The 70913-nt window shown below is 51.1% G+C and overlaps 2 protein-coding genes across 2 annotated transcripts; both read right to left on the bottom strand.

Annotated features, from left to right (window-relative positions):
• Nucleotides 1-17476: 17476 nt before the first annotated feature.
• LOC136106354 (olfactory receptor 14J1-like) lies at nt 17477-18064 on the bottom strand. The gene has a single exon (XM_065846681.2). It carries the CDS (start codon nt 18062-18064, stop codon nt 17477-17479), a length of 588 nt encoding a protein of 195 aa, XP_065702753.2.
• Nucleotides 18065-42010: 23946 nt separating this feature from the next.
• On the bottom strand, nt 42011-67702 carry LOC136106434 (olfactory receptor 14J1-like). Its single transcript, XM_071813658.1, has 2 exons — nt 67202-67702; nt 42011-42028 (listed from the first exon to the last, which is right to left on the bottom strand). The coding sequence occupies exons 1-2, from the start codon at nt 67700-67702 to the stop codon at nt 42011-42013; spliced, it is 519 nt and encodes a 172-aa protein (XP_071669759.1).
• Between the last annotated feature and the right edge of the window lie 3211 nt (nt 67703-70913).

Raw genomic sequence — 70913 nt, 5'->3', positions numbered from 1 at the left:
AGACATGAAAGCCACCATTACAGCAATGGAGATGAGGCTCTTGACCAGCTCATTGAATACAGGAATCAGCACGCCACATTGTCATGGTCCATTTTGTGATGGACTCGTCTTGGTTCATTTACCTTGAAACGCAAAATTAAGGCGATCAAAATGCCAAGGGGGTATAATTCAATCTAACAGTGTAACTTTATTATTCTGCCCATAAAGAGGCAAGTGATAGAGAAAGTCAAGAAAAGGGAAACAGAAAAAAAAAAGGAGGAAAGAGGATTAGCTACCACCACAGGTCCAAAGGCGTCCCTATTATCCCAGGTCCCAAACAGCATCCTGCCGGTCCTCTGTCATGATCCGTGATCCTTTGGTGGAGAGATCTCTACGATATTCAGCCAGGAACCATCTCTTGTACTTAGCAACAGCGCTAAACTCCTTCTCTGCCCATGGATTGAGGCCAATCTCCACCCACACTTGGATGGTTCTCAGGAATCATCCATGAGCCTGGAGGAAGCAGGAACCTCCTGGAGTGTTGGCCCATTACAGAACAACGAGAGTGAAAGGCTTGTGAGACACATGGGAGTGCAGGAAGAGAGTGGTCTATGTGTAGCAGTAACTGTATTAAAGGCAAGAAGAAGCCCTGAAGAGCATGAGCTGGTCATGCTAATGTGGAATAGATTGATTTTTCTTTTTCATTTTAGGGCAGTAGAAGAAGGAATATGTGCATTTCAGTGCTAGGGCATGGATCCAAATTGAGGATTAGAGCAAATTTGAGACTGGGCAGCTTAGGTGATCAGTGACCATTGCCAGGTCTATGAAAGAAGTTGAATGGGTTTGGGGGATGTCACAGGCATTGCCAAATCCTCAGAAAACCAGAGCCTTGTCGTTAAAGCAACAGCGCTTGGCACCAAACCCACACTGTGTCCAGTCATGACAGTCCAGTCACCCACCAAATCCCACTGTGTCCTGGTTAGCCCAGGCAGCCATCTCAATAAGATAACTCAGCATCCTGGACTGTGGGCACCCACTGCTTTGCCTGGCCAGTGAATGTCAGGGCAACTACAGTTCCCCATGGGAACCTGATCATTGACTGGAGACATCCTCAGGCTGCTGACTGAAGATCTGTTCCATTGCTTCTACATGATCAAGTAGTTTGTAACACCCAACACGTTGTCACCCTGTACGGGATTTACATAGTCTTGGAACTGGGGATGAGTGTGGGTGTGCTACAGTTGTCACCTCTCTGAGAGGACAACAGGAGTTTGACCAACGTCAGACAGAGCCCATTTCAGCTGCTCCAAGATGGACCCACTCCTTGACATATCTGAGCCACTCAGTGATGCTGGCAGCACCTCTGGGATATTGTATTTGAGAAAGGGTAAAAAACGGTGCAGAAGAGCAAGCAGGACAGAGGAGGGCGGAGATGTGAGAGAAAAGCAGTGCAGACACCAAGGTCATATCCCATAGGACCCAAGCAGGTCCCTCAGCAGACCAAAGCTTGCTCTCCTGAAATCCTGCTCTTTGCCTTGTGATCATCTCCCAGGAGCCTCAGCTCCACTTTCCCATCCCTGAATGTTCCATCCTGACCAACTCTTTGTGGTTTGTAAGTGTGAAGTCCCACAGGGCACCTCACCCACTGACTCCTCAGTCACCCGTGTCATTGAACTCCAAACCCTCCTGGATGATGGCGCCTTGCAGATATTGGGATATCTTAGGTCAGACACAAGGACACGGCCCTGGAAACATGAGGTTTCTTTCATTTGTCTGAAGGAGACCTCATCTCATTCCTCTTCATGACCAGTGAGTCAGTAGCTGATGTCCAGTGACCACAACACTGCCCATGTTGTTCTGCCCTCTCATGCTGACTACTCAACCTTCACCTGACATTGTCTGTCCCCAGGCCGAGCTCCTCGCATCTGCTATTTACCCATCAGATAACTCTGAATTTTGACAAGATGAAGTGACCAGTGCTGTATCAGGGTGGGACAATAACCCCATCCATCAAGACAGAGCAGGACCTGACACGCTGAGCAGTGACCCTGAGGAGAAGGGCCTGGGCACTCCAAGGTCCCCACACAAGCCCATGGTGCACGCTCACCATGAACAAGGCAGCTGCACACGGGGCTGCATGAGGAGCAGCGTGGGGACCCAGACACCTGGAGTTCTCATCCCATTCGATTCAGCACTGGTGTGACCCCACACACATGGGGGTGTGCCAGTGTGTGGCTTCCCAGTTTGGAGAAGCAGGGAGGAACTGGAGAGTGCAGGGCTCTGCCAAAGCAGGTTCAGGACCTTGTGCACATGGTGTGGGATGCTGAGGGACCTGGGCTGCTTTGGCCCAGCAGCGCTGGGGAGGCTGCAGCAGTGCAGGAGTAGCCTGAGAGTGCTCGAAGGGTGGTTTCAGAGATATTGGAGGTTTTCTGCATAGTGGGAAAGAGCATGAGAAAGAAATAATGGCCCAAAGTGCAGCTGGGGAGGTCCAGGCTGGACATGAGCAGCAAGGAATGTGACTGGAAGGGCAGTGCTGTGGTGGAGCAGGTCAGCAGAGGGAGTCTGCATCAGCCCAAGGCTTTGTGCTTCAAGGAACAGCTGGGGAGGATGCAGAGATCTCAGCAAAGGAAGGAAGATGCTCAGACAAGAGCAAGGTGGGGCAGCAGGGGGGATGTCTGCAGCCTGCAGGGAAAGGGGTGCAGGGGATGCCACAGCACAGGACAGGCTGTGGTGGAGATGAGCAAGGGATGTAAAGAGGCTGAAAGCCCCACCAGACATGATCTCCACTCCCCTTGGCTATGGCTGTTGTCTGCACCTCTGATGCCTGCGAGGAGACACCTTGTCCTTCCAGCACAGGGGCCTCATGGCCTCCTTGTCCCCAGCCAGGAACCTGGGAGCTGTGGGACCATAGTCCTGCCCTTGGCCTTGCACAGCCCCACATCACACTGTCCAGGAAGGGCCCTGGGCAACTTGGGAGGGACAGGATCTGCCTTCCCAGGGCTGGGGGTCAGGGCTTGGCCCTTTGGTTAATGAAACACATTCAGGTTTATTCAGCATCAGAGCCACCTTTCACTTGCTTACCCTTTGTTCTGCTTCAAGTTTTCTGTCCCAGCTCCCCTGGGGATGGTTTCTCAGTTGTGTCCTCAGTGGGATTCATTAACATTACAAGAAACTTTGAAGTTTAGATCTGAGTTTGACTTGTGCAACTTGCCGTCAGGGTCTGAGGTTCATGGACTCTGCACCAAAGCTGGGCTCCTGAGACAGAGGGAGCTCCTGGCAAGCGGCAGCGCTGCAGAGAGACAGCTCTGCCCAGGAGCAGCTCCTCTGCACACGCAGCAGGGCTGAGGGCTCTGCCTGGGGATGTCAGGGAGACGAGCAAGGCAGAGAGAGATTAAAGGTGGTCAGAATGGGGAGGATGGCTGAGAGCTCACTGGAGGAGAAACCTTTGCAGCCCTTGCCATGGTAAGTCTCTGGGTGCAGGGCAATGCAGCTGTAGCTCCTGTAGGCATCTCCTAAAACTGGCACAGGCACAGCTGGTGGGATCTGTAAGGAGGGGGCTCTTGTCAGGCAGTGTTGAACAGCTGTGAAGCCAGGTGAGCACCCAGGGGTGCCCAGGGCTGTCCTGCAGAGCAGGGTCCCTGCACCCCAGGGCTGTGCCAGGACAGGGACTCTGCTGCCTGCCAGGGTCAGCGCTCTGCCTGCCCAGGTAGATCCCAACAATACTGAGGAGAGAAAATGTGGGTGAAAGAGTAAACTCTATAGGGCAGGAAATGCTTTTCTGCTGTGGTGCTGTGTGGGTCAGGGCTGCTCACAGATCCAGAACAACCCCAGCATTTTTCCAAGGGGATGACTCAAGGAGAAGATCAATGCAAGGATTACCAGACAGAAAAGGAGCTTTACTGAGCCTGTCTTTTCATTTTCCTCTATCAAGGCGTGGGTGGTGCAGGAAAACATAAAATGAAAATGAGCACTCATGCTTAAACAAGTCACTGAGACTCCTGAACTGAAACTCTGAGTGATCAGTACATCTGCCAGAAGGCTCATAACATCCCTTCACCACCCCTCTGCCTGTGCACAGCACCTGCATCACCTTGGCTGGACCCGTCAGCCTAGTCTGACCTGTCCTGTTTTCCAATCTGCAAACAGGAAGATGCCCCCAGGCAGTGCCTTGTGAACAGGCAGGATCTGTAGGGCCGGGGGAGGGCACAGAGGGTGGGATGGGGTCTGTGAGCACTGACAGGGAAGAGACATGGACAGGGAAACACCTCCCAGGGGGAGAATCTCCACGCAGCAGGGAAATGATCAGAAATGGGAGGAAATTAAACCCAGAATTGTTATGGGAGGGAGAACAGAGAAAAGTGCCTGTGATCCCCTGCAGTGCAGATCCCTCCTGTGAGCAGCCCCCTGGCCTCCTCTCCCACCCAGCAAAGCCTCTGCCCTCAGGGCCGGGGGCTCCAAGGCATGAAGCAGCTCCTGTGCAGCCAGAGCTCCAGTTCCTCTGCAGAGCACAGGGGCTGAGAGCAGCAGCCCGGCAATGCTGGTGTCTGGGAGGTGGCTGCACAGCTGGGGAAGGGTGTCGCTGTCTGAGTGCCCGGCTGCCTCTACCCTGGCCTCTCTCACACCCACCCTCACCGCATTGTTCTTCTTGCTCTCCTGCTCTGGGTCACTGCTGTTGGGATTTTGTTCTTGCTGTCAGGCTCTCTGGGGATGGGAGTTTCAGCTGCAGAGTCACAGCCTGATCTTGTGGGTCCTTTCCTGCAGGTGTGTCCATGGGAACACGTGTCCCAGCTTTGCTCTGACCTGTGGGGCTGTAGGCAATGCAGTCTGGGTGGCTGGGGAATGAGCTGAGTCTCCCCCAGTCAAATGTCGTTATTAGGACCCTTGTCTGTCTCATTGAGGTTTTCTTCCAAACAGTGAGGTTCCCTGCAGGATGCAAACCTGTCCTACAGCACCTCGCCCTCCTTGACCTGGGCACCATATCTGCCACTCTTCCGAAGTCCATGGCCAACTCCCTCTGTGACACCAGGGCCATCTCCTCTGCAGGATGTGCTGCCCAGCTCTTTTTTTTCTTTTTCTGTGGTACAGCAGAATATTCTATGCTCACCATCATGTCCTACGACCGCTACGTTGCCATCTGCAAACCCCTGCACTACGGGACCCTCCTGGGCAGCAGAGCTTGTGTCCACATGGCAGCAGCTGCCTCGGCCACTGGGTTTCTCTATTCTCTGCTGCACACGGCCAATACATTTTCACTGCCACTGTGCAAGGGCAATGCCCTGGACCAGTTCTTCTGTGAAATCCCCCAGATCCTCAAGCTCTCATGCTCCAACACCTACATCAAGGAAGTCGGGTTTATTGTGGTTAGTCTTTTAGTAGCATTTGGGTGTTTTGTGTTCATTGTGGTGTCCTATGTGCAGATCTTCAGGGCTGTGCTGAGGATCCCCTCTGAGCAGGGACGGCACAAAGCCTTTTCCACCTGCCTCCCTCACCTGGCCGTGGTTTCCCTGTTTGTCACACTGCCATGTTTGCCTACCTGAATTTCAACTCCATCTCCTCCCCATCCCTGGACCTGATGGTGTCTGTTCTGTACTCGGTGGTGCCTCCAGCAGTGAACCCCCTCATCTACAGCCTGAGGAACCAGGAGCTCAAAGCTGCTGTCTGGAAGCTGATGACTCGATGTTCTCCTCAAGTTATAAACTGCCCATGACTTTCTGGACAGCAGTTATAGTGTAACTCATTAGAGGCCTTGTCTGTCTTCTGTATTTGTTTTTGTTATTATTGGTTTTGAATTGTGATAAATGTGGTCGTTCCATTTCTAATTAAATCTTTTTTTTTGTTTGTTTTTTTTTCCTGTGTAAATAAGGAGCTGTGCTTACTCTGTGTGAGTGGCCTTGCATTGACATTTTTGTTCTGAGATTCTTCTAGGACTTTTTTGGGGCTGCAGAGACAATTCCTGTGTGCATGGGAGGAGAGGAAAAGAGTCCAGAACGGAAGCATTGCCAAGGAGCACCAGCACTTGGTCTTCTAGACCTTCTGTATTTTCACTTCCACACTGTCTTTCTCATCCTTTGTGTTCGTGCAAGGCCTGAGTGCTCTGGCAGCTTGGTCACCGTCCTGCTGTGTCAGTGCTGTGAGCGCAGACAGGGACAGGCAATGGACGCTCTGTGACTGAAGTGGCCTTCAGAATAGTTGCTATCTCCTCAGGGCTGTGCATGAAGGCCTAGGTCTTCTTCCAAAACTTCTCTCAAGGACATGCTTAAGAAAGTGGCCCACATATTGAAACACTGGTGTACATCTGAACAGTGTGTGTGTGCAGGGCTGGCACACAGCAGTGTCCTCTCACAGCCAGACCTCCTGCCAGAGACCTGCAGGACCAGCAGAGCAGGGTCAGGTGTGCACTGGACACCCCGCAGGTTCTGCCCCAGGTCACCCATTGTGGACCAGCCCCTCACAACCACCAGTTCCAGCACTGGCCTCTCCCCCAGCTTGCAGATGTTCTTTGTCTCTCCATGGAAATGCACTGAAAGAGTAGGTCAGTAGTCCATGACTCCACTGTACAGATGAGCTTTAAGCAGGCGTGTCGTGTACGTGAGGTGAAATAAGCCTGAATGAGAGCAAACGCCATCACTCTTCCTTGGGGTTCCATGAAAGCCTGTGGGACAGAAAATGTCTTGAGATCACTTAATGTTGGTAGTAAAATCCCATGAGAAACTCACTGAATGCAGCACTGGGAAGTGCTTCTGTCCATTCCTCATGACGTGGAGCACCTCACATGAGTGCAGAGCAGGGTGACCCACTATAGGGCTGAGGTGCTTCCCCTCCTCTGGGAGTGGCAAAAGCAGGCCAGAGACACACGGTGACTCCTGCCTCTCCGTTTTAGACAAAATGAATGTCTTTGTCTCTGAACATCATGGGTGCATAAGCAGACAACAAGGCCAGCTCAGATGGGGACACCTGACACAACCCTGACATTTCTGTGTGTGACTCCAGAAAAGCACGACTGTCCCAGTGAGATTCATCTCAGCTGCCTTGGACAGGCTCATTGCAAGTGGTCCTGTCTGTTACATCACCTGTGCCCACGATTCAGGATTGTGCTCTGTAAGTGCCACAACAATCAGAGAGGTCCTGGGGTCCATGGCAAAGGTAGATGTCAAACCCTTCTTTGAAAAGACAGGAATGAGAATTGGGAGAATTACGGGCTGATCCCTGGAAAAGGGATGGGACACGTCCTCCTGTAGCCATTGCCAGGCTCTTGAAGGACAGGAAAGGGATTGCTGAACCCAAATGGGCAGGGGAAAGAAAGGCATGTTGTGGACATGGAATTTTGCAAGGCCTCAGACATGGTCTCCTGTGATGTCCTTATAGACAGATCGGTGCTGTCTGGGCTGAAGTGGACGCTGGGTGGGAAGTTGGCTGAACAATCAAGCCCACATGTCACCAGTGGTACAAAGTCCTCTGTGCAGCCATTTACTAGTGACAACGCTCAATGACCAGCACTTTGACAAATGTTTTCATTCTCCCCCTCTATGATGTGACGCAGTGCACTTTCAGCTCCTTCGTGGATGATACAAAGTTGGGCAGACACCTTGACCAACCTCACCTGGTTCACCATTCCTTGAGCAGGAGAATGAGATGAGTTATTCTGTGAGTCAACGAGTCTTTGTCTTGGATAAGTCTTCGAAGAAAGAGTAGGTAGCGGTAGAAGAAAAAAAGAATTTAAAGAAGCAGAGGAGGAAATCTAAAAGTTTTCAACATAAATACAGCACTTCCTGTGAAGAATATTTCTCCGCTCAAAACAGTAGCAGGAAATAAATTACATGAATTTGATAAACAAACATATGTTTATGAGGTCAGATCCTGGGCCATAAGGAGAGGGATGCATGGGTGTGGGGTGTTATGAGTTCAGTTGTGTCTCAGACACTCATAATCCAGTCAGAATGATGTGGTTGTGAAGGGGACAGTGAGGTCAGTTCTGTCTCTGGAGGTGACAGCCAGGCAGCAGGGACATGGCTGGGAAAGAACCTCTGCCTAAGTGCCCACAGGCACTACCCAGGAAAAGGCCTTGGAGACGGGTTGTCATGTCCATCCCACCTGAGAACACGACGGGACAGCAGCAGGAACATGGTCATGTCTGTCAGAGGAGCTGAAAAGCCAGTAGCAATAATGGGATTTAGGAGATCATGGTGTGGTGACCTCTCTCCGGTCAGGTAAAAGACCACGAGAAGACTAACAGGTTGGGTTCCCTGCATGAAGAACAATTTTTAGAGATGGTTGAGTTTTCCTTAGTAGAAGAAAAAAAAAAAAATGTCACAAAATGCAACTTGAATGATGGAGACTGGATAGCAGGAGGAAGAAATGTCAGTGGAAGGGCAGTGCTGTGGTGCAAAAGGTCACCCAGAAGGAGCTGGATCAGCCCATGGTTTGTGTTCCAAAGAGCAGCCAGTGAGGGTGCTGATCTTCCCTCAGCCTTGCACACCCACATCCCACGGTCCCAGGAAAAGCCCTGAGCCGTGTGTGAGGGACAGGATCCCCCTTCCCATTGTCTGGAGGTCATGGCTTCTCCTTTCAATTTTTGAAAGCAAACCAAGGGGTTTCTCAGCATCAAAGCTGAAGAAAAGACTAAAAGGAGACCTCATGGTGGCTACAGCTTCCTCACAAGGGGAGAAGGAAGGGTAGGTACTGATCTATTCTCTCTGGTGACAAGCGACAGAACCCGAGTGAATGGCAGAAGATGTGCCACAGGAGGCTTAGGTTGGACATGAGGAAAAGATTCTTCACCCAGAGGTGCTGGACACTGAACAGGCTCCCAGGGAGGTGTCACGACCCCAACCTGACAGTGTTCAAGAAGAGACTGGACAACGTCCCCAGACACATAGTGTGAACTGTGGGGTGTCCTGTGCAGGGACAGGAGTTGGATTCGATGATCTTTGTGGGTCCCTTCCAACTCCGGACATTCTGTGATTCTATGAAATAATAGGTCAAAAGTCCATGTTTTCATTGCACAGATGAGATGTAACCATACACATCGTGTGCATGTCCATTGTGTGCATGTGGTGAGATGAACCCAAGGGAGCACTGATGCTGTCAGCTATTCCTTGGGGTGCCATAAAGGTCAGTGGGACAGAGATGGTGTTCAGGGGTCTCTTCCAACCTGCGTTATTGTAGGATTCCATTAATCTTTTCCTTGGAGATCTCTTTCACGTCAGAAGAGACAAAGGAAGATGAAGAAAAAAACAGAGTCAGAAGCAGTGTAAATACAGCAGCTCCTCTGAGGAACATTTCTCCACTCAAACCCTTGATAGAAAATCTATTGGATAAATTCAATGAAAGCAGCTGAGTTTGATCTGCTCACACACTGGACCACAAAGAGTGTGATGGCTAGGTACGATGCCATGTGGTCACTTGTGTCTCAGGAACTCATAGTCCAGTAGGAAGTCAATGGCTGTGGAGGGGACTGTGAGGTCACTTCTGCCTCTGCAGGGGATAGGCCAACAGCAGGATCATGTCTGGGAAAGGACTGTGAGGTCACACATACCAGACGAGCAATCGGGCCCAATCAGCATGGCTTTGTGAAAGGCAGGTCCTGCTTGACCAGCCTGATCTCCTTCTATGACAAGGTGAATGGCTGAGCAGATGACGGAAAGTCTGTCGTGGGGAGTGAATCCACCACACAGGCTGTGGGTGTTGTGTCCTTAGACTGCAGTAAAGCCTTTGACACCGTATCCCACAGCATCTCCTAGAGAAGCTGCAGCTCATGGCCTGGATGGTTTATCTGCGATGGGTAAAGAACTGGCTGGAGGGCATATTAGAGCCACTGGTCCCCTTCCTGTTCACATGGGCATCTCTTACATGCGTCACTGCTCTCTGTCCCAGTGTACACAGACACAAGGCCTTCTCCACCAGCTCCTCTCACCAATGCCACTGTTTTCTACAGAACCCTCATCCTTGACTGTGGGATGCCCAGAAAAGCCCTCATGAGACACTTTGACAAAGTCTTTTTTCTACACCATCCCCACATCCCTGCTCAATCCCCTCATGTACAGTTCAAGGACCAGAAAGGTTGGGTACAAGTGGGGCATTGAGAAAAATGGTCAGGAAAGCTTCCCAGTGCACAGAGAGCCCATCAACATGTTGGCCTGCTGTTCTCTTCTGAACAAGACCAGAAGACCTCAACAGCATTTGCTGTGTCCCAGAAACTCACCTGGAAGATTGGGATATGGAGAAAAGGTTTGTTCTGGGAAGGGGCGGACAGGTGCTGGTGGAACTGGCTGGTGTGACCGTGAGACATCTCTCAAACCCCTCAGAAAAGTCCTGGCTCTCAGGGAAGTTTCATGGTCCTCTGAGAAAAAAAAAATATCAAAAATGACTTATCACAGAATCATAGAATAGTTGCGGTTGGAAGAGACCCTTAAGATCACCGAGTATAACCATAAACTAATTCTGGCACTAAACCACGTCCCTAAGAGCCTCATCTGTATGTCTTTTAAACACCTTCAGAGATGGTGATTCCACAAACTCACTGGGCAGTCTGTTCTGCTGCTTCAAAACCCTTTCCTCAAAGAATTTATTCCTAATATCCAATCTAAACCTCCCCATGTGCAACTTGAGGCCATTTCCTCTTGTCATATCACTTGCTACTTGGGGGAAGAGACCAACACCCACCATGAGAAAACCTCCTTTCAGGCAGTTGTAGACAGTGACAAGGTCTCCCCTCAGCCTCCTTTTCTCAAGGCTGAACAACCCCAGCTCTCTCAACTGCTCCTCTCAAGACTGGTACTCCAGACCCTTCACCAGCCTTGTCACCCTCCCCTGAACTCTCTCCAGCACCTCAATGTCTTCCTTGTCATGAGGGGCCTAAAACTGACCCCAGGATTGAAGGTGTAGCCTCACCAGTGCCCAGTACAAAGGGATGATCACTGCATTAGTCCTGCTGAAACTCGGGTTGAATCAAGGCTTGAACACCTCGGTGTGACCCAGTTGGTGACAGGTTGGACTGCAGACTCCTGAGGTCCCTTCAACCTCAGTTCTCCTATGGTCCCATTGTGATGTTGGGCTGTGTTTCTAACTGGAGCAGAGCAGACGATGATGGGGCAGGATCCACCTGTGCTGTAGGTGACCATCTAAACCAACATCTCAGCCAGTGAACCAGCCAACACCTCAGTGTGACTCGCTCTGGGCAAAGTGTGGGGAATCCTGGGCAGGGAAGGTTTAGGGGGCATGGGGCGCTATGCAAGAGACAAAGTGATCTTGACTTCATGCTTACAGGCCCATCTGATGTCAGTTAGTGTCAATGAAAATTAGAATAAGAAGAACTGAAGACAAAGATCCAAAGCAAAGGAAGGTGTCAACATACTTTTCTTTACTTTTTCTGTTTTCTTTTGGGGGGTTTCTTTTCTTTGAAAGGGAAAAGAGTTTTCCAGAACTGGGCATGGGTTTAGGACACAATTGTCTTCAGCTGCAGGGACACAAACACCTGGTGCCAGTGTGGATGCCCTGGGAACCCCTGCCCAGGCTCCACCTGCATTGCAAGTTGCTCTGGTCTCCCCAGGTCCTGTGTGATAGATGCCAGTCCCAGGCCAGCACCTCAGGTACACTGGGGCCCCTAAAATGGCACTATCTGATTATGGTGAGAGAGCTGATGACTGATGTTTGTCTGGAAAGGTGTACATTATTGTTGTTTTGTTTGTGGTTAGTTTTGTTGTTGTTGTTGCTGTTTTGGTTTTGGTTGTTGTTATTGTTTGGTTGGTTTGGGTTTTGCTTTGGTTTTGTGTGGATTTCTGTTTCTTTTGTTTGGTTTGTTTGTTTGTTTTATTGGATATTTTTGTTTAGTTGTTTTTTAAACATATTAAAATTTAGAAGGAAAAAGATGGCAGATGATGGAGAGCGACCCAGCAATGACCTCAGCCAGCTCCCTCAGCACTCAGAAGAAGTGTACGAAGGATAGGAGAGGAAATATTGGTCTTCCCCTGTACTTCTACTACCAGCACTCTATTATTTCATCTCCCTCGTCATTCAGGAGTTCCCACCTCTCCTGATTAAATGTCCATGTCAAAGGACAACTTTCCAGCACTGTCTGGATGTTTGCCCTTCCCAGTGCTCTCAGGTTTCTCCTCCACTTGCTCTTTGGTCATTCAGTTCCTCTCAACCGTCTGGTTTCTGCTTTGAGCTTCAGGGAGTTACGAACTTGCCCCATTCTTCAGAGCTCTAATTAACATGGCAGTCAACACGTTCATTGTGTTTATTTCTATCCTTTCATGTGTCTCTGTCTAAACCAGTTCTTGTGTGGATGTCCCTTGTGGATGGTGGACCTCATCAGATCCAGCTTACACACACAGCTGAGGAAAGTGTTTTACTGTTTGTTAAACTGTGCAGTGTTTGCACAGGAGAGCAGGTGGAGCTGGTGCACAGGAGCTGCAGCATCTCCTGCAGAGCTCAGTGGAGAAGTCTGATGTGAGGAAAAGTGATGCAGTCTCTGGTGGCCAATGAGGGAACCGGCAGACTGGGGGTGGGGGGTGAGGAGCGAGGTTGTCCATACAGTGTCCAGCCTCAAGGCACTGTTCTCCTGCCTGTCCAGATGTCTTCAGGAGACCCTTGGGATCAATGTCCAGTGTAGAATGCTGCTGTCACTTCTTCTATACGCTGAAAAATGACAGAAAACACCCTTGAAAGAAAAAAACCTCCTTTATGAGATCTTCTTTGAAATCTTCATCAGCAAGCGTCCCATTGAAACCTCTCCAGTTAGTTCTACAGGTCTGGAAGATTTGAATGAAGTTGTCAAAAGAAACATCGCTCGTTATGGCTTTCTGTGTTTTAATGAGTCCCATGGCGTATTTGGTGCTGAGTCCATGAATCTCAGATACCAAGCACAGACTGAAGAATCTGCTCAACAAGTCCAAGTCAGAGAAAACTCCAAAGTACCTTGAAGCATTAATGGGCCCCACTGAGGGCTGTTACTGACAAAGCCTCCCCAGGGACTCGTTAGAGCAGATAATTGGAGGCTGTGTTTGCATCAAGCAAAGGCAAAGTGAAACAGCTCTGATGCTGAGAAAACCCTTGGTTTGTTTGATGAAGGACAATGGCCAAGCCTTGAGCCCCTGCCCCTAGGAAGGGAGATCCTGTCCTCCACGTGTGGCTCAGGACTCTTCCTGGGGATGTGGGGAGTGCGATGCCCAGTGCAGGACAATGGTGTGACACTCCCTGGGGGTGCAAGGAGGCAATGGCTGCCATGGCCATGACAACCATGTGTCTCCTCTTAGGCCTTGGGACACAAGCCAAAGCCAAGAGGATGAAGACCTTGGCTCTTTCAGGGACATCCAGCCTTGCCAGTGCCCTTGGCCATCTCCACCATGGTCCATCCTGCACTGTCCCAGGCCTGTGGCTGTTTCCCCACAGGCTGCAGACACCCCATGTGCTTCCCCACCTTGTTCTCACCCTAGTGTGTCCCCATCTGTGCTGCTGTCTCTCCATCCTCACCAGCTGTTCCTTGAAACACAAAACCATGGCTGATCCAGAGTCCATCTCAATGACCACAGCCATGTGTTCAGAATGACATTTCTTTATCCTGAGCTCCACTCTGGACCTCCAGAGCTGCAGTTTCTGATGGTTTTCCTTTCTCATGCTGTTTCCATCTACTAAAAAGAAAAAGTGCCGTCATCTTGGAAAGTGATTTTCAACATTTCTGAAGCTACTACTACCTTTTCTTGTCATGATTTTATCACAGCCACCAACTAAGACCATGAGAACTGCTCACATCCTGCTCCCAGTCCTCAAGTGGGATAAGAGAGAGAACTGAAAGGGAAGAGAGAAACCTGTGAGTTTATAAAAAAATATAATAAGACAATGAAAATAATACACTGCTACTTCTAATATGCTTATACTAAAAAACACATAAAGTAAAATATATGATACTCAGTGCAATCCCCCACATAACTCCAGTTGTGCTGAGCAGGCAGCCCCAAAGAAGAGAGCACCCTGTTCCTGAACAGCTGATCCCAGCAAGACAAAGTAAAAGTGCAAAAGGCAGAGAGGCCCAAGGGCCAAATGAGAATCAGGAAAACATCATAAAACTGCACTAACACTGAACTCCCAATAGAATGGAACTTCCAAACAGAGCCAACCAAAGTAGCCGGCAAACCAAAACTAACTGGCTGGAAAACGCATCTCCAGCTTTATACCGAGCATGACACTAATGGTAGAGAACAGCTCGTTGATTGACCCGGATGTCAATCAAGGTGCTGTCCTGTCTGTGACCCGTCTTGCCAATTTGCATCCCCAGCTGGATGGCCAAAGAAGTCCTTGGTTTTCCTGACAACAGCTGAGATCTCAGTGAATTCTGACATTCCTTTCATAGCCAATGGCAAACACTGTAAAGCTGCTGAAATACAGAATTAACTCTATCCCAGGGAAGAAACGTCATTATCTCACTATTGTCATAGTAAATCTAAACAAAAGACTGTACTGGCTGTGAAGGACAGAGGTTCAAAATGCATGAAGGAAATTAACTCAATTTCAGTAAAACCAGCACGTTTCCTCAGCCTCCCCTTCACCAGGCTAAAGAAGATTGGGTCTCTCAGCATCTCCACACATGACCCAGACTTTCTCTGGCCACACGACAGCTCCTCCCCGTTCCTCCAGAATGGGGAACCTCACACTGGGACACACCGCTCCAGATGTGACCACACCAGTGCTGAGTCACGATGGACAATAAGTGCCCTTGTCTGGGTGGCCACGCCCCTCCCAGTGCAGCCCAATGTGCTCATGGGCATATTCCTGTTTAGCAGCACTGAGAACTGGCTTAACATCCAGGCTCAGAGGATTGTGAGCAGTGGCACAAAGCGCAGCAGGAGGTACCATGAGGAGCACTGAAGGACACCATATCCCTACCCAACATCTCCTCCCCACAGGTGTCTCTTGGGTCTCTGGAACCACCTCAGTGACAGGGGGAGAGCACTTCCTTTATGGGGTAGAGGAGACAGGGACTGGAATGAGGGGCCTGGGCAGTTTCTCCTGGTTGTTCATGCAGCAATAAGCTGTGCTGAATGTTTGGAGAGAGGAACTCTTTCTAAGGGCCTCCAAAGGGCTTGGGGATGGCCTACAGTTTCCTACATGCTGCCTTTTCTGGTGGAGGTCACAGAGGCTGCCAGTCCTTTAGGGGACCCAGGACAGGCCTTGTCCTTCCTCTGGTCACAGCTGGACCCCAGTTCTCCTGCTCAGCCCCAGCTCAGGAGCCTTGTCTAGGGGTGACTTTTGGGTAAGGTTCACAAGAGGGGTGCATAAGTTTGTCTTCAGGACATGTGATGAGCACCAGGACTGAAGTACCAGAGCAAAATGATGTGGCTTCTGGGTGAATACTTTCTTCAGTGCACATCCTGACACAGGGTCCCAGACTTGCTTTCCATGCCACCCTTTATGAGGGATGATGCACTAAGAGATGGCAAGTGGGGGACACCAATCCTTCTCCAGCTACTTCCCAAGCCTGGTGAAGCACCAGGACAGCAAGAACTTCTGGCCCTGCACCCTAAACTCTGGGTATAATCTGGGGCAGGTGAACACCAGTATTTTTCTCTTCAAGGCAATTTCCAGCCCAGGACAGCTCCTGTGTGATCTCCCCCATCCCTCCTCGGATCTGCTCTGGTGCTCCTGGTCCCATCCTGTTCTCCCCACAGGGCCCAAAACCGGCACTGATGCTCTGCAGAGCAGGTTGGTTGCAGAACCATGGGGTGACTGCACACTGGTTGTGCTGCTCAGTGAGGGACACAGATGCAGCTGGATGGGCTGCACCGTCACTGAGCTCTTTCCTGGGGGTCTCAAGCTCTGGAATGGGTCCAGAGCATTTCTTGGGACTCATTGGGTTTTCCGCTCATTTCTGTTCAGCAATCCCTTCCTTGTCCTTCAGGTTCCTGGAAACTGGTGCAGGAAGACATGGCCTATCCCCTTTCCAGGGACAGAGGTATGCTGACCACCCCTTCATTCTTCAAATTCTCCGTCCTGCCCTTCTTGAAGATGGATTTGACATCTTCCTTTCCTGAGGACCTCAGAACTTCTCTGATTCTGCTGTCACTCTTGGTAGCACAATCCAGAATCATGGGCAAGGGTGACAGAGCACTTGAAATGAGCCTGTCCCAGCAGCTGAGATGAATCTCACTGGGCCACTGAGGTTTGTTCCTGGAATCACACACAGAAATGCCACGGTTCCAACAGGCATCCATATCTGAGTTGGTCTCAGGACTCCTTCTGCACCCAGGGATGCTCACAGACAGAGTCTGACCCTTTTGCACATAGAGGCCGTAGTCTCAGTTTCTTTCTGGCCTCCTGTTGCCACTCCAAAGGGATGGGAGAAACCTCAGCCCTGTGCTGTGCCTCCTGCTCTGCACTCATCTGAGGTGTCCTACATCATCAGGAATGGACACGGGGACATCAGTTCAAGGAAGAAGATCCCAGTGGGTTGTTTCCCCTGGGCTGTTACTCCCAATGTGAAGTGACCTTGAGACACAGTCTGTGCCACAGGCCTTCATGGAACCCCCAGGAATAGCTGCTGTCGTTAGTGTTCACCTGGATTCATCTCACCTCTCGTACATGATGTGCATGCTCACATCTCATCTCTACAACGCAGACATGGATTTCTGACCTACTCATTCAGTGTCCATCCATGGAGGGAAGACCAATGTCTGTGGGCTGGGGAGAGAGGCCAGGGCTGGTAGTGCGGGGCCAGACCATGACGATGCCCTGGGGCAGATGCTGTGGGGTGTCCAGTGCACAGGGGCACAGCCCAGCCCCTGCTCTGCTGGTCCTGCAGGTCTCTGGCAGGAGGCCTGGCTGTGAGAGGACACTGCTGTGTGCCAGCCCTGCAAACACACACTGATCAGCTGAACAGTGGTGTTTCATATGTGGGTCACTTTCTTGGGCATGTTCTTGAGAGAATCTTTGTAAGAAGACCTAAACCTTGAATCCCTGCCCATAGGAAATCACCTTTCTATCTGGAAAGGCTGTTGTGAGTCCAACTCTGTCACAGCAGTGCCCATTGCCTGTCCCTGCCTGCGCTCACAGCACTGACACACAGCAGGATGGGGACCAAGCTCTCAGAGCACTCAGGCCTTGCACCAACACAAGGGGTGAGAAGGAGAGTGTGGGAGTGGAACCAGAACAGCTCTGGAAGGCCAAGTACTGGTTCTCCCTGGCTCTGCTGCCATGAGAGAGCTTTTTTCCCTTCCACCCATTCACACGGGAACTGTCCCTGCAGCTCCAGAAAGGTCTTGGAGTTAAGATGCCAGTAGAAAAAAAATTGTTGAAGGTTGTTTATTTTCCTTAAACACAGAGAACACGAATTCCTCACTGACACAGCCACTCAGTGAGAAAAGAAAAGCAGGCAGCGAATTGCAAAGGGAATTAAAATATTTTCATAATAAACAAACACAAAGAGAAACAAAAAATGCTGCAGACAGGATGAATCTACAATGAGTTAGACTATAACTCTTATATAGAACAAGATAGAGCCAGTTTATAGCTTCAGAAATAATCCAGTCATCTGTTTCCTCAGGGCATCCTTGAGCTCCTGGTTCCTCATGCTGTAGATGAGGGGGTTCACTGCTGGAGGCACCACCGAGTACAGAACAGACACCACCAGATCCAGGGAAGGAGAGGAGATGGAGGGGGGCTTCAGGTAGGCGAACATGGAAGTGCTGATAAGCAGGGAGACCACGGCCAGGTGAGGGAGGCAGGTGGAAAAGGCTTTGTGCCGTCCCTGCTCAGAGGGGATCCTCAGCACGGCCCTGAAGATCTGCACATAGGACACCACAATGAAGAGAAAACACCCAAATCCTATTAATAGACTAAACACAATAAGCCCAAGTTCCCTGAGGTAGGAGTGTGAGCAGGAGAGCTTGAGGATCTGGGGGATTTCACAGAAGAACTGGTCCAGGGCATTGCCCTTGCACAGTGGCAGTGAAAATGTATTGGCCGTGTGCAGCAGAGCATTGAGAAACCCAGTGGCCCAGGCAGCTGCTGCCATGTGGACACAAGCTCTGCTGCCCAGGAGGGTCCCGTAGTGCAGGGGTTTGCAGATGGCAATGTAGCGGTCGTAGGACATGACGGTGAGAAGAGAATACTCTGCACCAAACAAGAAAAATACAAAGAACACCTGGGCAGCACATCCGGCATAGGAAATGACTGTGGAATCCCACAGAGAGTTGGCCATGGATTTGGGGACAGTGGTGGAGATGCAGCCCAGGTCCAGGAGGGCGAGGTTGAGCAGGAAGAAGTACATGGGGGTGTGGAGGTGCTGGTCCCAGGCTATGGTGGTGATGATGAGGCTGTTACCCAGGAGGGCAGCCAGGTAGATGCCCAGGAAGAGCCAGAAGTGCAAGAGCTGCAGCTCCCGTGTGTCTGTGAATGGCAGGAGGAGGAACTGGGTGATGGAGCTGCTGTTGGACATTTGCTGCCTGTGGGTATGAGGACCTGTGCAAGGAGGAAAGACAGTGACGAGTTAGGGGAGAAATCTCTGGAAATTAAATGTGCGGTTTCTCATGGAAAACCCCCTCCCTGATGAAGAGATGTTTCCCCTCATTCTCTCTTTCTACCAGCTGAGAAAAACAGTTCATCACAGTTTAAAATGCAGCTTGGACATCTAGTTTCAATGGACACACCTGTGAGGCAAGATCCACTGAACTGGTGTTGGAACAAAAACTGACCCACACTCCCACCTCAGACCCAGAGAGCAAGAGCTCCAGGGACAGGTGGAGAAACAGGGAAGGACACTGCAGTGGTACCAGAAAATAAAGCAAGGACAGAAAGGCAGACGGGCATGCTGTGGAACCTTCTTCTTACCCGGCTGTACTGCTGCCAGTCACATAGTGACACTGTAGAGCAAGTAATTTTAGCACCTGTCTTGTGTTCCACGTTCCATGCACCCTTCCCCTGGAGGTCCAGCTGCTGAGGTGGAGACTCAGGACCTGGACCCCATGGCTTTGGGGCAGAGGCTCCGCTGGGGAGGAGAGGAAATCAGGGGGTTGCACTGGAAAATGTGTCTGCACTGCAGGGGGTTCCTGAATCCCCTTCCCAGCATTTCTGGTCCATCTTCCTCTCCCTGTCCATGTCTGTGCTGCCTGCAGCTGTGTCTCTGTCCCTGGGTCTGCTCCCTGTCCGTGTCACAGACCCCGTCCCACCCGCTGTGTGCTCAGCTCTGTCCTGCTCACACCTTCTGGCACTGCCCAGGGGCAGCTCTGTGTGTGCAGGGGCTCAGGAGCAGCTCAGACAAGTCCTAACGAGAACTGGGGTCTCAGTGTCTTCTCCAAAGAGAGAAATAAATCCCCATCTCCCACTGCACACCCAGACAACCAAGAGTGGAAAACTGAAAGCACAGACTCCTTCCATTGCAGCTGTTTCTGTCTTGATGTCCTTGTTCAGAAGGACCCTCTGCCATATCTGAGGGGGTGATCTGGAGCTCTGAGCAGCCCTGACCCACACAGCACCCTTCAACCCCACAAGTTCCCTGCCTGCCCTGCAGGGGGTCTCTCCTTCCACCCACAGCTGCTGCCATGGGATCTCCCCGGGCAGGCTGAGCACTGACCCTGGCAGGTGGCAGAGTCCCTGCCCCGGCACAGCCCTGGGGTGCAGGGACCCTGCTCTGCAGGACAGCCCTGGGCACCCCTGGGTGCTCACCCGGCTTCACAGCTGTTCAACATTGCCTGACAAGAGCCCCCTCCTTACAGATCCCACCAGCTGTGCTTGTGCCAGTTTTAGGAGATGCCTCCAGGAGCTACAGCTGCATTGCCCTCCACCCAGAGACTTACCATGGCAAGGGCTGCAAAGGTTTCTCCTCCAGTGAGCTATCAGCCATCCTCCCAATCCTGACCACCTTTAATCTCTCTCTGCCTTGCTCGTCTCCCTGAGATCCCCAGGCAGAGCCCTCAGGCCTGCTGTGCTGTGCAGAGGAGCTGCTCCTGGGCAGAGCTGTCTCTCTGCAGCGCTGCCGCTTGCCAGGAGCTCCCTCTGTCCCAGGAGCCCAGCCCAGCTCAGCAGCACAGGAGCAACCCAAGGAGCTTTAATGACCCCTCTGGTGGCGTTGGTGCTGAGTCCATGGACCTCAGACCCTGGAGGAAGATGAAGAAACTTCTCAAGAAGTCAAAGTCAGATTCAAACTGCAAAGTTTCTTGTAATGTTAATGAGTCCCACTGAGGGAACCTACTGAGAAACAATATCCAGGATCTGGGTAGAGCAGAAAATTGGAGGCAGTGATGACAGGTCAGCAAAAGCAAAGTAAAGGTCTCTTTGATACTGATTAAACCTGGATGTGTTTCTTTAACCAAAGGGCCAAGCCCTGACCCCAACCCTGAGCTCTTCCTGGGACAGTGTGATGTGGGGCTGTGCAAGGCCAAGGGCAGCACTATGGTCCTACACCTCCTAGGTTCCTGGCTGGGGACAAGGAGGCCATGAGGCCCCTGTGCTGGAAGGACAAGGTGTCTCCTCACAGGCATCAGAGGTGGACACAACAACCATCGCTAAGGGGAGAAGGAGCTCATGTCTGGTGGGGTTTTTGGCATCTACATCCCTTGATCATCTCCACCACAGCCTGTCCTGTGCTGTGGCATCCCCTGCACCTCTTTCCCTGCAGGCTGCAGACATCCCCCCTGCTGCCCCACCTTGCTCTTGTCTGAGCATCTTCCTTCCTTTGCTGAGATCTCTGCATCCTCCCCAGCTGTTCCTTGAAGCACAAAGCCTTGGGCTGATGCAGACTCCCTCTGCTGACCTGCTCCACCACAGCACTGCCCTTCCAGTCACATTCCTTTCTGCTCATCTCCAGCCTGTACCTCCCCAGTTGCACTTTGGGCCATTATTTCTTTCTCAAGCTCTTTCCCACTATGAAGAAACCTCCACCACCTCTGAAACCACCCTTCGAGCACTCTCAGGCTACTCCTGCACTGCTGCAGCCTCCCCAGCGCTGCTGGGCCGAAGCAGCCCAGGTCCCTCAGCATCCCACACCATGTGCACAAGGTGCTGAACCTGCCTTGGCAGAGCCCTGCACTCTCCAGTTCCTCCCTGCTTCTCCAGACTGGGAAGCCGCACACTGGCACACCCCCGTGTGTGTGGGGTCACACCAGTGCTGAACGAATGGGATGAGAACTGCAGGTGTCTGGGTCCCCACGCTCCTCCTCATGCAGCCCCGTGTGCAGCTGCCTTGTTCATGGTGAGCGTGCACCATGGGCTGGTGTGGGGACCTTGGAGTGCCCAGGCCTTCTCCTCAGGGTCACTGCTCAGCGTGTCAGGTCCTGCTCTGTCCTGATGGATGGGGTTATTGTCCCACCCTGATACAGCACTGGTCACTTCATCTTCTCAATATTGAGTTATCTGATGTGTACATACCAGATGCGTGGAGCTCTGCCTGGGGACAGACAATGTCAGCTGAAGGTTGAGGAGTCAGCATGAGAGGGCGGAACTACATGGGCAGTGTTGTGGTGACTGGACATCACCTGGAGGATCTCTGATGAGGAAGAGGAATGAGATGAGGCCTCCTTCAGACAAATGAAAGAAGTCTCATGTTTCCAGGGCCCTGTCCTCATGACAGACCTTAGACATCCCAGTATCTGCAAGGTACCAGCCATCCAGGAGGGGCTGGAGCTCATTGACAACATCTTCCTGACACGGGTGACTGAGGAGTCAGTGAGGTGAGGTGCCCTATTGGACTTCACACTTACAAACCAGAAAGAGTTGTTCAGGATGGAAAAGTCAGGGATGGGAAAGTGGAGCTGAGGCTCCTGGGAGATGATAACAAGGCCAAGAGCAGGATTTCAGGAGAGCAAGCTTTGGCCTGCTGAGGGACCTGCTTGGGTCCTATGGGATATGTCCTTGGTGTCTGCAGTGCTTTTCTCTCACATTTCCTCCCTCCTCTCTCCCACCTGCTGTTGTGCAGCGTTTTTTACCCTTTCTGAAATACAATATCCCAGAGGTGCTGCCAACATCACTGAGTGGCTCAGATTTGGCAAGGAGTGGGTCCATTTTGGAGCAGCTGAAATCAGCTCTGTCTGACGTTGGACAAACTCCTGTTGTCTTCTCAGAGAGGTGACAACAGTAGCACAACCACACCCACCCCCCGTTCCAAGACTTTGCCATAAACCCAGCACAGGTTGACAGTGCGTTGGATGTTACAAAATAATTGATCGTGAAGAAGAAATTGTAAAGATCTTCTTTCAGCAACGCATGAAAGTCTCCAGTCAATGAGCAGGTTCCTATGGGGAACTGTAATTGCCGTGACAGTCACTGGCCAGGCAAAGTTGCAGGTGCCAACAGTCCAAAAGATCTTGGGCCAAATGCTTAAGAGAGCTGCCTGATGGGCCATCAAGGGTGATGCTCACCTGGATCTGGTACCAACGAAGAAGGAAGAGATGGTGAGGGATGTGAACATGAGTGTCCACCTTGGCTGTTGTGACCAGGACACAGTGGGGTTCCAGGCACCAGAGGGGAGGGAGGAAGGCCAGCAGCAGAGCACAGGCTGGTGGGCTCCAGAGGAGAAGACTTTGACATACTAGGGGATGGCAGGTAGAGGTGGTGATGTGGTAAAGTCATGGAGGGTGAAGGAGCTCAGGAAATCTGATCAACCTTACAGGACAGCCTGCTCCAAGCACAAAAATGATATCTCCGAGTACCCATGAAAAGAAGCATTTATCTTGTGAGGCTGCTCGTCTGAACTGATGGAGTTGCAGAGCACAAAGGCAGCACACAGGAGGTGGAAGCAGGGGAGGCTGCAAAGGAGGAATTTAGAAACCTTGGCCATGGATGCAGAGATGATTCCAGAGCTGCCCTGGACCTGATGCCTAAAGGGGAGGCTGAGGGCAGCAAGATGAGCTGATACAGCTTCCTTACCAAAAAAAAAAAAAAGAATAGACAGGGCGATCATGGGCCTGCTGCTGAACTTCATATGAGTAGAATCAGACAGGACTGAGGTTCTTCATGGCTTCTTTGTCTCCACCTTCAGCAGCAAGGTCTCCTGCGACTTTGTTCCTGAAGGCGAGAGTGTGGAGAACACCCAGCAGTGAATGGGGCTCAAGTAAGGGGTTACTCAGACACCATTGTAGAACAGGAGATGGGTCATTTGACTAGCTCCCTGAACACAAATATCGCTGTGTTATGGCACCTGAAATTCCCAGGTACAACCACCTCTTGGTCCAGAGGAGTATGATTCCTCTTGAGCTGTTCTGGCCTGTCTTCTGTCTCAAGTACTGCATCAGGTACTCACTTTACAGTCATATTGTTTTGTCTTCATCAGTAAATGCTCCAGATCAATAAAAATTGGAGATTGCTGATACCAACTCTTCCGGAAATGTGGCGGAGGGAGAGGGGGGAAGGAAATAGAAGAAATACTGCTTTATTGCTCTTTATTATGGAAATGCTCTCTGTTTGGCTCTTCCTGAAATCTCTCTAATCATCCACACCAGACTCGAAGCCTCTAGGAAAATGCTGCACAGAGCCTTGGCTTCTAAGAGCATTTTTGATGTTAATGAGCCCTCTGCTGCCATGATCCTGAACTGCAGCTACAGAAACAATGAACAAACCCCTAATGAAGTGAAAGGCAGAAGCAAAACCCAATAGGGTGTTTGGGACCCCATGAAGGGACCCACCAGGATCATGGAGTTCAACTCCTGTCCCTGCACAGGACACCCCACAGGTCACACCGTGTGTCTGAGGACGTTGTCCAGTCTCTTCTTGAACACTGTCAGGTTGGAGCCGTGACACCCCCCTGGGAGCCTGTTCAGTGTGCAGCACCTCTGGGTGAAGAACCTTTTCCTCATGTACAATTGACCCTCCCCTGGCACGTCTCTCTTCCTTTCCCTTGGGTTCTGTCATTGGTCCCCTGAGTGAAGAGATCAGTACCTTCTCTTCCTTCTCCCCTCGTGAGGAATCTGTAGCCACCATGTGGTCACCTTTTAATCTTCTCTTCAGCTCTGATGCTGAGAAACCCCCTGGTTTGCTTTCTGACGCAGAAAGGAGAAGCCATGACCTCCAGGCTCTTTCCCTGCAGACATAAAACATCCATCTGGCTTCCCCACCTGCTCTCACCCCAGCATTTCTGCACCTTCACTGCTGTGTCTGCACCCTCACTGGCTGCTCTTTGGAACACAAAACATGGGGTGATCCAGCTCCCTCTGGGTGACCTTTTGCACCGTAGCACTGCCCTTCCTCCTGATACCCAGTCCTCACCTTCCAAGTTGCACTTTCTGACTTTTTTTTCCCATCTTCTGCTTTTTCCTATTATCAAGAAAAGCTCGACCATCTCATAAGCTTCCCTTCATGCAGGGAACCCAACCCATTAGGCTCCTTGAGGTCTTTTACTTGATGCAAGACAAGTAACCTCACCATGATCTTTTAAATCCCAGGATTGCTGCTGGCCTTTCAGCTTCTCTCATAGACACGACCGTGTCCCTGCTGCTGTCCCTTCATGTTCTCAGGTGGGATGGACATGACAACCCGTCTCCAAGGGCTCTTCCTGGGTAGGACCTGTGTGTACTCAGGCAGATACACCTTCCAGCTCTATTGCTGTTGCTGCGCTGTCACCTCCAGGGACAGAACTGATCTCACTGTCCCCTTCACAGTCAAAGTCCTCCAACTCAGTTATGAGTGTCGGAGACACAAGTGACCTCATAATCCCATACCCATCCATCACCCTCCTTATAACTCATGACCTGACTAGATAAAAGTATGCTTGTTTTATCACATTGATCAAATCTATTTCCTACTAAAGATCTGAGAGGAGAAGCATTCTTTACAGCAAGGTGAAATGTTGACAGCTTCTCTATGTCCTCCCATGCTTCTCTTACTTTTTTGGTTATTTTCCTTTTTCCTGGTTGCTACTTGTGAATTTGCTACCCAAAGTGCAAAGCCAATCCCACACCCAGAAATGAGATATTGTTTATTACAGAGTTCTGCAAGTCTGGATGCTGGAATAAAGACAGCACAACAGGTAGAGAACGAACATCTATTATATACAAATATTATCCCTTCATTCAGACCCTCCAAGCAGTCCTAAAGAGCCAAGTGTTTACACATTGACATATTGGTTACATAATAATTTTATCACCACGCATGCTTGTTGAGGAAGGGTCCCGGGCTGAGCCTGGAGCTCCCATCCTAGGGATGTGTATTTTACTATTATAAGGAGCATATAAGGAACAAAGTTCAGCTAAAGGACCCTTTATGTAACAGTCTTGAGACAGATGTTAAAACAAGACTCAACTAATTGTGCAGGCTCCAGAGTAGACAGTACTCTTTGCAGGTTCTGATTAGGTGTTTTAAAAGTCACTTTTACCTTTGTTAGAGGAGCAGACTGACCAAAACTGAGAGGATTTACATATTTTAGGTTAGCAATTGCAGGCAGAGTTCATTCTTTTAACTGGTAAGGACTACATATTCTTGTCTTCAAATGCCTCTCCAAGGTAAAGATTCACTGAACTATAGGATAACTCAGGTTTGAAGAGAGCCCTGAACATCATCTTGTCTCACTCTCCTGCTCAAGGCAGGGTCCACCAGGTGAGGTTGTTCTAGGCCTCTGCCCAGTTTTGCATCATCCACAAAGGAGCTGAAAATGTGCTCCATGACATGATGAAGTGGCAGAATAAAGACATTCAACAGTGTTGGCCCCAGTACTCATCACTGAGGGATGCCACTAGAAACCGACTAAACACAGGACTTTGTACCACTGATGATATTTGGGCTCGGTCATCCAGCCAACTTCCCACCCATCACGATATCCACATCTTTATCCTAGATCTTCCCAAGCTGCTCTAAGGCCACCACAGGAGACCATGTCTGGGGCCTTGCAAAACTCCATGCACACAACATGCCTTTCTTTCCCCTGCCCATTTGGGTTCAGCAATCCCTTCCTTGTCCTACAACTGCCTGGAGATGGTTGCAGGAGAATGTGACTCGTCACCCTCCCAGGGACAGACGTAGGCTGACCAGCCTGTCATTCTCCCAGTTCTCCTTCCTGCCATTCTTGAAGATGGGTTTGACATCTGATTTTCTGAGGGACCTCTGATCCTCTCTGATTATTTTTGTACTTTTGAGAACACAATCCAGGATTTCCCACAGAGAAAGAGGAGCAGGTGTAGGACTGTGTAGAACAGCATGGGATGAAGATGGCAAAGGTGATATAGCAATCAGGGACACTTGCAATGAGCCTGTCCAAGGCAGTTGAGATGAATCTCACTGTGCCACTGGGGTTTGTCCCTGGAGTCACACACAGAAATATCAGGGTTCTGTCAGGTGTCCACATGTGAGCTGGCCTCATGGATTCTTAAAACACATTGAGATATTCAGGGACAGACACTTTTCCTTTTATGCACAAAGGCAGGAGTCACAGTGTCCCTCTGGGCTCCTGTTCCTATTCCCAAAGGATGGGAGGCACCTCAGCCCTATGGTGTGTCACCATGTTCTACATTTATCTTTGATGTCCCTCATCATCAGGAATGGACATTGGCTCAAGGAAGCACATCCATGTGCTGCATTCTGGTGGTTTCCTATGACATATTAGTCTCAACATGATGTTGACTTCAATAAATCTGTCTCACAGGCCTTCATGGAACCACAAGGAATAGTTGATGGTGTTTGTACTGACTTGGGTTCATATCGCCTCACGTACATGATGTGCATGCTCAGATCTCATCTGTACAATGCAAACATGGACCTCTGACCTATTCATTCAGTGTAATTCCATGGAGGGACAAAGAACTCTGAGCTGGGGTGAGAGGCCAGTGCTGGAAATGGTGGTTGTGAGGGGCCAGCCCATGACGATTGCCCTGGGAGTCCAGTGCACAGGGGCACAGCACAGCCCCTGCTCTGCTGGTCCTGCAGGTCTCTGGCAGGAGGCCTGGCTGTGAGAGGACACTGCTGAGTGCCAGCCCTGCACACACACACTGTTCAGCTGTGCCCCGGGGTTTGCACCTGTGGCCACTTCTGTGGGCATGTTCTTGAGAGAAGGTTTCTACGAAGACCTAAACCTTCAGGCCCTGCCCCTAGGAGATCACCTTTCTATCTGGAAAGGCTGTTGTGAGCCCAGCTCTGTCACAGCAGTGCCCATTGCCTGTCCCTGCCTGCGCTCACAGCACTGACACACAGCAGGACGGGGACCAAGCTGCCAGAGCGCTCAGGCCTTGCACCAACACAAGGGATGAGAAGGAGAGTGTGGGAGCGGAACCAGAACAGCTCTGGAAGACCAAGCGCTGGTGCTCTGTGGCAGTGCTGCCATGCTGGACTCTTTTCCCTTCTACCCATGCACACAGGAACTGTCCCTACAGCTCCAAAATAGCATTGCAGGAGATATACAGTGAAAAACAAGTCACTATAAGAAACTTTATTTTCTTTAAAAAAAAGGAGAGAGCGGCTTCTCATTTATACAGCCAGTGGTTATAAAAGAAAAGCCAACAGAGAATTGGAAAGGGGATGAAAACATTATAACAATACAAAACCAACACACCAAAACAGAAAATGCAGATGACAGGCAGAGCCTGTAATAAGTTACTTTAAAACTCCTATGCAGAAGCAGATGGGCAATTTATTGCTCCAGAAAACACTTATATATGAGTTTGCACATGGCATCCTTGAGCTCCTGGTTCCTCATGCTGTAGATGAGGGGGTTCACTGCTGGAGTTAACACTGAGTACAGAACAGACACCACCAGGTCCAGGGATGGGGAGGAGACAGAGGGGGGCTTCAGGTAGGCAAAGGCACCAGTGCTGACAAACAGGGGGACCACGGCCAGGTGAGGGAGGCAGGTGGAAAAGGCTTTGTGGCGTCCCTGCTCAGAGGGGATCCTCATCACGGCCCTGAAGATCTGCACATAGGACACCACGATTAACACAAAACAGCCAAATGCATAAGAGACACCAACCACAAGAAGTTCAAGTTCCCTGAGGTAGGAGTTCGAGCAGGAGAGCTTGAGGATCTGCGGGATTTCACAGAAGAACTGGTCCAGGGCATTGCCCTTGCACAGGGGCAGTGAAAACGTATTGGCCGTGTGCAGCAGAGCATTGAGAAACCCAGTGGCCCAGGCAGCTGCTGCCATGTGGACACAAGTTCTGCTGCCCAGGAGGGTCCCGTAGTGCAGGGGTTTGCAGATGGCAACATAGCGGTCATAGGACATGATGGTGAGAAGAGAATACTCTGCTGTAGCATAGAAAAAGAAAAAAAAGACCTGTGCAGCACATCCTGTGTAGGAGATGGCCCTGGTGTCGCAGAGGGAAATGGCCATGGACTTGGGGACAGTGGTGGAGATGAAGCCAAGGTCCAGGAGGGCGAGGTTGAGCAAAAAGAAGTACATGGGGGTGTGGAGGTGCTGGTCCCAGGCTATGGTGGTGATGATGAGGCCGTTGCCCAGGAGGGCAGCCAGGTAGATGCCGAGGAAGAGCCAGAAGTGCAAGAGCTGCAGTTCCTGTGTGTCTGCGAACGGCAGGAGGAGGAACTGGGTGATGGAGCTGCTGTTGGACATCTGCAGCCTCTGGACGTAAGACACTGACCAAAGAAGAAAAGGCAGTGACAAGTTAGGGGAGATTTCTCTGAGCAAAGTCAAAGCCATTTCTCACACACCCTTCCCTGCTCCACACTCCCTTGTCCTTTCCCAGACCTTCCTCCAGCTCCGTGTCTGAGTCCTGGGTGGTGCTGGCTGGAGGTGCCGTGAGGAGCAGGGCCTGTGCCCGCTGGCTGTCGAGGAGTCAGCCCTGTTCTGCAGTGCGGGGCATGGGAACGGAGGGCAGGGGACAGTCCTGGGGTTCAGCTTTGTCAGATGGAACCAAAACAAGTCTCATCCTTTCCTAAAAGGCATTTTCTTGGTTGCAGCACCTCTGCACTTCTCTGAGGGGCTTTCAGATAACACACAGATGCTATAGGACAGGTTTCCATCCTGGAGGGAAGCTCGCAGCTGGGAAGAAAACCTCAACGAGACACACAAGAGTTCTAAGGATGGAATTTGATTCAGGGAGACTCAGATCATTCCACAGCGCCACAGTCTTCATTGCCCACACGCCACAGGTCAGAGCAAAGCTGGGACATGTGCTCCCATGGACACAGCTGCAGGAAAGGACCCACAAGATCAGGCTGTGACTCTGCAGCTGAAACTGCCATCCCCAGAGAGCCTGAGAGCAAGAACAAGATCCCAGCAGCAGTGACCCAGAGCAGGGGAGCAAGAAGGACAATGCAGTGAGGGTGGGTGTGAGAGAGGCCAGGGCAGAGGCAGCCGGGCACTCAGACAGCGTCACCCTTCCCCAGCTGTGCAGCCACCTCCCAGATACCAACATTGCCGGGCAGCTGCTCTCAGCCCCTGTGCTCTGCAGAGGAACTGGAGCTCTGGCTGCACAGGAGCTGCTTCATGCCTTGGAGCCCCCGGCCCTGAGGGCAGAGGCTTTGCTGGGTGGGACAGGAGGCCAGGGGGCTGCTCACAGGAGGGATCTACACTGCAGGGGGTCACAGGGACTTTTCTCTGTTCTCCCTCCCATAACAATTCCGGGTTTAGTTTCCTCCCATTTCTGATCATTTCCCTGCTGCCTGGAGATTCTCCCCCTGGGAGGTGTTTCCCTGTCCATGTCTCTTCCCTGTCAGTGCTCACAGACCCCATCCCACCCTCTGTGCCCTCCCGCTGGCCCTACAGATCCTGCCTGTTCACAGGGCACTGCCTGGGGGCATCTTCCTGTTTGCAGGCTGGAAAACAGGACAGGTCAGACTAGGCTGAGGGGTCCAGCCAAGGTGATGCAGGTGCTGTGCACAGGCAGAGGGGTGGTGAAGGGATGGTATGAGCATTCTGGCAGATGTACTGATCACTCAGAGTTGCAGTTCAGGAGTCTCAGTGACTTGTTTAAGCATGAGAGCTCATTTTCATTTTATCCTTTCCTGCACCCCCCACCCCATGGGAAAGGAAACTGAAAAAACAGGCTCAGGAAAGCTCCTTTTCTGTCTGGTAATCCTTGCATTGATCTTGTCCTTGAGGCATCCCCTTGGAAAAATCCTGGGGGTGATCTGTATCTGTGAGCAGCCCTGACCCACACAGTACCCTCTCCACAGCAGAAGAACCTTTCGTGCCCAAGAGCGTTTGCTCTTTCCACCCACAGCTTCACCCTACAGCACCATCGGGATCTCCCCGGGCAGGCTGACCCTGGCAGGTGACAGAGTCCCTGCCTTGGTGCAGCCCTGGTGTGCAGGGACCCTGCTCTGCAGGACAGCCCTGGGCACTCCTGCCTGCACATTTACATTTAGACCCCACAGCCATTATTGGGAGAACGCAGCATTCACGTCTTGTCACTCTGACAGTGCAGAAGGCAATCCGTGCCCTGCAGCACATCCTCTCCTCTGCATCAGAGAATCTCTGAGAGTTGTACTTACATCTCTTGCAGGCTCTTCAATGTGACAGCTTTCTGAGATCCCACAATGATTGTCAGATGCAATGTCCTGCAGCCACTGGCTTCAAGTCTGTGAAGATGTGGTTTCCAGTGATCTCCCAGCATCCTCCCACCCCAGACTGCATTTCCCTCTCTCTGCCTGGCTCCTGTGCCCTCGGTGCTACAGGCAGAGCCCTCAGCCCTGCTGCGCTGTGAAGAGGAGCTGCTCCTGGGCAGAGCTGTCTCTCTACAGTGCTGCCGCTTGCCATGAGCTCCCTCTGTCACAGGAGCCTAACCCAGCTCAGCAGCACAGGAGCAGCCCATGATGTCCCTTACTCTGCCCCCTCTGGGCTCCCTCCAGGGGTCCCTGGGGCTCCAGGGGCACGTCCTTTGAAAAAACCTCAAGTAATCAGTGATGTTGATTCTTTCTCCTCTTCAGGGACACTTCTTGCCAGCATTGTATTTTTCATTTTAAAAATAAATTGGTATGAGAATCATCTTTTCTTGTCCCATCATTAGACAGGACAACAGGAATATTACAGCAAAGTATCTGATTTCTCCAGGCTGGGGGAGGAATATCTTCAGTTGAATGAGTTCAGGCATTTTATTCTGGTTTTATATCCTCAGTCTAGGGAGACATTCACCAGTCTTTGCCCATGTCATGTCTGTGCTCTGAAGCAAAGCCTTTGCACACATGGGTTCTTGGACACTTGGTACCAGGTTTCTTGTGGCAGGTCAGAGCTGGACTGGTGCCACAGCTGGGGTGGTTCAGCTCAGATTTGAGGCAATGTCCTCAGCCAGGGACCTGACTGGGGAGCTGGAGCTGTCAGTGCTGCAGACAGAGCTGTGACACGGGTGGAATGAACTGCCAGGCAGGGTGGCAGAAGTGAGTTCATCTGGTCTGCAAGGACAGCAGCCTCCAAGCACAGAAACAGTCCAGATCAGAACTCAGTCTGGACCTGTGAGGCGACTCAAGGGCCCATAATGAGCTGTTACTACTGCAGGGACCGTTAAAGGAGAAACAAAGACAGTGTGTGGGCACTGATGAATTTAATAAGAGAAAGAGGTGAGAATCCCTGTGTCCTCTTGTCCTCCCTGTTTACCAGAGAGTTCTCCAAGGCCTCTGTGACTGGAGACAGGAATCTGGAGAACAACCAGCATAGGATGTGGACCAAGTCAGGGGTCACTGGAACTAACACAATCCTCTCCAGTCTATGGGACAGCAGGGTGTCGAGGGTTAGGATTGCGGGGTGACAATCAAACCCTGGCAGATGTATTGTTAACCTCCTCTCCCCCCCACTTCCCCCTTTTGCCCCTCCCTCTCCCCCCTTCCCACTCAGGACAGGCGATCGGGAGGGAAAGAAGGACAGAGAGAAGAGAGTTGGAAAAGTTAAAGATGTTTTACTAATGCTACTAATAAGAATAGAGAAAATAATACAAAATATACAAAACCAATCTTGTAAGTCTCAGCAACTGCAGAGCCAGCACCCAAAGTCCTGGATTAGACTCTGTAGCCAACCGGAGCTGGATTCAGTCTCTCACTAGGCCTCAGTTCGCAGGGACGACCAGCAAGGTCCTCTCCTAATGTCAGCCATGAGGAAAAAGGGAAAAGGCAAAAGGGAAAAGGGACGAGATCCTCGTGATCTCCCACTTTTATATGAAGTATTCACGTGAATGGAATGTTATACACCGTTGGTCAGTCTCTCGGTCACCAGTTTCTCGTTGCCCCTCTCGCGAGATGTCCATCCGTGCTTATCAATAAGTTTGCATTCCATTGCTAGGTTTAACCAAAACATGTGTTGGGTTCTCCAGGAAAATGCAGCTAATATGAAGGCTTTAGCTGACAGGCAGAAATTCACTAAAAGAGAAACTTGTTTTTTTAACAAAACCAAGACACAGGGGCAGCATCCCAGGAGCTGAGACAGCAGGACGATGTCACAGGGAGGCCACTCTGCACCACCTTGGAAAGCTCTTGGAGACTGGGGGTACTCCCTGGCCACTGGCAGCTCTCACACAGTGTGTGCACTTTTCAAAATGGCCAATGGGTGAGCAGGGGAACTAAGGGCTGTGCCCCAGAACATGTCCACTGGGACCCCATTTCTGGGTGTCTGGAAGAGAAGGTGACGGGGTTTACCCTGGGCAGGTTGTGTCTGTCTGTGCTCTTTGTTTTCTGTGAGGTAAGGACAGGGTTGTGGATGTGGGGAGAACATTGATGGTCTGTTACCTGGAAGTCAGCAAGGACTCAGCATCATCCCCCACAATATTCTTGTGTCCAAGGTAGGACATTATGGTCTGTGTCAGTGTGCAAGTAGATTGGTAAGAACCCATCTCGATGGTTGGGCTTGGAAAGGTGCTATAGAAAGGAAGAAATTTTCCATTCCTGAGGACAGTCAAGCACTGGAAGCTGTTTCCCAGGAGTGTGCATCCACTCTACATCACAAAGTTACCAAGATGTGTTTGTATCGACCCCTCACTAATCTGGTCTGACCCTGCTTAGAGCAGGAGGCTGGTCAAGACAACTCCTGAGGTCCCTTTGAGCCTGAATGATGCTATCTTTTCATCCCCTTCATGTTTTTGATTTGGAGAAATCTCTCAGGTGCTCTGATCATAGAAATAATTCGCCTGAGGTGCAGGGATGCTTTACAAGTAACTGTAAACTGCCCTGATCACAACTTTTGCATCCCCTTTCTTTTGCCCCAACCCAGGGTCATCTTGTTTGCTGTCCTAATACCCTTCCAGAAAGAACTGCCCATCCTGTTGGTCTTTCAGAGCAGGTTGCTCTACAGGTGTCATCATCCATGTACAGAGTCTGCACATCAGCCAGGCAGCAAAACCATCATTATAGAAATGGAGACGAGGATCTTGACCAGCTCCTTGAACCCAGATACTAGCGTGACATGTCTGCTGAGATTCCAGGGAACACCTGTACTTTAAGTACACAGAAGTGTGAATTCTTGCTGAGTATCCTGACTCATCTCCTGACCCATGTGGTGCTCCAGGTTGTTAAGAGAATCAAAACCAACTCTTTGCCTGGGGTAAATTAATTTTACAGTCTGTCACACAGGGCAGCTGAATTGGGCTCAAAACTCCAGTCTCTGCTGCACTACCCTATCCATAGGTTTTTATGTAAAGTGGTTCAGATAAAGGATGGTCTGTCAAAAGTCACCCTTTGTGTCCCCAGGTGCTCATGTGCCTTTCCAGAGAGTGGCAGGAGTTGGATCTTTTTCTCAGGAGAAACTCCTTAATGAAAAGACCCAGGTATGGGAGTGACTCAACAAGGTTTTATTGCCATTCACTCACCATCAGATTTGATATATTTGGTGCTTTTCTGTGATAACACCTGCACAGATGACCACAAAAAGACAACAGCTTCATAAGAGATGGTTACAAAGGCCCTGTCATGAATAAAGAAAGCTCAGCATGAGCTCTGGAGCTAGCAAGGAAAATTATAACAAGCACCAGGAAGAACCAAGAAGCTCAAGGGCTCTTCTGAAGAGCGGGAGGCCTTGAGCAACAGTGATTGGCCATGTGTGGTGTGGCAAAGAGGGTCAGGGGATGTGAGGTAAAGGGTGATGGCTGATGACTTCAGCAAATCCTTACAACCAGGTCTGAGCTGAAGTGGAATGTGGTTGATGTCTGGGGGTTGAGGGGGGATAGGAAGCAGATTTTTGGGGGTAGGCTTCCCTCGGACTAATCATACATGGCAGTGCCATTTGCATGCTGTGGGCATGGCTGTGCCTGGGAGATGGGGAATGGCTGCTGCTGGGGTGTTTGTGCTCAGTCATGGCCCATGAGCTGACCCTGCTCTGCTCCTCTCTTACACTGTCCACACTTGGATGGTCCTCAGGAATCATCCATGAGCCTGGTGGATGCATGAACCTCCTGGAGCGATGGGGTGTGGATCCAAACAGAGAATTCAAGCAAGTTTGGGACTGGGACAGCTCAGGTGATTGGTGAGCACTGCTGGGTGTATGAAAGAAGCTGGATGAGTTGTGAGGAGCTCACAGGCATTTCCAGCCCCACAGAAAACCAGAGCCTTGCAGTTAAAGCAACAGCACTTGACATAAAACCCACCCCCAAAACACAAAACATTCACAATGACCACAGGAAAAGCCTTGGAAGACATTTGAGAAAAATCTACCAGGTCCCAGGGGTCAGGGCTCAGCCATTCTGGTGATGAACAAGCATCAAGGGCTGACATGGCATCAGAGCCACCTCCACATGGCCCTCACCACCTGTAATCAGTGTCTCCAAGTCTTTCCTTCACCAGCCTCCAGGGACAGGGACCTGCACTGGTTGTTTTCTTCACAACTGTGTCACTGATGGCCCTTCATGGGGTCCCACACACCCTCAGAAACTTGGATTTGTTTCTGCCTTTCACTTCATTAGAGGTTTGTTCATTCTCTCAGTAGCTGCAGTTCAGGATCATGGCAGCAGAGGGCTCATTGACATTGAAAGTACTCTTACAAGCCAATGCTCTGTGCATCATTTTCCTAAAGGCTTCAAGTCTGGTGTGGATGATTAGAGAGATTTCACGAACAGCCAAACAGAGAGTATTTCCATGATAAACAGTAATAAAGCCACATTTCTTATATTTCCGTCCCCCTCCCAAAGCCTTCATTTCTAGAACAGCTGGTATCAACAACCTCCAGTAAATACTGATCTAGAGAATTCCTGATAAAGACTGAATGTATCAGAGTAGTGGGTCTTAAAGCATCATTTGAGCAAGGAGACAGGTCAGGACACCTCAAGAGGAATCGCACAACTCTGGACCAAGACGTGAGTGTTCCTGGGAATCTCAGGTGCCACAGAGCAGTTATATTTGTGTTCATGGAGCTGGCCAAGTGACCCATCTCCTGTTCTGTAATGGTGTCTGAGTTTGCTCAGGTCACCCCTGACTTGAGCCCCATCCACTGCTGGGTGTTCTCCAGACTCCTGTCTTCAGGAACAAAGTCCCAGGGGACCTTGGTGGTGAAGATGGAGGCAAAGAAGCCATGAAGAACCTCAGTCCTGTCTGATTCTACTCTTACGAAGTTCAGCAGCAGGCCTATGTTCCCCCTGTCTATTCTTCTGCTGTAAGGAAGATGTATCAGTTCATCTTGCTGCTCCTGCAGGTACCAAGTCCAGGGCAGCTTTGGCATCATCCCCGCATACGTCGACCAGGTTTCTAAATTCCTCCTTTGCAGCTTCCCCTGTTTCCACCTCCTGGGTGCTGCCTTTGTGTCCCGGACCTCCATCAGTTCAGACGGGTAGTCTCATTACATAAATGCTTCTTTTAATGGGTAATTGAAGAGATCATTCTTGTGCTTGCAGCAGGCTGTCCTGTAAGGATTATCAGATTTCCTGAGCTCCATCACCCTTCAGACTGACTTCCACGTCACCACCTCACACACTATACCCCAGTATGTCCAAGCCTCCTCCTCTGGAGCCCACCAACCTGTGCTCTGCTGCTGGCCTTCCTCCCTCCCCTCTGCTGCCTGGGACCCCACTGTTTCCTGGTCACAACAGCCAAGGTGGACACTGATGTTCACATCCCTCATCACCTATTCCTTGTTTCCCAGTTCCAGATCCAGGTGAGCATCACCCTTGTTGGCCCATCAGGCAGACATGTTAAGCAGTTGGCCCAAGATCTTCTGGACCGTTGGAACCTGCAGCTTTGCCTGGCCAGTGAATGTCAGGGCAATTACAGTTCCCCATACGAACCTGCTCATTGACTGGAGACATCCTCCTTGAATTGCCCGTAGAAGATCTTTTCGATTTCTTCTCCATGATCAAGTAGTTTGTAACACCCAAAACATTGTCACCCTATACTGGGGTTACAAGGCAAAGTCTTGGAACTGGGGGTGAGTGTGGGTGTGCTACAGTTGTCACCTCTCTGAGAAGACAACAGGACGTTCATCGATGTCAGACAGAACCGATTTCAGCTGGCTCCAAATGGACCCACTCCTTGCCAAATCTGAGCCACTCAGTGATGCTGGCAGCACCTCTGGGATATTGTATTTGAGAAAGGGTAAAAAACACTGCACAACAGCAGGTGGGAGAGAGGAGGGAGGAGATGTGAGAGAAAAGTACTGCAGACACCAAGGTCATATCCCATAGGACCCAAGCAGGTCCCTCAGCAGGCCAAAGCTTGCTCTCCTGAAATCCTGCTCTTGGCCTTGTTATCATCTCCCAGGAGCCTCAGCTCCACTTTCCCATCCCTGACTGTTCCATCCTGACCAACTCTTCCTGGTTTTTAAGTGTGAAGTCCCACAGGGGACCTCACCCCACTGACTCCTCAGTCCCCCGTGTCAGGAAGATGTTGTCAATGAGCTCCAACCCCTCCTGGATGGCTGGTTCCTTGCAGATATTGGGATATCTCAGGTCTGCCACGAGGACACCGCCCTGGAAACATGAGGCTTCTTTCATTTGTCTGAAGGAGGCCTCATCTAATTCCTCTGCCTGATCAGTGAGTCTGTAGCTGATGTCCAGTCACCACAACATTGCCCATGTTGTTCTGCCCTCTCTTGCTGACTCCTCAACCTTCAGCTGACAGTGTCTGTCCCCAGGCAGAGCTCCACACACTCCTGCTGCTTTTCCACACGAAAAAAAAACTACCCCTTTGAATCCAGACCTCTGGTATTATAAGTACCGGACCCCCAATAGCCCACACTTTCTCCAGGAGATGGTGTTTGTAGTGCCCTGCAGCTCCTTATCCTGTTGTCTTGGGAGAGACACCCTAATCAGGTTAAACCATCTGCATGAAAACATCAATAGCTGAGTAAATGGAGCTTCAGTCCAGGGAGAGCAGCAACTTTGAGAAAATCTGGTGTTCACCCAGGTTCGGGTTTGATAAGAGGAAGTGACCAGTTCTATCCAGGGGCAGGAGAACAAACCCATCCATCAGGACATGGCAGGACCTGACACGCTGAGCAGTGACCCTGAGGAGAAGGCCTGGGCACTCCAAGGTCCCCACACAAGCCCGTGGTGCACGCTCACCATGAACAAGGCAGCTGCACACGGGGCTGCATGAGGAGGAGCGTGGGGACCCAGACACCTGGAGTTCTCATCCCATTCGGTTCAGCACTGGTGTGACCCCCCACACACGGGGGTGTGCCAGTGTGCGGCTTCCCAGTTTGGAGAAGCAGGGAGGAACTGGAGAGTGCAGGGCTCTGCCAAGGCAGGTTCAGCACCTTGTGCACATGGTGTGGGATGCTGAGGGACCTGGGCTGCTTTGGCTCAGCAGCGCTGGGGAGGCTGCAGCAGTGCAGGAGTAGCCTGAGAGTGCTTGAAGGGTGGTTTCAGAGGTGGTGGAGGTTTTCTGCATAGTGGGAAAGAGCATGAGAAAGAAATAATGGCCCAAAGTGCAGCTGGGGAGGTCCAGGCTGGACATGAGCAGCAAGGAATGTGACTGGAAGGGCAGTGCTGTGGTGGAGCTGGTGAGCAGAGGGAGTCTGCATCAGCCCAAGGCTTTGTGCTTCAAGGAACAGCTGGGGAGGATGCAGAGATCTCAGCAAAGGAAGGAAGATGCTCAGACAAGAGCAAGGTGGGGCAGCAGGGGGGATGCCTGCAGCCTGCAGGGAAAGAGGTGCAGGGGATGCCACAGCACAGGACAGGCTGTGGTGGAGGTGATCAAGGGATGTAAAGAGGCTGAAAGCCCCAGTAGACATGAGCTCCTTCTCCCCTTGGCTATGGCGGTTGTCTGCACCTCTGATGCCTGTGAGGAGACACCTTGTCCTTCCAGCACAGGGGCCTCATGGCCTCCTTGTCCCCAGCCAGGAACCTGGGAGGTGTGGGACCATAGTCCTGCCCTTGGCCTTGCACAGCCCCACATCACACTGTCCAGGAAGGGCCCTGGGCAACGTGGGAGGGACAGGATCTGATTGCCAGGGCTGGGGGTCAGGGTTTGGCCTTTTGGTTAATGAAACACGTCCATGTTTACTGATCATCAGAGCCATCTTTACTTTGCTTTTCCTGACCTCCAGTTTTCTTCTGTAACCAAACCTGGTATTGTTTCTCAATAGGTTCCCTCAGTGGGACCCATTAACAGTACAAGAAACTTTGGAGTTTGAATCTGATTTTGACTTCTTGAGAAGTTTCTTCACCTTCCCCTCAGGGTCAGAGGTCCATGGACTCAGCAACAAAACCACCAGAGGGGTCATTAAAGCACCTTGGGCTGCTCCTGTGCTGCTGAGCTGGGCTGGGCTCCTGGGACAGAGGGAGCTCCTGGCAAGCGGCAGCGCTGCAGAGAGACAGCTCTGCCCAGGAGCAGCTCCTCTGCACAGCGCAGCAGGGCTGAGGGCTCTGCCTGGGGATCTCAGGGAGACGAGCAAGGCAGAGAGAGATTAAAGGTGGTCAGGATTGGGAGGATGACTGAGAGCTCACTGGAGGAGAAACCTTTGCAGCCCTTGCCATGGTAAGTCTCTGGGTGGAGGGCAATGCAGCTGTAGCTCCTGGAGGCATCTCCTAAAACTGGCACAAGCACAGCTGGTGGGATCTGTAAGGAGGGGGCTCTTGTCAGGCAATGTTGAACAGCTGTGAAGCCGGGTGAGCACCCAGGGGTGCCCAGGGCTGTCGTGCAGAGCAGGGTCCCTGCACCCCAGGGCTGTGCCGGGGCAGGGACTCTGCCGCCTGCCAGGGTCAGTACTCAGCCTGCCCAGGGAGATCCCATGGCAGCAGCTGTGGGTGGAAGGAGCGACCCCCAGCAGGGCAGGCAGGGACCTTGTGGGGTTGAAGGGTGCTGTGTGGGTCAGGGCTTCTCAGAGCCCCAGATCAACCCCACAGACATGGCAGAGGGTCCTTCTGAACAACAACATCAAGACAGGAACAGCTGCAAGGGAAGGAGTCTCTGCTTTCAGTTTTCCACTCTTGGTTGTCTGGGTGTGCAGTGGGAGATGGGGATTTATTTCTTTGCTTTGGAGAAGACACTGAGACCCCAGTTCTCGTTAGGACTTGTCTGAGCTGCTCCTGAGACCCTGCACACACAGAGCTGCCCCTGGGCAGTGCCAGGAGGTGTGAGCAGGACAGAGCTGAGCACATAGTGGGTGGGACGGAGTCTGTGACACTGACAGGGAGCAGAGACACAGCTGCAGGCAGCACAGACATGGCCAGGGAGAGGAAGATGGACCAGAAATGCTGGGAAGGGGATTCAGGAACCCCCTGCAGTGCAGACACATTTCCCAGTGCAACCCCTGGTCTCCTCTCCTCCCCAGCAGAGCCTCTGCCCCAAAGCCATGGGGTCCAGGTCCTGAGTCTCCACCTCAGCAGCTGGACCTCCAGGGGAAGGATTCATGGAACGTGGAACACAAGACAGGTGCTAAAAGTACTTGCGCTACAGTGTCATTATGTGAGTGTCAGCAGTACAGCTGGGCAACGAGAAGGTTCCACAGCATGCCCGTCTGCCTTTCTGTCCTTGCTTTATTTTCTGGTAGCACTGCAGTGTCCTTCCCTGTTTCTCCACCTGTCCCTGGAGCTCTTGCTCTCTGGGTCTGAGGTGGGAGTGTGGTTCAGTTTTTGTTCTGACACCAGTTCAGTGGATCTTGCCTCACAGGTGTGTCCATGGAAACGAGATGTCCAAGCTGCATTTTAAACTGTGATGAACTGTTTTTCTCAGCTGGTAGAAAGAGAGAATGAGGGGAAACATCTCTTCATCAGGGAGGGGGTTTTCCATGAGAAACCGCACATTTAATTTCCAGAGATTTCTCCCCTAACTCGTCACTGTCTTTCCTCCTTGCACAGGTCCTCACACCCACAGGCAGCAAATGTCCAACAGCAGCTCCATCACCCAGTTCCTCCTCCTGGCGTTCACAGACACACGGGAGCTGCAGCTCTTGCACTTCTGGCTCTTCCTGGGCATCTACCTGGCTGCCCTGCTGGGCAACGGCCTCATCATCACCACCATAGCCTGGGACCAGCACCTCCACACCCCCATGTACTTCTTCCTGCTCAACCTCGCCCTCCTGGACCTGGGCTGCATCTCCACCACTGTCCCCAAATCCATGGCCATCTCTCTGTGGGATTCCACAGTCATTTCCTATGCAGGATGTGCTGCCCAGGTCTTCTTTGTATTTTTCTTGTTTGGTGCAGAGTATTCTCTTCTCACAGTGATGTCCTATGACCGCTCCGTTGCCATCTGCAAAACCCTGCACTACGGGACCCTCCTGGGCAGCAGAGCTTGTGTCCACATGGCAGCAGCTGCCTGGGCCACTGGGTTTCTCAATGCTCTGCTGCACACGGCCAATACATTTTCACTGCCACTGTGCAAGGGCAATGCCCTGGGCCAGTTCTTCTGTGAAATCCCCCAGATCCTCAAGCTCTCCTGCTCACACTACTACCTCAGGGAAGTCTGGCTTCTTGCAGTTATTGTATTAGTAGCATTTGGATGTTTTGTGTTCATTGTTGCGTCCTATGTGCAGATCTTCAGGGCCGTGCTGAGGATCCCCTCTGAGCAGGGACAGCACAAAGCCTTTTCCATGTGCCTCCCTCACCTGGCCATGGTCTTCCTGTTTGTCAGCACTGGTTTATTTGCCTGCCTAAAGCCCCCGTCCATCTCCTCCCCTTCACTGGATCTGGTGGTGTCTGTTCTGTACTCAGTGGTGCCTCCAGTTGTCAATCCCCTCATCTATAGCATGAGGAACCAGGAGCTCAAGGATGCCCTGCGGAAAATCATATCTTAGTGTTTTCTCGAGCAATAAACTGCCCATCTGCTTCTATATAGCAATTTTAATGTAGCTAATTACAGGCCCTGCCTGTTATCTGTATTTTCTGTTGGCTTTGGCTGGTTTTTGGTTTTTTTTTGGTTTTGTTTTGTTTTTTTTTTTAATTCTGATAATATTGTCATGCCCTTTCTAATTCTCTGTCTCCTTTCTTTCATAACCACTGGCTGTTTAAAAGAGGAGCCATGCTCTTCTTCTCTCTAAATAAAATAAAAGTTCCTGTAGTGATTTGTTTTTCACTATATCCTTCCTGCAAGGGCATTTTGGATGTTCAGGGTCAGTTTCAGTGTGCATGGGTGGAGGGGAAAAGAGTCCAGCAATGTAGCACTGACAGGGAGCACCAGCGCTTGGTCTTCCAGAGCTGTTCTCGTTCCACTCCCACACTCTCCTTCTCATCCCTTGTGTTGGTGCAAGGCCTGAGTGCTCTGGCAGCTTGGTCTCCGTCCTGCTGCGTGTCAGTGCTGCGAGCGCAGGCAGGAACAGGCAATGAGCACTGCTGTGACAGAGCTGGCCTCTGTAACAGTACTTCTATAAAGAAAGGTGATCTTCTTAGGGCACTGCATGAAGGTTTAGGTCTTCTTCAATTTTCTTTCAAGAACTCACACAAGAAAGCAGAATGGAGGTTGAAACATCAGAGTACAGCTGAACAGTGTGTGTGTGCAGGGCTGGCACACAGCAGTGTCCTCTCACAGCCAGACCTCCTGCCAGAGACCTGCAGGACCAGCAGAGCAGGGGCTGGGCTGTGCTCATCTGCACTGGACACCCCTTCAGAAGGAACCGTAGGTCAATCACCATGGACTGGCTCCCCACAACCACCATTTCTAGCCCTGGCCTCTCAGCCCAGCTCACAGAGGTTGTTCTTCCCTCCATGGATGGACACAGAATGAGCAGTTTAGTAGTTCATGTTTGCTTTGTACAGATGAGATGTGAGCACGCACATCATGTACATGAGGTGACATGAACCTGAGTGAGCACAAACACCATTCCTTAGGGCTCCATGAAGGCCTGTGGCACAAACAAGGTATTGAGGTCACTTCATGTTGGAAGTAACATCCCATGGGAAATCACCTGAATGCAGCACTGGGTTGTGCTTCCTTGAACTGTGATTCTCCGTGTCCATTCCTCATGATGTGGGACATCTCAGATCAGAGCAGAGCAGGTGACACAGCACAGGGCTGAGGTGTCTCCCGTCTTTTGGGAGTGGCAACGGGAGGCCAGAGGGACACTGTGACTCCTGCCTCTGTGTGTAAAAGGGACAGACACTGTCTCTGAGCACCCCTGGGTGCATAAGGAGCCCATGAGGTCACCTCAGATGTGGACACCTGACAGAACCCTGATATTTCTGTGTGTGACTCCAGGAACAAAGCCCACTGGACCAGTGAGATTCATCTCAGCTGCCTTGGACAGGATCATTTCAAGTGCTCCTGTCTGCTCTGTCACCCTTGCCTGTGATTCCAGATTGTGATGTCAAAAGGGCCCTAGAAACGAGAATGGGTCTGGGGTCCTAAGGAAACACAGATCTCAAACCCCTCTTCAAGAAGAGCAGGAATAGCAACTGTTAGAATAACAGGCTGGCCACCCTACCTCCCTCCCTGGGAAGGGGATGGGACACGTCCTCCTGCAGCAATTGCCAGGAATGTGAAGGATAAGGAAGGGATTGCTGAACCCAAATGGACAGGGGCAAGAAAGGCATGTTGTGTACAGGGTGTTTGCAAGGCCTCAGACATGGTCTCCTTCTGGCCAAAGTGGTGCTGATGGGGCTCAGAAAGTGGATGCTGGAAGTTGGCTGAACCATCAAGCCCAAATATCATCAGTGGTACAAAGTCCTCCATGCAACCAGTTACTGGTGTCATCTCTCAGTGACCAGCACTTGGGCCAACACTGTTGAACATCTTTATTCTCCCTTTCTAAGATATAACAGAGAGCACTTTAAGTGCCTTGAGGATGATGCAAACCTGGGTGGAGGCCTTGAGCAATCTCACCTGGTTCACCCTGCCCTGAGCAGGAGAGTGAGACAAAATGAGTGAGACAAGGGCTCTCTTCAAACCTGAGTTATCCTGTGATTTGACAGAATTTGCTAGAAGAACAGGAAAAAAAAAAAAAAAAAAAAGAAAGGCAGAAGAAGAGATATAGAGGGTGTTAACAGGAATTCCAGTGAGGAATGCTTTTCAGTTACATTTAACTCAAATTTGACAAATTTGAACAAGGTGAGGAAGTGAGATGGGCATCTACAGCCTGTGGGAAAGAGGGGCAGGTGTAGGACTGTGTAGAGCATGATTCAGTCTTGGTCAGGTCCTGGGTGCTAAGGAGGGAGATGGGTGGGTGTGGTATTATGAGGTCAGTTGTGTCTCAGACATCCATAATCCTGTCAGAATCCTGTGGCTGTGAAGGGGACAGTGAGGTCAGTTCTGTCTCTGGAGGTGACAGCCCAGCAGCAGGGACATGGCTGGGAAAGAACCTCTGCCTAAGTGCCCACAGGTCGTACCCAGGAAGAAGCCTTGGAGACGGGTTGTCATGTTCATTCTGCTTGAGGAGATGATGGGACAGCAGCAGGGACATAGTTGTGTCTGTCAGAGAAGCTGAAAGGCCAGGATCACTCATGGGATTTAGAAGATCACGGTGAGGTGACTCTCTCTGGTCAACTGGAAGACCACAAGAAGACTAACCAGTTGGTTTCCATGTTTGACGGGCAGTTTCTGAGGTGATAAAGCTTTCTCAAGTGGTGGTAAAAAACAGGAGAGAAAAAAAAACAGCCACCAAGTGCAGACTGGGAAGTGGAGACTGGATGTCAGGAGGAAGAAATGTCACTGGAAGGGCTGTGCTGTGGTGCAAGAGGTCACCCATGGGGAGCTGGAAGTTGTTGTACCAGTGTTGTCCTTCCCTCGACCTTGCAAACCCACATCCCACGGTCCCAGGAAGAGCCCTGAGCCGTGTGTGACGGACAGGATGCCCCTTCCCATTGCCTGGAGGTCATGGCTTCTCCTTTCTGCTTCAGAAAGCAAACCAAGGGGTTTCTCAGCATCAGAGCTGAAGAAAAGACTAAAAAGAGAGCTCATGGTGGCTACAGCTTCCTCAGGAGGGGTGACCAATGACAGAACCCAAGGGAATGGCAGAAGATGTGCCAGGAGGGTCAGCTGGTCATGAGGAAAAGGTTCTTCACCCAGAGGTGCTGGACACTGAACAGGCTCCCAGGGAGGTGTCATGGTCACAATCTGACAGTGTTCAAGAAGAGATTGGACAACATCCTCAGACACACGGTGTGAACTGTGGGGTGTCCTGTGCAGGGACAGGAGTTGGACTCCATGATCCTTGTGGGTCCTTCCAACTCGGGACATTCTATGATTCTATGAAATACTAGGTCAAAAGTCCGTGTTTTCATTGTTCAGATGAGTTGTAAACATACACATCATGGTGTTCCGGGGTCTCTTCCAACCTGCGCTATTGTAGGAGTCCATGAATCTTTTCCTTGGAGAGCTCTTTCACAAGGCAGAATAGACAGAGGAAGAAGGATACAAAGAGTCAGAAGCAGAGATATAAAATACCCCAGTGTAAATACAGCAACTCCTCTGAGGAGTGTTTCTCCACTCAAACCCTTGATAGGAAATCTATTGGATACATTTGATGAAAGCAGCTGAGTTTTATCTGCTCACACACTGGACCACAAGGAGGGTGATGGCTGGGTACGATGCCATGTGGTCACTTGTGTCTCAGGAATTCATGGTCCAGTAGGAACCAATGACTGTGGAGGGGACGGTGAGGTCACTTCTGCCTCTGCAGGGGATAGGTCAACAGCAGGAACATGGCTGGGAAAGGACTGTGAGGTCACCCATACGAGACGAGCAATCGGGCCCAATCAGCATGGCTTTGTGAAAGGCAGGTCCTGCTTGACCACCCTGATCTCCTTCTATGACAAGGTGACCGGCTGAGCAGATGAGGGAAAGTCTGTTGTGGGGAGTGAATCCACCACACAGGCTGTGGGTGTTGTGTCCTTAGACTGCAGTAAAGCCTTTGACACCGTATCCCACAGCATCTCCTGGAGAAGCTGCAGCTCATGGCCTGTGTGGTGTATCTGCGATGGGTAAAGAACTGGGTGGAGGGCCGGGCCCAAAAAGTTGTGGTGAATGGAGCCAAATCCAGTTGGTGGCCGGTCACGAGTGGTGTCCCCAGGGCTCAGTGTCAGGGCCAGTTCTGTTAAATCTCTTTATTAGTGATCTGGAGAAGGGGATCGAGTGCACCCTCAGTAAGTTTGCAGATGACACCAAATTGGGTGGGAGTGTTGATCTGCTGGAGGGTAGGAAGGCTCTACAGAGTGATCTGGAGCTGCTGGTTCATTAAGCTGAGGACAGTTGTCTAAGGTTTAACACGGCCATGTGCCAGTTCCTGTACTGGGTTCATAACAACTCCCTGCAACCCTACAGGCTTGGAGAAGCGTGGCTAGAAAGCTGCCTGGCAGAAAAAGACCTGGGCGTGCTGATCGACAATGACTGAACATGAGCCATTGTGTGCCCAGGTGGCCAAAAAGGCCAATGACCTCCTGGTGTGCATCAAGAATAGTGTAGTAAGCAGAACCAGGGCAGCGATCACCCCCTTGTACTCGACAATGGTGCAGCCACAACTTGAATACTCAGTTCAGTTTTGGGCCCCTCACTATAGGAAAGATCTCGGGGTGTTGGACTGAGTGCAGAAAAAGGGGACAAGGCTGTTGAGGGTCTGGAGCACAAGTCTTCTGAGGAGCAGCTGAGGGATCTGAGGGTTTTTAGCCTGGAGAAAAGGAGACTGAGGGGAGACCTTTTTGCCCTCTACAATTATGTGAAAAGAGGTTGTAGCATGGAGGGTGTTGGTCTCTCCTGAGTAGCAAGTGACAGGATGAGAGGAAATGGCCTCAGCTTGTGCCAGAGAAGGTTCAGAGTTTCTATTAGGAAACATTTCTTAATGGAAAGGTTTGTGAAGCAGTGGAACAGGCTGCCCAGGGAAGTGGTTGAGTCACCATTCTTTGTTCCTTAGCACAGTTTCTAGGAGGATTTGTTCCATCGTCTTCCCAGGCACAGGTAAGAGGCTGACAGGTCAGTAGCTTTCAGGGTCGTCCTTTCTACAGCAGAGAAAAACACTGTCACACAACTCATATTGGAACATGGAGACTGGGCATGAGGAGGAAGAAATGTCATTCAAAGGGTGGTGCTGCGGCACAAGAAATCACCCAGAAGGAGCATGAGATCAGTCCATCTCCTTGTGTTTCCAGGAACAAGCATGAGAGTGGAGACACGAGTCAATGTATGGAAATACCAGGATGAGAGCAAGGGGAGGAAGCGACATGGGTGTCTACAGCCTGCAGGGAAAGAGAAGCAGCTGTGGGACGCTGTAGGACAACCTGTGGTGGAGATGGCAAAGGGCACTGGCAAGGCTGGATGTCACCAAGAGAACCCAAGTCTTTGTCCCCTTGGCTACGGCCACTGCATCTGCCACCAAGGCCTATGAGGAGACATGTTGTCCTCAGGCACTGGAGCACCTCATGGCCTCCTTGCACACCCCCAGTAAGGCTGGGAACTGTCACACTATTGTCCTTCACTCAGCACCACACAGCCCACATCCCCCTGGCCCAGGAAGAGCCCTGAGCACTGTGTGAGGGACAGGATCTGCCTTCCCAGGGGCTGGGGGTCAGGTCTTGGCCTCTCTGCTTCATCCAACTAAACCAGGGTGATCTCAGCACCTCAGCTGCCTGCACATTTCCCTTTGTTTATCTGCCATCATGGCCTCCATTTCTCTGCTCTAACGAGTCCCTGGGGAGGCTCTGCTGGTACTTGCCCTCAGTGGAACTCATTAATACTTCAAGGTACTTAGTACTGTTTTCTTCTGACTTTGACTTCTGGAAAGGTTTGTGCAATGTCCTCTCAGCACCTGAGTAATGTTCCAGGACTCAGCACCAAATGCACCATGGGGCTCATTACAATGAAGAAAGCTCTAACAAGTCATGTCTCTACCTGTAATTGTCTTCTACTCTTGTAGAGTGAATTAAAGAATATTCCTGTTGTAATTATGGAGAAAGATTTCAAAAAGCTTCTGATAAAAATGTCTTTCTATTGTATAGGGTGTATTTTATTACTTTTCAGTGTGGAGAAGAGCTGATTGCAGCATTATCTGATGTTGATCCAGGGTCTCTCCTAAGCAGGTCTGGACTGGCTGGAGAAGCTGTCCCTTGAGCTCTCACACCGTGTGCACAACCTTGCTCCTCACCTCCCCAACCCCATCATTTCTCTCATGGCCCCCTGGGCCTTGCATCCCTTTTCCTTACACCAGACTTCTCCACTGCAGTCTGCAGCTGGATGTGCCAGCTCCTTTGCACCAGCTCCCACCTGCTCTCCTTGGAGACCTGGCTGCACACAGCAAACAGGGACTTTGCTTTACCTTTGAACAATCGAAATAACACTGATAAGAGTAATGGTTAAAAAAACCCACATTCCTCAACTGTACATCAGGGACAAACTGCCACCACTGAGGTTCACCTTCTCCAAGGCAGAAACATCCAAGAAATGTTGTAGACAGAAAGAAAATTATGAAATAAACACAATAAAAGAATTGGTTAAAGACAGAATTAGACAGACTACTGAATGACAAGGAAGCTTTTAACTCCTTGAAGCTGAAAGCAGCAACTGGATTGTTGACAAGTGTCTGAGTGATCAAACAGTAAGAGGAAGGGAAACCCAGAGAGCAATTGCAAGTGCTTGTGTGCAGATCAGCTGCTGGAAATGGGATTTCAGACATGGTCAGTTTAGGGCAGGAGAAAATACATGGAGGATGAGGGAGATCAGATGCACAGATAACAGAGTGCTGAGAAGGCAAAACTAGTGGAGGATCAGAAGCCTGAAAAGTCATCAGAAGACTGAAAAGTCTCATTTTGATCTCATGGGAAAACACTTCTATTTAAGCTATTCAAAACAAAGAGAGGAGAATTACAACACCAACAACTTTTGATGTTTAAAGTTACAAAACACATTTCCTTCATCTACATCTTTCAATTGGTTTCTTTTTCCCTTCATTTTTAAAAAAATGTTCTCTAGATTTCTCTCCTACCAAAGCCTCCAGCATAAAGAAAAATAATCCTTGTGTCTTGCACAGAGTCGAAGGCACCAAACAATCCACTCTCATGGACTGTCAGTGCCACTTTTTACCCTTGGCACACAGTGAGTCATGCTGGAAGCTCTTGGCCACTCTTGCCTGATGGAGGAAAGATGGATAAAAAGGTTAATTGAACTGTTCTCTGTTTAGATGGCCATGTTGACAGTGATCTAAAGAGATCTGTGTTATCTGTCTTTCTACATGATCATGAGGTAAATAATACATTTATGTGTTGGCAAATATATAGTAAAATATATATTTGTGTCCATTTACTCAGCAAAATACATTTCCTACCAGCACTCTGAATCTTTCTTCTGAGGAAATGCTGCCTCCCAAGCCTCTGTGACTGGAAGCAGGAATCTGGAGGAGATCAATGCAGCAGTGGATGGGGATCAAGTCAGAGGTCACTGGAACTAACACAATCCTTACCAACCTATGGGACAGCAGGGGCAGCATCCCAGGAGCTGAGACAGCAGGACGATGTCACGGGGAGGCCACTCTCCACCATCTTGGAAAGCTCATGGAGACTGGGGGGACTCCCTGACCACTGGCAGCTCTCACACAGTGTGTGCACTTTTCAGAATGGCCAATGGGTGAGCAGGGGAACTAAGGGCTGTGCCCCAGAACATGTCCACTGGGACCCCATTTCTGGGTGTCTGGAAGAGAAGGTGACGGGGTTTACCCAGGGCAGGTTCTGCCTGTCCATCCTCTTTGTTTTCTGTGAGGAAAGGACAGGGTTTGGATGTGAGCAGAGCAGTGGTGGTCTGATACTTGGAAGTCAGCAAGGCATTCGGTGTCATCCCCCACAACATTACTGTGTTCAAGGTAGGATATTATGGTCTGTGTCAGTGTGCAAGTAGATGGGTAAAAAGCAATCTGGATTGTTGGGCTTGGAAAGGTGCTGTAGAAAGGGAGAAACTTTCCAGTCCTGAGGACAGTCAAGCACTGGAAGCTGTTTCCCACGAGTGCGCACTCACTCTGTCCCAGAAAGTGACCAAGATGTGTTTGGATCAAGCCCTGAGTAATCTGGTCTGACCCTGCTTTGAGCGGGAGGTTGGTCAAGACATTTCCTGTCATCACATTGAGCCTGAATGATGCTGTCCTTTCATGCCCTTCATGTTTTCAGTTTAGACAAAGCTCTCAGGTGCTCCCTGACCACAGGAATAATTCACATGAGGTGCAGCGCTGCTTTACAAGTGCCCTAAACAGCCCTGACCACAACTTTTGCATCGCTTTTCCTTTTCCCCAACCCAGGGTCTTTTTTGCTGTCCTAATTCACTTGCAGAAAGAACTGCCCATATTGCTAACCCTTTCAGGGCAGGTTGTTCAAGAGGTGTCAACATCCATGTACAGAGTCTGCACATCAGCCAGACAGCAAAGCCACAATTACAGAAATGGAGACGAGGCTCTTGACCAGCTCCTTGAACTCAGATATCAGCGTGATGTGTCTGCCGAGATTCCCGGGAACACCTGAACTTTAAGTGCAGAGCATGTGAGTGCTGGTTGGGTATCCTGGATTGTCTCCTGAGCCATGTGGTGCTTCAGGCTGTGAAGAGAATCAAAACCAACATTTCACTGGGTTAATTAATTTTACAGACTGTCACACAGGGAGTTGAAGAGAGCTCAGAACTCCAGTCTCTGCTGTACTATAAGGCTTGATACCCCATCCACAGGTACATTTCTAAATGATTCAGATAGAGGGTGATCTTGCAAAAGTCACCCTTTGTGTCCCCAGGTGCATGGACGCTGCTCATGTGCCTCTGCAGAGAGTGGCAGAGGTTGGATCCCTTTCTCAGGAGAAACTCCTTGCTGAGCTACAGGGCTGGCTCAACAAGGTTTTATTGCATTTCACTCGGCATCAGATTTGACATATTTGGTGCTTTTCTGTGATCACTTCTTCTGCACAGATGATCACAGAAGGACAACCATTTCATAAGAGTTGGTTACAAAGGCCCTGTCATGAACTAGAAATCTCACCGTGAGATCTGGAGGGAGTGAGGGAGATTATAACAAGCACCAGGAAGAGCCAAGAAGCTCAAGGTCTCTTCTGTAGAGCGCGAGGCCCTGAGCAGCAGTGACCGGCCATGTGTGGTGTGGGAGAGGGTCAGGAGATGTGGGGTAGAAAAGGGTGATGGCTGATGACTTCAGCAAATCCTTACAACCATGTCTGAGCCACAAGTCGAATGCGGTTGATATCTGGGGGTCGAAGGGGAATGGTAGAAAGATTGTTGTTGATTTTGGAAAGAAGGTAGGCTTTTTTGGACTAATGATATATGGCAGTGCCATTTGCATGCTGTGGGCTTGGCTGTGCCTGGGTGATGGGGAATGGCTGCTGCTGGGGTGGCTGTGCTCAGTCATGGCCCATGAGCTGACCCTGTTCTGCTCCTCTCTTCCACTGCCCACACTTGGATGGTCCTCCAGAATCATCCATGATCCCGGAGGAAGCACCAGATCCTGGAATGTTGGCCCATTACTGGAGGACAAGAGTGAAAGGTTTGTAAAACACATGGGAGTGCAGGAAGAGAGTGGTCTACATGTAGCAGTAAGTGTGTTAAAGAAGAACACCTAAACACCATGGTCTGGTCATGCCAATTCAAAATAGATTGATTTTTCCTTTTATTTTATGACAACAGAAGAAGGAACGTGTGCAGTTCAGTACTAGGGCATGGATCCAAATTGAGGATTCAAGCAAGTTTGGGACTTGGACAGCTCAGGTGATTGGTGACCATTGCCAGTTGTATGAAAGAAGTTGAATGGGTTTGGGGGACTTCACAGGCATTGCCAAGTCCTCAGAAAACCAGAGTCTTGTGGTTAAAGCAACAGCACTTGGCACCAAACCCACCCCCAAAACACAAAACACTCACAGTGACCACAGGCAGAGCCTGAGAAGCATTTGACTGAAAGGGTCTCCTTTTTCTGGTCCTGGGGTCAGGGCTTGGCCATTCTGATGATGAACAAACGTCAAGGGCTGACGTGGCACCAGAGCCACCTCCGCATCGCCTTTACCACCTATGACCATTGTCTCCAGGGACAGGGACTGCTTGTGTCAGCAATGGCCCTTCATGGGGTCCAAACACCCTCAGAAACTTGGGGTTTGTTTCTGCCCTTCAGGTCATGACAGGTTTGTTCATTTTTTCAGTACCTGCAGTTAAGGATCATGGCAGCAGAGGGCTCAGTAACATCCAAAATGCCCTTACAAGACAACGCTCTCTGCAGCACTTTCCTAAAGGCTCCAAGTCCTGTGTGGATGATTTCAGAGATTTCAGAATTGTAGCCAAACAGTGAGCATTTCCATAATAAAGAGTAATAAAACCAAATCTCTAATATTTCCGTCACCCTCCCAAAACCCTTATTTCCACAACAGCTGGTATCAACAATCTCCAATGAATATTGATCTAGAAAATCTCCTGAGAACGACTGAATGTGTCAGAGAAGTGGGTGCCTAAAGGATCACTAGACCGAGGAGACAGGCCAGGACACCTCAAGAGGAGTCACACTCCTCTGTACCAAGAGGTGGGTGTTCCTGGGAATCTCAGGTGCCACAGCACAGTGATACTTGTGTTCAGGGAGCTGTTCAAGTGACCCATCTCCTGTTCTGTAATGGTGTCTGAGTTTGCTCAGGTCAGCCCTGACTTGAGCCCCATTCACTCCTGGGTGTTCTCCAGACTCCTGTCTTCAGGAACAAAGTCCCAGGAGACCTTGCTGGTGAAGAGGGAGGCAAAGAAACCATGAAGAACCTCAGTCCTGTCTGATTCTGCCCCTATAAAGTTCAGCAGCAAGCCCATGTTCTCCCTGTCTATTCCTTTTTTTTTTTGTAAGGAAGCTGTATCAGCTCATCTTGCTGCCCTCAGCCTCCCCTTTAGGTATCAAGTCCAGGGCAACTTTGGAATCATCTCTGCATCCGTGGCCAAGGTTTCTAAATTCCTCCTTTGCAGCTTCCCCTGCTTCCACCTCCTGTGTGCTGCCTTTATGCTCTGCAGCTCCATCAGTTCAGAGGAGCAGCCTCACAAGATAAATGCTTCTTTTTATGGGTACTCGGAGGGATCATTCTTGTGCTTGGAGCAGCCTGTCCTATAAGGCTGTTCAGATTTCCTGAGCTCCTTCACCCTCCATGACTTTACCACATCACCAGCTCTACCTGCCATCCCCCAGTATGTCAAAGTCTTCTCCTCTGGAGCCTACCAGCCTGTGCTCTGCTGCTGGCCTTCCTCCCTCCCCTCTGGTGCCTGGAACCCCACTGTGTCCTGGTCACAACAGCCAAGGTGGACACTCATGTTCACATCCCTCACCATCTCTTCCTTCTTCGTTGGTACCAGATCCAGGTGAGCATCACCCTTGATGGCCCATCAGGCAGCTCTCTTAAGCATTTGGCCCAAGATACTTTGGACTGTTGGCACCTGCAGCCAGTGACTGTCACGGCAATTACAGTTCCCCATAGGAACCTGCTCATTGACTGGAGACTTTCATGCGTTGCTGAAAGAAGATCTTTAAAATTTCTTCTTCACGATCAATTATTTTGTAACATCCAACGCACTGTCACCCTGTGCTGGGGTTATGGCAAAGTCTTGGAACGGGGGGTGGGTGTGGCTGTGCTACAGTTGTCACCTCTCTGAGAAGACAACAGGAGACTGAGCCATGTCAGACAGAGCCGATTTCAGTTGGCTCCAAGATGGACCCACTCCTTGACAAATCTGAGCCACTCAGTGATGCTGGCAGCACCTCTGGGATATTGTATTTGAGAAAGGGTAAAAAACACTGCACAACAGCAGGTGGGAGAGAGGAGGGAGGAGATGTGTGAGAAAAGCAGTGCAGACACCAAGGTCATATCCCATAGGACCCAAGCAGGTCCCTCAGCAGGCCAAAGCTTGCTCTCCTGAAATCCTGCTCTTGGCCTTGTGATCACCTCCCAGGAGCCTCAGCTCCACTTTCCCATACCTGACTGTTCCATCCTGACCAACTCTTTCTGGTTTGTAAGTGTGAAGTCCCACAGGGCACCTCACCTCACTGACTCCTCAGTCCCCCGTGTCAGGAAGATGTTGTCAATGAGCTCCAACCCCTCCTGGATGGTTGGTACCTTGCAGATACTGGGATGTCTAAGGTCTGTCATGAGGACAGGGCCCTGGAAACATGAGGCTTCTTTCATTTGTCCAAAGGAGACCTCATCTCATTCCTCTTCCTGGTCAGGGATCCTGTAGCTGATGTCCAGTCACCACAACACTGCCCATGTAGTTCCGCCCTCTCATGCTGACTCCTCAACCTTCAGCTGACATTGTCTGTCCCCAGGCAGAGTTCCACGCATCTGGTATGTACCCATCAGATAACTCTGAATATTGACAAGATGAAGTGACCAGTGCTGTATCAGGGTGGGACAATAACCCCATCCATCAGGACAGAGCAGGACCTGACACGCTGAGCAGTGACCCTGAGGAGAAGGGCCTGGGCACTCCAAGGTCCCCACACCAGCCCGTGGTGCACGCTCACCATGAACAAGGCAGCTGCACACGGGGCTGCATGAGGAGGAGCGTGGGGACCCAGACACCTGGAGTTCTCATCCCATTCGGTTCAGCACTGGTGTGACCCCCCACACACGGGGGTGTGCCAGTGTGCGGCTTCCCAGTTTGGAGGAGCAGGGAGGAACTGGAGAGTGCAGGGCTCTGCCAAGGCAGGTTCAGGACCTTGTGCACATGGTGTGGGATGCTGAGGGACCTGGGCTGCTTTGGCCCAGCAGCGCTGGGGAGGCTGCAGCAGTGCAGGAGTAGCCTGAGAGTGCTTGAAGGGTGGTTTCAGAGGTGGTGGAGGTTTTCTGCATAGTGGGAAAGAGCATGAGAAAGAAATAATGGCCCAAAGTGCAGCTGGGGAGGTCCAGGCTGGACATGAGCAGCAAGGAATGTGACTGGAAGGGCAGTGCAGATGGAGTCTGCATCAGCCCAAGGCTTTGTGCTTCAAGGAACAGCTGGGGAGGATGCAGAGATCTCAGCAAAGGAAGGAAGATGCTCAGACAAGAGCAAGGTGGGGCAGCAGGGGGGATGTCTGCAGCCTGCAGGGAAAGAGGTGCAGGGGATGCCACAGCACAGGACAGGCTGTGGTGGAGATGATCAAGGAATGTAAAGAGGCTGAAAGACCCAACAGACATGAGCTCCACTCCCCTTGGCTATGGCTGTTGTCTGCACCTCTGATGCCTGTGAGGAGACACCTTGTCCTTCCAGCACAGGGGCCTCATGGCCTCCTTGTTCCCAGCCAGGAACCTGGGAGGTGTGGGACCATAGTCCTGCCCTTGGCCTTGCACAGCCCCACATCACACTGTCCCAGGAAGGGCCCTGGGCAACGTGGGAGGGACAGGATCTGACTTCCCATGGCTGGGGGTCAGGGCTTGGTCCTTTGGTTAATGAAAGTCATCAAGGTTTACTGATCATCAGAGGGATATTTACTTTGCTTTTGCTGACCTGTCATCACTTTCTCCAGTTTTCTGCTCTAAAAAGACACTGGGGACAGTTGCTGAGTAATGTCCCTCAGTGGGACCCATTAACATAACAAGAAACTTTGGAGTTTGAATCTCATTTCTTGAGAGGTTTCATCAACTTGCCCTCAGGGTCTGAGGTCCATGGACTCAGCACCAAACCCACCAGAGGGGTCATTAAAGCGCCTTAGGCTGCTCCTGTGCTGCTGAGCTGGGCTGGGCTCCTGGGACAGAGGGAGCTCCTGGCAAGCGGCAGCGCTGCAGAGAGACAGCTCTGCCCAGGAGCAGCTCCTCTGCACAGCGCAGCAGGGCTGAGGGCTCTGCCTGCAACGGGAGATGAGCCAGAAGGAGAGGAGAAATGCAGTCTGGGGTGGGAGGTTTGCTGTGAGTTCACAAGGAGAAAAATCTTCACACAGAGGAGGTGGTGGGATTTCCTGATGCTGGTACAACAAACGAGACAGGTAAGTAAAACTATCAGAAACTTCCTTGTACCGCTAAGGAGGACATGCAGCAGAGCAGGGAATTCCTTCATGAACCATCAGAGGCAGCTGCGTCCTGCTGAGGATGACTCCAGGTGTGTGAAGCTGTTTCTGCACCCAGGGTTGCCCTGCAGAGCAGGGTCCCTGCCAAGGAGATCCCCATAGGTCTGTGTAGAGAAGCTGTGGGTGGAAGGAGTGACCCCTATCAGGGCAGGAAAGGTGCTTCTGCTGTGGAGAGGGTGCTGTGTGGGTCAGCACTGCTCACAGCTCCAGATCACCCCCAGCATTTTTCCAAGGGTATGCCTCAAGAAGATCAATGCAAGGATTACCAGACAGATAAGGAGCTTTCCTGAGCCTGTCTTTTCAGTTTCCTATCCCAAGGGGTGAGAGGTGCAGGAAAGGATAAAATGAAAACAAGTTCTCATGCCTAAACAATTCACTGAGACTCCTGAACTGCAACTCTGAGTGATCAGCACATCTGCCAGAAGGCTCATAACATCCCTTCACCACCCCCCTGCCTGTGCACAGCACCTGCATCACCTTGGCTGGACCGGTCAGCCTAGTCTGACCTGTCCTGTTTTCCAGCCTGCAAACAGGAAGATGCCCCCAGGCAGTGCCCTGTGAACAGGCAGGATCTGTAGGGCCAGGGGGAGGGCACAGAGGGTGGGATGGGGTCTGTGAGCACTGACAGGGAAGAGACATGGACAGGGAAACACCTCCCAGGGGGAGAATCTCCAGGCAGCAGGGACAGGATCAGAAATGAGAGGAAATTAAACCTGCAGTGCAGATCCCCTGCAGTGCAGATCCCTCCTGTGAGCAGCCCCCTGGCCTCCTGTCCCACCCAGCAAAGCCTCTGCCCTCAGGGCCGGGGGCTCCAAGGCATGAAGCAGCTCCAGTGCAGCCAGAGCTCCAGTTCCTCTGCAGAGCACAGGGGCTGAGAGCAGCTGCCCGGCAATGTTGGTGTCTGGGAGGTGGCTGCACAGCTGGGGAAGGGTGACGCTGTCTGAGTGCCCGGCTGCCTCTGCCCTGGCCTCTCTCACACCCACCCTCACCGCATTGTCCTTCTTGCTCCCCTGCTCTGGGTCACTGCTGTTGGGATCTTGTTCTTGCCGTCAGGCTCTCTGGGGATGGGAGTTTCAGCTGCAGAGTCACAGCCTGATCTTGTGGGTCCTTTCCTGCAGGTGTGTCCATGGGAACACGTGTCCCAGCTTTGCTCTGACCTGTGGGGCTGTAGGCAATGCACTCTGTGGGGCTGGGGAATGAGCGTTGTGTTTCTTGTGTTAAACATGGGGTGCTGAGACCTTGGTAAAGGCTGAGACATGTCATGGTCTGAGGTGGATCCCTCTGCTCTCAGCAGTGCCTGGTGGCTTTTCAGGGTAACAAGGGAGTGGGATCAGGCTCCATCTCAGAAAGGTGCCAGCCCAGGGCAGCTGGAGACAGACAGAGGGAGAGAGCAGCTGCCCTCACTCTGCACTGACCCACACGCATCCTCTGGTCTCACAGGTCTCGCTCTTTTCACTGTGAATGCGTCAGAAATGCTGAGGGTTTCTGGGATACAAGAACACTCTCCTGGGAATATGCAGAAAGCTGTAAAAGACCCAAACGTCTCAAACTTCATTCTGCCATCCTTTGTCATTCTTTGGGATAGTGCAGATGCTGACAGGCCCTTCTGCACCAGCAGCAGTTTCAGATGACAACTTCTAGTCCTAGGTCAGTCTCCTGCCCCCCGTTCCCATGACCCCTGCTGCAGAGCAGGGCTGACTCCCCAACAGCCAGGGGGCACAGGCCCTGCTGCTCACGGTACCTCCAGCCAGCACCACCCAGGGCTCAGCCATGGAGCTGGAAGAAGGACTGGAAAAGGACAAGAGGGTCTGGAGAACGGCAGGGTGTGTGAGAAATGGCTTTGATTTTGCTCAGAGAAGTCTCCCCTAACTTGTCACTGTCTTTACTTCTTGTGTCAGTGTCCCATGTCCAGAGACAGCAGATGTCCAACAGCAGCTCCATCACCCAGTTCCTCCTCCTGTCGTTCACAGACACATGGGAGCTGCAGCTCTTGCACTTCTGGCTCTTCCTGGGCATCTACCTGGCTGCCCTCCTGGGCAACGGCCTCATCATCACCACCATAGCCTGGGACCAGCACCTCCACACCCCCATGTACTTCTTCCTGCTCAGCCTCGCCCTCCTCGACCTGGGTTCCATCTCCACCATTGTCCCCAAGTCCATGGCAAACTCCCTCTGGAACACCACAGCCATTTCTTATATGGGATGTGCTGCCCAGCTCTTTTTATTTGTCTTTTTCCTTTCAGCAGAGTATTCTCTTCTCACCATCATGTCCTACGACCGCTACGTTGCCATCTGCAAACCCCTGCACTACGGGACCCTCCTGGGCAGCAGAGCTTGTGTCCACATGGCAGCAGCTGCCTGGGCCACTGGGTTTCTCACTGCTCTGCTGCACACGGCCAATACATTTTCACTGCCGCTGTGCAAGGGCATTGCCCTGGGCCAGTTCTTCTGCGAAATCCCCCAGATCCTCAAGCTCTCCTGCTCAAACTCCTACCTCAGGGAACTCGGGCTTATTGTCATTGGGTTCTGTTTGTACTTTTGTGTTCATTGTGCTGTCGTATGTGCAGATCTTCAGGACCATGCTGAGGATCCCATCTGAGCAGGGACGGCACAAAGCCTTTTCCACCTGCCTCCCTCACCTGGCCGTGGTCTCCCTGTTTATCAGCACTGGTGCATTTGCCTACCTGAAGCCCCACTCTGTCTCCTCCCCATTCCTGGACCTACTGATGTCTGTTCTGTACTCGGTGGTGCCTCCAGCAGTGAACCCCCTCATCTACAGCATGAGGAACCAGGAGCTCAAAATGCTCTGAGGAAGCTGATCACTGGATGTTTTCAGCAGCCATAGGCTGCTTGCTTTCCTCTGCAAAGGGCTCCAGTCTACACCATGACAGGCCAAGTTTCGTTTTCATTCTCTATGTTTTTTTTTTTTTTTCCCTTTTCCCCGTGTAATGTCATCTTCAGAGTAATGTCACTATTCATCCCATTAAGTATCCTCACAATTTGTGTGACTTTGACACTTTGTGTAAATGAGGAGTTTCTCCTTGCATTTAAGTGAAATAAAAGAATTTACCACAGCCTTTTGTTTGTTTGTTTTCAGTCTGAGATCCATCCTCACATAGTTAGAACAAATGGGAAATGAAAACACCTTCTTGGCAGCACCAGCTCTGCGAAGGCTGCTCTGTGCCTGGAGCAGTAAGAGCTCTTGAGGACCTCAGGGGCCAGGGCTTTTGTGCTGGCCTGGGGAGAGGGGATGGCATGGAGGGGCTGCAGACCTCTCAGGATCTGCTGGAGAGGAGAGCTAAGGACACACAGGTGCCTCCTTTTCCTTTTGCCATGCATGTTCATGCACCACTGGGCTGACTCCTCTCTGAGCCCCAGGAGCTGCTGTGGCCTTCAGAGGGGCAGAGGCTGTGGGGTGAGTGCCCAGAGCACCTGCAATGGGCACTGGCATGGGATCAGCCCTGACTGGGCTTTGCTGGGGTGAGGGCATTGGGGGTAGAGAGAGGGCAGGGGAGGTGGGAGAGACTCGAGGAGCTGGGCTGGGCTGGAAAGGACCTGGGAGAGAAAAACATCAGCGTGTATCTCGTGCTGCATGGCCGTGCAGAGTGAAGACTCACACCAGGGGTTGTGGTGCAGAGCCAGGGCTTGTGTGAGGGATCAAAGACATGCAGGTGCAGGAGAGAGGAGGCTGCTCTGTGCCCTTGGTATCATAGACAGACCAGGAAGGTGGCCCAGGCCCTTTGTCACCACCCAACCACTCATCATCTCTCGTGGGCCATGTCCAGCACTGGCCGCTCAGCTCAGGTTTATGGGTGAGGTTCCCTGTGAGGCCATGTCCATCATCCTGCTGGGCTCAGGGCCTGTCTCAGGGAATGGCCAGCCCTGCCCAGCCTCTCTCCTGGCCCAGACCCTGGCAGAGCCTGGCACAGGGCCGTCTTTGACCCCACAGCTCACACGGCCTCTCCAGGAGTTTGGAGAGGCTGCCTAACAGAAAGGCCATGGGGTGACAAGGCACCATGGACTGATGTGGGCATCACATCAGGAGACCGTTCCCTATCCCGAATGCACCCTGTCCTGTGCTGAGCCTGCACCATGGTCCATCTGTGGGGCAGCAGGGCTGGACTGTCACAGCACAAGGTGGAGGCAGGGGCCACAAAGCAGCTGCCAGGGGTGACAGCAAGGGCAGGTGCAGACAAGGAGTTCATGTGCATTAGCTTTGCTGAGCAGGGATGACTTTGGGAAAGGCAAAGCTCACCTGGAGTTGGTGGCTGCAAGAAAAGTCCAGAGCAAAACCAAGAGCTTCAACAGCTGTGTTAGAGACCACGGCTGAAGAAGAGAAACACAGAGCTGCTGCGGGGTGGGGAGGGGAATTCAATAACAGCAGACACTGATACTAGTGCTGAGGGACTCAATGACTCCTGTGCCTGGGTCTTTACTGAAACATCTCTCAGGCCTATGTTCAAGGGGTTCAAGGAGGAGAATATTTCTTAGCAGGACCCTCAGGAAACCTCAGCAGGACCAACATCAGTGTCTGCCCCTGCAGGGAACTCACCCGACAATGGCACAGGCTGGGGCTGCCTGGCTGGGAGCAGCTGTGGGAAAGGTCTGTGTGGGCAAGGAGCTGGACAGGAGGCAGCGTGTGCCCTGGTGCAAGGGAGGCCAGGAGCACCCTGGGCTGTGCCACCAGGCGCTCGGCCAGGAGGTGGAGGGAAGGGATTCTCTGGAATACTCCATCCAGATCTCAGATCCCAATTCAGGAAAGATATTGGCAAGCTGGAGTGGGTTGAGCAAAGGGCCTCAGGACAGCCAGAAACTGGAGCACTTGGCCTGTGGGGAGAGGCTGAGGGAGCCGGGCTTGTCCAGCCCAGAGAAGGGAAGGCTGACAGGGACCTCATCACAGCCTGTCAATACCAACAAGGAGATCATAGAGAACACACAGCCAGGCTCTTCACCATGGTGTGTGTCAGAAGAACAAAAGAGAATGGGTGGCAGGTGAAAGAGGAGAGGTTCAGCCAGGACATAAGGAAAAGCTTTTTCCCTAGGAGGTGAGTGTCAACTTCATTTTCACCAGGGATCACATCAGCCTCATGGTTACCCTCAAATGGCAGAACGTCATTTTAAACGACTGTATAAATTTAACTACTCCTACATTTATACATTCGGCCCTTTAAGGCAATTGTGAAGCTGATGTGACCCCTGGTGAAAATGAATTTGACACCCCTGCCCTGGGAGCTCAGCCAAGTGCTGTCGCAGGTCACCCAGAGAGGCTGAGCAGCCTCTGTCCTTGCGGGTTTTCAATCTCTGATTGAATGAAGGCTTGAACACCTTGTTCTGACCCAGTGTCTGACAGGTTGGACTGCAGACTCCTGAGGTCCCTTCAACCTCAGTTATCTTATGATCCCATTGGGATGTTGGGCTCTGTTTCTAACGGGAGCAGAGGAGATGATTAAGGGGCATGAATGCGCCTGTGCTGTAGGTGACCATCTAAACCAACATCTAAACCCAGCCAACACCTCAGTGTGACTCGCTCTAAGCCAAGTGTGAGGAGTCCTGGGCAGGGAAGGTTTAGAGGGCATGGGGCTCTATGCAAGACACAAAATGGTCTTGGCTTCATGCCTGCAGGCCCATCCGATGTCAGTTAAAGTAAATGCAAGTTAAAATATGAACTGAAGACAAAGTTTCAAAGCCAAGGAAGGTTTCAACGTAATTTTCCTTTTTTTTAAGTCTTTGGGGAGTTATTTTCTTCAAAAAGGAAAGTGTTTTCCACAACTAGAAATGGATATAAGACACACATGTCCTCAGCTACATGGATAGCTTTTTACATATTGATTTTTCATACGGCACATATTACATTCTTACATATTAAACATTTATTTATTTTCTTTTTAAGTATTTTGGGGGATTTATTTCTTTGAAAAAGTAAGAGTTTTGCAGAACTGGGCATGGATTTAGGACAGAAATGTCTTCAGCTCCAGGGACACAAACACCTGGTGCCAGTGTAGATGCCCTGGGAACCCCTGCCTAACTTCCACCTGCATTGCAAGGTGCTCTGGTCTCCCCAGGCCCTGTGTGCTAGAGGCCAATCCCAGGCCAGCACCTCAGGTACAGTGGGGCCCTAAAATGGCACTGGCTGTTCATGGTGACACAACTGATGACTGATGTCTGCCTGGAAAGGTGCACTGCTTTGTTGTTGTTTTTTGGTTTTGTGGGTTTTTTGTGTGGCTTTCTTTGTTTGTTTTTCTGTGTGTGTTTTTTGTGTTTGCTGTGGTTTTTTTGTTTTTTTTGGTGTGTGTTTTTTTGGTGTGATTTCTGGTCTTGTTTTATTTTGTTTGTTTTTGTTTTTTTTTTTTTTACTTCTTAAAACAAGCAAAGGAAAAAAGAAAAGCCACAAAAGTGAATTACCGGGAAGTGTACTAAGGATAAGAGAAGATATACTGGTCTTCCCCTGTACTTCTATTACCAGTACTCTATTATTTCATCTCCCCCATCATTCGGGAGTTCCCACCTCTCCTGATTAAATGTCCATGTCAAAGGACAACTTTCCAGCAGACTGTCTGGACATTTCCCTTCCCTGTGCTCTCAGGTTTCTCCTCCACTTGCTCTTTGGTCATTCAGTTCCTCTCAACTGTCTGGTTTCTGCTTTGAGCTTCAGGGAGTTACGAAGTTGCCCCATTCTTCAGAGCTCTAATTAACATGGCGGGCAACACGTTCATTGTGTTTACTTCTATCCTTTCCTGTCTCTCTGTCTAAACCAGTTCTTGTGTGGATGTCCCTTGTGGATGGTGGACATCATCAGATGAAGCTTACACACACAGCTGAGGAAAGTGTTTTACTGTTTATTAAACTGTGCAGTGTTTGCACAGGAGAGCAGGTGGAGCTGGTGCACAGGAGCTGCAGCATCTCCTGCAGAGCTCAGTGGAGAAGTCTGATGTGAGGAAAAGTGATGCAGTCTCTGGTGGCCAATGAGGGAACTGGCAGACTGGGGGTGGGGATGCGGAGTGAGGTTGTCCATACAGTGTCCAACCTAAAGGCACTGTTCTCCTGCCTGTCCAGATGTCTTCAGGAGACCCTTGGGATCAATGTCCAGTGTAGAATGCTGCTGTCACTTCTTCTATACAATGAAAAATGACAGAAAACACCCTTGAAAGAAAAAACCCTCCTTTAAGAAATTATTGAAATCTTCATCACTAAGTGTTCCATTGAAACCTCTCCAGTTAGTTCTACAAGTCTTGAATATTTGAATGAAATTACCAAAAGAAACATCGCTCGTTAGGGCTTTCTGAGTTTTAATGAGCCCCATGGCGTATTTGGTGCTGAGTCCATGAACCTCAGATACCAAACACAGACTGAAGAATCTTCTCAAGAAGTCCAAGTCAGAAGCAAACTCCAAAGTACCTTGAAGCATTAATGGGCCCCACTAAGTCTGTTACTGACAAAGCCTCCCCGGGGACTCGTTAGATCAGATAATTGGAGGCTGTGATTGCATCAGGCAAAAGCAAAGTGCAGCAGCTCTGATGCTGAGAAAACCCTTGGTTTGTTTGATGAAGGACAATGGCCAAGCCTTGAGCCCCTGCCCCTAGGAAGGGAGATCCTGTCCCTCATGTGTGGCTCAGGGCTCTTCTTGGGCTGTGGGGAGTGCGATGCCCAGTGAAGGACAATGGTGTGACACTCCCTGGGGGTGCAAGGAGGCAATGGGTGCCATGGCCATGACAACCATGTGTCTCCTCTTAGACCTCAGTGGCAGGAACATCAGCCATAGTCAAGGGGACAAAGACCTTGGCTCTTGCACGGACATCCAGCTTTGCCAGTGCCCTTGGCCATGTCTACCATGGTCCATCCTACACTGTCCCAGGCCTGTGGCTGTTTCCCCACAGGCTGCAGACACCCCATGCTCTTCCCCACCTTGTTCTCACCCCAGTGTGTCCCCATCTGTGCTGCTGTCTCTCCATCCTCACCAGCTGTTCCTTGAAACACAAAGCCATGGCTGATCCAGAGTCCATCTCAATGACCACAGCCATGTGCTCAGAATGACATTTCTTTATCCTGAGCTCCACTCTGGACCTCCAGAGCTGCAGTTTCTGACGGTTTTCCTTTCTCATGGTGTTTCCATCTACTAAAAAGAAAAAGTGCCATCATCTTGGAAAGTGATTTTCAACATTTCTGAAGCTACTACTACCTTTTCTTGTCATGATTTTACCACAGCCACCAACTAAGACCATGACAGCTGCTCACATCCTGCTCCCAGTCCTCAAGTGGGATAAGAGAGAGAACTGAAAGGGAAGAGAGAAACCTGTGAGTTTATAAAAAAATATAATAAGACAATGAAAATAATACACTGCTACTTCTAATATGCTTATACTAAAATACACATAAAGTACAATATATGATACTCAGCGCAATCCCTCACATAACTCCAGCTGTGCTGAACAGGCAGCCCCAAATAAGAGAGAACCCTGTTCCTGAACAGCTGATCCCAGCAAGAGAAAGTAAAAGTGCAAAAGGCAGAGAGGCCCAAGGACCAAATGAGAATCAGTAAAACATCATAAAACTGAACTAACACTGAACTCCCAATAGAATGGAACTTCCAAACAGAGCCAACCAAAGTAGCTGGCAAATCAAAACTAACTGGCTGGAAAGGGCATCTCCAGCTTTAGACTGAGCATGACACTAATTGTAGGGAATATTTCATTGATCAGCCTGCATGTCAATCCAGGTGCTGTCCTGTCTGTGTCCCCTCCTGCCAATTTGCATCCCCAGCTGGATGGCCAAAGAAGTCCTTGGTTTCCCTGACAACAGCCGAGATCTCAGTGAGTTCTGACATTCCTTTCATAGCAAATGGCAAACACTGTAAAGCTGCTGAAAGACAGAATTAACTCTATCCCAGGGAAGAAACTGCGTTATCTCACTGTTCTCGTAGGAAATCTAAACAAAAGGCTGTACTGGCTGTGAAGGAGAGAGGTTCAAAATGCATGAAGGAAATTAACTCAATTTCAGTAAAACCAGCACATTTCCTCAGCCTCCCCTTCACCAGGCTAAAGAGTTTGGGTCTCTCAGCATCTCCACACATGACCCAGACTTTCTCTGGCCACACGACAGCTCCTCCCCGTTCCTCCAGAATGGGGAACCTCACACTGGGACACACCGCTCCAGATATGACCACACCAGTGCTGAGGCACGATGGACAATAAGTGCCCTTGTCTGGGTGGCCACACCCCTCCCAGTGCAGCCCAGTGTGCTCATGGGCATATTCCTGTTTAGCACCACTGAGAACTGGCTGAACATCCAGGCTCAGAGGGTTGTGAGCAGTGGCACAAAGCCCAGCAGAAGGTACCATGAGGAGCACTGAAGGACATCATATCCCTACCCAACATCTCCTCCCCACAGGTGTCTCTTGGGTCTCTGGAACCACCTCAGTGACAAGGGGGAGAGCACTTCCTGTATTGGGTGGAGGAGACAGGGACTGGAATGAGGGTCCTGGGCAGTTTCTCCTGGTTGTTCATGCAGCAATAAGCTGTGCTGAATGTTTGGAGAGAGGAACTCTTTCTAAGGGCCTCCAAAGGGCTTGGGGATGGCCTACAGTTTCCTACATGCTGCCTTTTCTGGTAGAGGCCACAGAGGCTGCCAGTCCTTTAGGGGACCCAGGACATGCCTTGTCCTTCCTCTGGTCACAGCTGGACCCCAGTTCTCCAGCTCAGCCCCAGCTCAGGAGCCTTGTCTAGGGGTGACTTTTGGGTAAGGTTCACAAGAGGGATGCATAAGTTTGTCTTAAGAACATGTGATGAGCACCAGTACTGAAGTACCAGAGCAAAATGATGTGGCTTCTGGGTGAATACTTTCTTCAGTGCACGTCCTGACACAGGGTCCCAGACTTGCTTTCCATGCCACCCTTCATGAGGGATGATGCACTAAGAGATGGCAAGTGGGGGACACCAATCCTTCTCCAGCTACTTCCCAAGCCTGGTGAAGCACCAGGACAGCAAGAACTTCTGGCCCTGCACCCTAAACTCTGGGTATAATCTGGGGCAGGTGAACACTAGCATTTTTCTCTCCAAGGCAATTTCCAGCCCAGGTCAGCTCCTGTGTGATCTCCCCCATCCCTCCTCTGATGTGCTCTGGTGCTCCTGGTCCCATCCTGTTCTCCCCACAGGGCCCAAAACCGGCATTGATGCTCTGCAGAGCAGGTTGGTTGCAGAACCATGGGGTGACTGCACACTGGTTGTGCTGCTCAGTGAGGGACACAGATGCAGCTGGATGGGCTGCACTGTCACTGAGCTCTTTCCTGGGGGTCTCAAGCTCTGGAATGGGTCCAGAGCATTTCTTGGGACTCATTGGGTTTTCCGCTCATTTCTGTTCAGCAATCCCTTCCTTGTCCTTCAGGTTCATGGAAACTGGTGCAGGAAGACATGGCCTATCCCCTTTCCAGGGACAGAGGTATGCTGACCACCCCTTCATTCTTCAAATTCTCCGTCCTGCCCTTCTTGAAGATGGATTTGACATCTTCCTTTCCTGAGGACCTCAGAACTTGTCTGATTCTGCTGTCACTCTTGGTAGCACAATCCAGAATCATGGGCAAGGGCGACAGAGCACTTGAAATGAGCCTGTCCCAGCAGCTGAGATGAATCTCACTGGGCCACTGAGGTTTGTTCCTGGAATCACACACAGAAATGCCACGGTTCCAAGAGGCATCCATATCTGAGTTGGTCTCAGGACTCCTTCTGCACCCAGGGATGCTCACAGACAGAGTCTGACCCTTTTGCACATAAAGGCCGTAGTCTCAGTTTCTCTCTGGCATCCTGTTGCCACTCCAAAGGGATGTGAGAAACCTCAGCCCTGTGCTGTGCCACCTGCTCTGCACTCATCTGAGGTGTTCCATGTCATGAGGAATGGACACGGGGACATCAGTTCAAGGAAGAAGATCCCAGTGGGTTGTTTCCCCTGGGTTGTTACTCCCAATGTGAAGTGACCTTGAGACACTGTCTGTGCCACAGGCCTTCATGGAACCCCCAGGAATAGCTGCTGTCGTTAGTGTTCACCTGGATTCATCTCACCTCTCGTACATGATGTGCATGCTCACATCTCATCTGTACAATGCAGACATGGATTTCTGACCTGCTCATTCAGTGTCCATCCATGGAGGGAAGAGCAATGTCTGTGAGCTGGGGAGAGAGGCCAGGGCTGGTAGTGCGGGGCCAGACCATGACGATGCCCTGGGGCAGATGCTGTGGGGTGTCCAGTGCAAAGCGGCACAGCCCATCCCCTGCTCTGCTGGTCCTGCAGGTCTCTGGCAGGAGGCCTGGCTGTGAGAGGACACTGCTGTGTGCCAGCCCTGCATGCACACAGTTATCAGCTGAACAATCGTGTTTCATATGTAGGTCACTTTCTTGGGCATGTTCTTGAGAGAATCTTTGTAAGAAGACCTAAACCTTGAAGCCCTGCCCATAGGAGATCACCTTTCTATCTGGAAAGGCTGTTGTGAGGCCAGCTCTGTCACAGCAGTGCCCATTGCCTGTCCCTGCCTGCGCTCACAGCACTGACACACAGCAGGACGGGGACCAAGCTGTCAGAGCACTCAGGCCTTGCACCAACACAAGGGATGAGAAGGAGAGTGTGGGAGTGGAACCAGAACAGCTCTGGAAGGCCAAGTACTGGTTCTCCCTGGCTCTGCTGCCATGAGAGAGCTCTTTTCCCTTCCACCCATTCACACGGGAACTGTCCCTGCAGCTCCAGAAAGGTCTTGGAGTTAAGATGCCAGTAGAAAAAAAATTGTTGAAGGTCGTTTATTTTACTTAAACACAGAGAACACGAATTCCTCACTGACACAGCCACTCAGTGAGAAAAGAAAAGCAGGCAGCGAATTGCAAAGGGAATTAAAATATTTTCATAATAAACAAACACAAGGAGAAACAAAAAATACTGCAGACAGGATGAATCTACAATGAGTTAGACTATAACTCTTATATAGAACAAGATAGAGCCAGTTTATAGCTTCAGAAATAATCCAGTCATCTGTTTCCTCAGGGCATCCTTGAGCTCCTGGTTCCTCATGCTGTAGATGAGGGGGTTCACTGCTGGAGGCACCACCGAGTACAGAACAGACACCACCAGATCCAGGGAAGGAGAGGAGATGGAGGGGGGCTTCAGGTAGGCGAACATGGAAGTGCTGATAAACAGGGAGACCACGGCCAGGTGAGGGAGACAGGTGGAAAAGGCTTTGTGGCGTCCCTGCTCAGAGGGGATCCTCAGCACGGCCCTGAAGATCTGTACATAGGAGAGCACAATGAAGAGAAAACACCCAAATCCTATTAATAGACTAAACACAATAAGCCCAAGTTCCCTGAGGTAGGAGTGTGAGCAGGAGAGCTTGAGGATCTGGGGGATTTCACAGAAGAACTGGTCCAGGGCATTGCCCTTGCACAGTGGCAGTGAAAATGTATTGGCCGTGTGCAGCAGAGCATGGAGAAATCCGGTGGCCCAGGCAGCTGCTGCCATGTGGACACAAGCTCTGCTGCCCAGGAGGGTCCCGTAGTGCAGCGGTTTGCAGATGGCAACGTAGTGGTCGTAGGACATGATGGTGAGAAGAGAATACTCTGCACCAAACAAGAAAAATACAAAGAAGACCTGGGCAGCACATCCTGCATAGGAAATGACTGTGGAATCCCACAGAGAGTTGGCCATGGATTTGGGGACAGTGGTGGAGATGGAGCCCAGGTCAAGGAGGGCGAGGTTGAACAGGAAGAAGTACATGGGGGTGTGGAGGTGCTGGTCCCAGGCTATGGTGGTGATGATGAGGCCGTTGCCCAGCAGGGCAGCCAGGTAGATGCCCAGGAAGAGCCAGAAGTGCAAGAGCTGCAGCTCCCGTGTGTCTGTGAACGCCAGGAGGAGGAACTGGGTGATGGAGCTACTGTTGGACATTTGCTGCCTGTGGGTATGAGGACCTGTGCAAGGAGGAAAGACAGTGACGAGTTAGAGGAGACTTCTCTCTGGAAATTAAATGTGCTGTTTCTCATGGAAAACCCCCTCCCTGATGAAGAGATGTTTCCCCTCATTCTCTCTTTCTACCAGCTGAGAAAAACAGTTCATCACAGTTTAAAATGCAGCTTGGACATCTCGTTTCCATGGACACACCTGTGAGGCAAGATCCACTGAACTGGTGTCAGAACAAAAACTGAACCACACTCCCAGCCCAACCCCAGAGAGCAAGAGCTCCAGGGACAGGTGGAGAAACAGGGAAGGACACTGCAGTGCTACCAGAAAATAAAGCAAGGACAGGAAGGCAGACGGGCATGCCGTGGAACCTTCTCGTTGCCCAGCTGTACTGCTGACACTCACATAATGACACTGTAGGGCAAGTACTTTTAGCACCTGTCTTGTGTTCCATGTTCCATGAATCCTTCCCCTGGAGGTCCAGCTGCTGAAGTGGAGATTCAGGACCTGGACCCCATGGCTTTGGGGCAGAGGCTCCGCTGGGGAGGAGAGGAGACCAGGGGTTGCACTGGGAAATGTGTCTGCACTGCAGGGGGTTCCTGAATCCCCTTCCCAGCATTTCTGGTCCATCTCCCTCTCCCTGCCCATGTCTATGTGGCCTGTAGTTGTGTCTCTGTCCCTGGGTCTGCTCCCTGTCAGTGTCACAGACCCCGTCCCACCCGCTGTGTGCTCAGCTCTGTCCTGCTCACACCTCCTGGCACTGCCCAGGGGCAGCTCTGTGTGTGCAGGGGCTCCGGAGAAGCTCAGACAAGTCCTAACGAGAACTGGGGTCTCAGTGTCTTCTCCAAACCAGAGACATAAATCCCCATCTCTCACTGCACACCCAGACAACCAAGAGTGGAAAACTGAAAGCACAGACTCCTTCCCTTGCAGCTGTTCCTGTCTTGATGTCGTTGTTCAGAAGGATCCTCTGCAATGTCTGTGAGGTTGATCAGGAGCTCTGAGCAGCCCTGACCCACACAGCACCCTTCGACCCCACAAGTTCCCTGCCTGCCCTGCTGGGCGTCGCTCCTTCCACCCACAGCTGCTGCCATGGGATCTCCCCGGGCAGGCTGAGCACTGACCCTGGCAGGTGGCAGAGTCCCTGTCCCGGCACAGCCCTGGGGTGCAGGGACCCTGCTCTGCAGGACAGCCCTGGGCACCCCTGGGTGCACAACTTGCTTCTCAGATTTTCGAAGTTGCTGAAAAAGATCCCCGTCCTTACAGATCCCACCAGCTGTGCCTGTGCCAGTTTGAGGAGATGCCTCCAGGAGCTACAGCTGCATTGCCCTGCACCCAGAGACTTACCATGGCAAGGGCTGCAAAGGTTTCTCCTCCAGTGAGCTCTCAGTCATCCTCCCAGTCCTGACCACCTTTAATCTCTCTCTGCCTTGCTCGTCTCCCTGAGATCCCCAGGCAGAGCCCTCAGCCCTGCTGCGCTGTGCAGAGGAGCTGCTCCTGGGCAGAGCTGTCTCTCTGCAGCGCTGCCGCTTGCCAGGAGCTCCCTCTGTCCCAGGAGCCCAGCCCAGCTCAGCAGCACAGGAGCAGCCCAAGGGGCTTTAATGACCCCTCTGGTGGCGTTGGTGCTGAGTCCATGGACCTCAGACCCTGGAGGAAGATGAAGAAACTTCTCAAGAAGTCAAAGTCAGATTCAAACTGCAAAGTTTCTTGTAATGTTAATGAGTCCCACTGAGGGAACCTACTGAGAAACAATATCCAGGATCTGGGTAGAGCAGAAAATTGGAGGCAGTGATGACAGGTCAGCAAAAGCAAAGTAAAGGTCTCTTTGATACTGATTAAACCTGGATGTGTTTCTTTAACCAAAGAGCCAAGACCTGACCCCAACCCTGGGCTCTTCCTGGGACAGTGTGATGTGGGGCTGTGCAAGGCCAAGGGCAGGACTATGGTCCTACACCTCCTAGGTTCCTGGCTGGGGACAAGGAGGCCATGAGGCCCCTGTGCTGGAAGGACAAGGTGTCTCCTCACAGGCATCAGAGGTGGACACAACAACCATCGCTAAGGGGAGAAGGAGCTCATGTCTGGTGGGGTTTTTGGCGTCTACATCCCTTGATCATCTCCACGACAGCCTGTCCTGTGCTGTGGCATCCCCTGCACCTCTTTCCCTGCAGGCTGGAGACATCCCCCCTGCTGCCCCACCTTGCTCTTGTCTGAGCATCTTCCTTCCTTTGCTGAGATCTCTGCATCCTCCCCAGCTCCTCCTTGAAGCACAAAGCCTTGGCCTGATGCAGACTCGCTCTGCTGCCTTACTGCATCACAGCACTGCCCTTCCAGTCACATTCCTTTCTGCTCATCTCCAGCCTGGACCTCCCCAGCTGCTCTTTGTGCCATTATTTCTTTCTCATACCATTTTTCACTAGTTAGAAAACCTCCACCATCTCTGAAACCACCCTTCAAGCACTCTCAGGCTACTCCTGCACTGCTGCAGCCTCCCCAGCGCTGCTGGGCCAAAGCAGCCCAGGTCCCTCAGCATCCCACACCATGTGCACAAGGTGCTGAACCTGCCTTGGCAGAGCCCTGCACTCTCCAGTTCCTCCCTGCTTCTCCAAACTGGGAAGCCACACACTGGCACAGCCCCGTGTGTGTGGGGTCACACCAGTGCTGAACCGAATAGGATGAGAACTCCAGGTGTCTGGGTCCCCACACTCCTCCTCATGCAGCCCCGTGTGCAGCTGCCTTGTTCCTGGTGAACGTGCACCACGGGCTGGTGTGGGGACCTTGGAGTGCCCAGGCCCTTCTCCCCGGTGTTACTGCTCAGTGTGTCAGGTCCTGCTGTGTCCTGATGGATGGGGTTATT

This window comes from Patagioenas fasciata, chromosome 11 (genome assembly GCF_037038585.1).
Source record: "Patagioenas fasciata isolate bPatFas1 chromosome 11, bPatFas1.hap1, whole genome shotgun sequence".
In the NCBI taxonomy this organism is placed as follows: domain Eukaryota; kingdom Metazoa; phylum Chordata; class Aves; order Columbiformes; family Columbidae; genus Patagioenas; species Patagioenas fasciata.
Note: the sequence above shows the minus strand (reverse complement) of the source record. Positions and strands in the feature narration are given on the sequence as shown.

Bases quoted from the DNA above. Each gene is read 5' to 3' on its own strand.
- LOC136106354 (XM_065846681.2), bottom strand. From the start codon at position 18,064: ATGTCCTACGACCGCTACATTGCCATCTGCAAACCCCTGCACTACGGG.
- LOC136106434 (XM_071813658.1), bottom strand. From the start codon at position 67,702: ATGTCCTACGACCACTACGTTGCCATCTGCAAACCGCTGCACTACGGG.